At 41.4% G+C, this 67770-nt stretch overlaps 2 protein-coding genes and 1 non-coding gene across 3 annotated transcripts in view; 1 reads left to right on the top strand and 2 right to left on the bottom strand.

Annotated features, from left to right (window-relative positions):
• Positions 1–3775, bottom strand: part of ice1 (KIAA0947-like (H. sapiens)) — a 10365-nt gene extending 6590 nt beyond the window's left edge. The window contains exons 1-13 of the mRNA XM_020091430.2: positions 3349–3775; positions 3109–3167; positions 2188–2299; positions 1979–2055; positions 1849–1886; positions 1645–1727; positions 1445–1521; positions 1245–1282; positions 1018–1100; positions 886–922; positions 728–784; positions 516–614; positions 44–414 (exon numbers count right to left, since the gene is read on the bottom strand). Of these exons, the coding sequence (XP_019946989.2) occupies positions 44–414; positions 516–614; positions 728–784; positions 886–922; positions 1018–1100; positions 1245–1282; positions 1445–1521; positions 1645–1727; positions 1849–1886; positions 1979–2055; positions 2188–2299; positions 3109–3167; positions 3349–3438 (1221 nt within the window). The 5' untranslated portion in view covers positions 3439–3775. The remainder of the gene's footprint in view (positions 1–43; positions 415–515; positions 615–727; positions 785–885; positions 923–1017; positions 1101–1244; positions 1283–1444; positions 1522–1644; positions 1728–1848; positions 1887–1978; positions 2056–2187; positions 2300–3108; positions 3168–3348) is intronic.
• Positions 3776–4034: 259 nt separating this feature from the next.
• Positions 4035–4106, top strand: trnae-cuc (transfer RNA glutamic acid (anticodon CUC)). Its single transcript has one exon. It is a non-coding gene; the product is annotated as a tRNA-Glu (tRNA).
• A 2963-nt stretch (positions 4107–7069) lies between these two features.
• On the bottom strand, positions 7070–63867 carry LOC109631937 (A disintegrin and metalloproteinase with thrombospondin motifs 16). Its single transcript, XM_020091012.2, has 24 exons — positions 63632–63867; positions 63432–63522; positions 60354–60712; positions 49327–49771; positions 46399–46601; positions 43581–43664; positions 41905–42064; positions 39293–39398; positions 38376–38513; positions 34738–34891; positions 31725–31820; positions 27501–27649; positions 25308–25480; positions 25036–25166; positions 24565–24688; positions 23437–23681; positions 22748–22883; positions 21241–21367; positions 10588–10792; positions 9267–9461; positions 9078–9134; positions 8689–8892; positions 8355–8502; positions 7070–8216 (listed from the first exon to the last, which is right to left on the bottom strand). Exons 1-24 carry the CDS (start codon positions 63713–63715, stop codon positions 8101–8103), a joined length of 3930 nt encoding a protein of 1309 aa, XP_019946571.2. The 5' UTR covers positions 63716–63867; the 3' UTR covers positions 7070–8100.
• Between the last annotated feature and the right edge of the window lie 3903 nt (positions 63868–67770).

The following is a 67770-nucleotide window of genomic DNA, read 5'->3' as shown; positions in this document are numbered from 1 at the left end:
TCAACAATAAAACATTCACATGAAATATGAACCAAATCCTCACCGAGTCTGATAATGGTGATATGCAGGCAGTCATCGGTTTAAACATCTCCAGGATCTCCTCAACAGAAACTCCAGAGCTTCCTATGTCCGACAACGACTCCTCAGTTTTATTTTCCTTGGATAATCGCTTGCTCTTTTTAGGAGAGTCTCTTTGCTTCTTGCCACCTGAGCGCTGAGGAGACACTTGGTGCTTGATGGTTTTCTGGGCATGAGGAGAAGTTTTTAACTGTGCGTAGGAGGTTTTCGTTTGCATCGTGTGACAGTTAGATCCTACGTCGTTGTCAGAGGTGGACTGAGACATGAAACTCCGATGAGAGTTCAGTCTGCGTTGTGGAGTTGAGGGTCCAACCTGCTTGGAGTTGAAGCAGGACTCTGAAATTACAATAAAAAAAGGGAAAGGATTAAAAGCATTCTACAAAAAAAACCTCAGAAGTCACCGTTGCCAATTAAAAACTACAGCATAGCCGACTTACTTAATGATGTGTCACCAGTTAAGTGCAACTGATTGTGTGTGTGCTGCTGTTGAGGTTCCACACATGCCCACAAATTCTCGAGCAGCATCAGGACTTTTTCTGGAAAACACACAAACATTCACATAACGCAAAAGTGAAAATGACAATCTGCCTTCAGGCTCACTGCATGTGGTTAGCTCTGTGATAAATAATAAATGAATCCAAAAGCTCACCTTTGTCGACTTTATGCTCCTGTTGGGGACTTGCTTGAGTTGATGTGCTCCTATAGTCTGTAGAGAAATAATTCTGATGTTAAACAAATGAAATATTTGACGTATACTTTGTTACAGAAACGTGTGAATGCATGAATTGTATTATCCTTTTTTTTTACCTTTAATCCTTTCTCTTTCAAGTTTCAACAGTCTCGCCTACAATTTAATTGAAATACATAAAGAAAGGGTCAGTTCAATATCATTACAAATAATGTTCCCATTAGTATGAGGTCCAAAGATCATCACTGCACCTGAAGATCATTAATGTTTCTCTCCAGCAGGATCTTCTTTTTGGTCAGTTCGGATATCTGATGATTCTGTTTGAAAACTGAGTCTGAAATAAGAACATATACATGTATAAATATATACGAACAGCCATACCACCAAACAGGAATTGTCTTTTTATCCCTAAAATTCAAGAAACCCTTATGAAAACAATATGATTTGAATTGTGTGACACATATTTTTTTATACCAACCTTCAAGCACTCTGATGTTATTTTCAAGGTTGCCCTTTCTGTTGAAGAAAAAAAAATGACATTGAAAGATTTTTCTTAATCTGTTTATAATTAGGAATATATTAACTAATATTTAAAAGAAGAGTGAAGAAGAAAATGACCTGAAATTATTGTATATCTCATTTAAATATAAGAAACACATCTTTATTATAAGTTCTCACATGCTTGTTATCTTGATATTCTCCTCTGTTAGCTTTTCAACTTGATCTTCTTGTGCCTGAGATTTCTTCAAAGACATCTGACGAGGTGAAAAGACAAAAATTGCAGAGATTATGAAGTTTCAGTTTAGTATTCAGGGTCAGTAATGAGAATACATTACAGTCATATGATTGAACCTGGTCAAAAGAATTTTAATGCTTACCTGTGTTTTTAATAGATCATTCTCTACTTCTGCCTTTTCCCTCTTCAGCTGTGCATTCTCAAGGGACTGTGTTTCGGTCAGTTCTACAAGTTAAAAGGACAAAGCAGCACATTTCAGTTTAAAGAAATTATAAACCAAAAGGTGAATTTACAAACTGTGCAAGTCTTTGCTGGATTTAAGTGACAGGATGTGACAGCAAAGTACCTTTCTCATGCTTTAGCTGCTCTTCAAGCTTCTTGTTCCTGAAAGATACAAAATGTGATAGTAATCATTTTAAAAGAAAGACATAACCACGATCTGCTCTGTTATGGTAAAAACTGGCCCCATCTCTTACTCTGCTACTGTCTTGCTGTTTTCATGCTTCAGTTTTTCCATCTCTTCAGAAAGCTGTCCATAGGCCGTCAGAGCGCACTTAAAAAATGAACGGTATGTATATTAGATCGACTGGGAATAAAAAAATGAATATTTAGGAGAAGTGAAATTTGTCCAGACAAATATATTCTTGCCATTCCTTTAGTGGGGTTTTACAGAGAAATGACATACCTTCTTTTCTTCCAGCTCAGCTTGCATAGATTCATAATCAACAGTCTTTTTCTCCAGTGTAACCAATCTGATCTGTAGCTCCTCCAGCTGCTGTTGAAGTCTGATAGAGTCACTGCATAAAAAACATGTTAAGAATGTGTGAGTGAAGTTGAATGAGACATAATAGAACATACCACAGATTGTGTGCAGCTTCATAATTCAGTTGTGTCCTCACATGTACAGTATGTGTGCATTCATACTGTTGGATGAGTCCAGGCTTTCAATGCAGCACAACACTTTTCATTTACACTGATGCTCAAGACATATGGGGGCGATGCTGAGAGATTATTTAAATAGCTTAGTACTATGAGTTTACTTTTTTTAAAACTCTATTTCTTTTGTTAAACATTTCCTTTCACTCATTTAACATGAAAACACAAACACTCATCAGTTAATTTAACTGAAGAAACTTCATTTTATCTTCCTGACTTTTGAACCTGTCAACAGACAACCACAACAAATACAATAGGGCTGGGCAATAAAACAAGGTCAATAATTATCAATAGCAATATTGCAAAGGATCAATATATGTATCAATATAATGCTGAAGCACTGTGTTGCACTGTCGCAGCACAGAGAGAAGGTGTGACACATTATTGATCTACCTCGTATCTGTACATTGTTTACCTGTTCAACAAAAAGAGTTAAAATCAAATCACACTGATGTAAAGTTAAAGCTCTGGTCATCCTGTCGAGTCACTTAACTCAGATTGTTATAGTAGGGTACTTTTCCATAGAAAGTAAGTACATGGCCCAGACTCTGCCAAAATAGCCTTTATCACTGAAGATAAACAAATGATATTTATACGTCGAACTAACCCTCGTGTCCAACTTATCATCTTAACAAAGTAATACTTCCTCTGTGTTTTTGAAGATACTCACTCTGAGACAGTTATCTTCTGCTTCAGTGCCAGGAAGGAGGACACGTACTCGGTCAGGCTCTGCAACGTGTGATGGGACGAGACACAACAAAAACAAACAGGGACGTTGGTCACAACCGACACGTTCAGTGCAGCGGAGAAACAAACACAAACACATCCACAACCACGGGGATGTGTTTGTGTTCCGCCTCCAGGGACAGAACAGGTGACTGCTACACGTTTGAGAGTAAGATGATCTGACCTGGTTCAGAACGGAGCAGTTCTGACAGTTTCCCACCGTCGCGTCCGCAGCTATGGCCACAGTTTTAGACTGACTGTCCCCGGGCATCATGGTAACTCACGTTCCTCCGTTATTCTCAAACTTCCTTCTTTTTTCCTCTTCAATTCAACGACCATGTCCCCGTTCTGCTGAATACACACAGCTTCAAAACAACTTCGCATTTTCGCGTCACCCACGTTGACGAAGGCCCCGCGCGAGGACCCAGCAGGGGCGGCTTCGTGAAATGCCGGTGAAGAAACAGTTGCACGTTTCCCGTTGAACTGTAACCACAGTCAATTTGTACCATGTACTGGATTTCATGTGAGTGTCACACGCGTTTGATCGCGTGTTTGATTTTTCTTTTGGTCAAACGATGTTAGTTTCTATCGTTCTAGTTTTTACTTCAGGCGTTTCACTTTAGTTAAGGGGCGTTACCAGCGTTCACCGGCCGACAGGGGGCAGTGTAACCTCGTGCTTTACACGTCACCGGTTGGTTGTGTCGTTGCGTTCCCTCCAGGTCTGAAGGATCGGTCATGCTGAGGTGCAGCAGCGGGAAGCGGCGGAGCTCAGGATTCTCGCGTTAATGGAGAATCATCGCTTCATCAACACGAGTAAACTGAGTAACCATCAACCTAGTTGTTGAGTTGAGTGTTATCGGGCTGCAACAGTCCCTGGTGGTCTAGTGGTTAGGATTCGGCGCTCTCACCGCCGCGGCCCGGGTTCGATTCCCGGTCAGGGAACTCACTTTTGCATTTTTATGATATGACCAACAACTCATCCACTCTCAGCTCGTCGGCATTTATACCCTGGTTTGTTTTAAACATTCTCTTTATGTTCTTCCTTATTTTAGTTTAGTCTTATTGTGCTCATTTTTTTTATGCCCATGTATTTTGTAAAGCACTTTGTAGCCTGGTTTACATTATTGTTTCTATTATTATTAATAATATTATTATTATAGCTGAGTTATTGCAAGTAGTCCATAGTTGTATTGTGTTAGTCATTGTGTACATTGTGAGTTTTAATTTTCCTATGTATCCAACAGAGGGTACTGTTGTACAGATAACTGTGTTTTTATCTAGCCTCTCTCTGTCTGTCTCTCCATCACACACACACAAATCTTTGTGATTCCACTGAATTACTCTGTTTAACATTTAGAAGGCCAAGGTCCAGACACAGAATCTGAGTTTCTCCAAAAACACATAAAAAGTGTGTAGTTTTATGTCTCATCGTCTATAGGCATTTTACACTGAGCCCTCAGTACTGTGGTTCTGTGTGAGAGGTTTGGATTTGAGTGGCTGTCCCAGTTCGTCATGCTCCACAATGGTCAGGATAATTACTGTGGCAGCAGGTCGTCCAATAGCTGAGAGGAAGCAACAAAAGGTGCTGGGACATACGCTGCAGGTTTATCCTTGATGGAAAGGTAATAACCCTGTAACTTCAGATGAACCTTCAGAGCGCAGCCTCGAGGCTAAAGAGCCCACTCTCTCCAAACAGATGCAGTCAGAGATAGCATAGTTTCTTTAAAGTGGAAAGGGGAGTGTTGAACGGGCTCTCCTCTTTTCCTGTCTCACCCTGACAGATAATCTCCTCTGTTACCTGACATGGGTTAGGTAACACTCATGTTGCAGGATTTGTCTTGATCACCCCTCTTATCTGCAGGAAGCCAATCTCTGATCTCTATCTTTGTATAAACAATAATTCTCCAATTTTATTCCATTTCTTCTTGTGAAGTGTCTGTAACAAATAATACGGAGGGGGGTGCATGTTTATTTTTGATGAGTGAGTCTAATATGTCTTTGCAGGGTTAAAACTGGCAGCTAAACACATTTAGATTCACAGCGACACAAAGCTGTGTGAACTACAGGTCGTTGGACTGTAGGAGGAAATGCAAACAGACACCAGGATGCAAACTCCAGACATGTTGTAACATTCAGTGTGTGCACGCTGGCCTGGACGTCTCACACACATATTAACGAAAAACACAAAAGTGACAACACAACTGCAAACCCAATCCTATTGTGTTATTGTGTTGTGGCTGTCTTGGGTGTGTTGTGGCTTTTCATTTCATCGTGTTTCTTTTGTAATTGTGTTGTCACTTTTGAAGTTGTGCAAGGGGTTCATAATTATTTTTATTTTGCATAGTAATATACTTCCTTCAGCATTAACATTACTGTACTACAGCATAAATTGGGGATTGTTGAATATTGTGTGTATTCCTGTGTGTGGCTAATGACTGTGCGTTCCATACAAACATGGAGGGAGGGTCATCTGATGCAGTGTGTGTGTGTGTGTGTGTGTGTGTGTGTGTGTGTGTGTGTGTGTGTGTGTGTGTGTGTGTGTGTGTGTGTGTGTGTGTGTCCCTTTTGACAGCAAACTGGCATTGTATGGTAAAACAGTACTTTAGATCTGTGGACGTGGTGCAGACAAACACACACTGCTCTCCTGGCCTACATTTATACCCAGTGATGCTCACAGCTGACCAGCGATGAATCAACTACAGTGAGGTCGTTGACAAGGAGGAAAACCCCCTTTTCTCTGTACCCACCTCTCCCTCTGGCTCACTCACTGTATTTCTCACAGCATTTTTCTATGACAGCACCAAAAACACAGATGCCTTCTCCCTTTTCTTCCTCTTCTCTCTCCTCCCTCGCTCCCTCTCCATCCCAGAGCCTCAGGCCTGTGCCCCAGGGATTATGACAATGGTGATTTTGTTTTGGGCATCAGCGTCTCCTCGCCTTGTTGAGAAATGACTCAGAGTAAAGCCCAGACACATTATGTCATAGGTGTTGAAATGGCTAATACCACATTGGCATTACTTCTATAGCCAGGGCACTTGCTTAGGTGCATGCACACTGAATATTAGATCTTAGAATTGGGCTCCAGAAAGTTTTTTCATTTGCTTTTTGATTCTTCTTCTTTTTCTTGTAAGTTTTAGCACATTATGATTTGACTTGTTATGCTAACACGTAGCCTGGTGCACCTACCACACAGTAAAAGGTAGAGTTCAGGAGAAAAAGACAACTTTGGATGATGAAACATCAGACAACAGCCTCTCAACTCCCTCTCTTTCCGTGTTTAGTACATTGTGCACTTGGGGCTGTCGACTGCTTGAGTCCAAGGAGTGAAGGAATCAGCTTCAGAGGCTTGGTTTTCACTTTTAATGAATCTCAAGGACATGTTTCGGTGATGCACTGAAGGATCAGTGGCCTGGATCCAGAACATGGGGCGGATAAGGATTTCTTCTTTTAACGTTTTTTATTTGTATATTTTGTATCTTTCGTGTATTTGTTTGTATTTTCACAGAAAAAAAGACATAACCCCCCTGGAGGAAGAAATTCAACCAGACGGACAACTGCATGCTACAGCTGAGATGCTGACATGACACACATTTATTTATTGTCCCATTTACATTGTAGAAACTCACACTGAAAAAGTATTAGCCATCATCTGTCAGTGCTTTTGTCCAAAATCAATCTGAAATGCATTATTTTTTTGCTATGTCAATGCATGTAATACACGACTGCTTCGAGTAATAAAAAACTAATAAATGGAGCCATGCCTTTTCAAACAGCTTCTTTTTGTTATTGATAAAGATTTCCAATAACCAGCTATTGTTAATTATCACTAATCAATGGTGACATAAATGATTGAGATTTTGACATCACAGATGTTTTTCTTCAAAAATAAAATAAATGTTTTGAGTAAAAAAAAAAAAGGTGCAGTTTGTCAGCATGAAATTCTATGAAACATTATACAAAATATAAGGGTAATAGGGTAGAGTAATAAAAGGACGTATTTATACTGCTTATTAATACAGTCTTCCAGCAACGCTGTATCATAAAGCCAATAAATAAAACAAACAACACTGTACATGGGTCACAAGCTCAGTTGTTCTTCTTGAGGATTTCACATTGATTTGGTGACAAAAGACAACGTTGTAGCACCACTGAGTACGAAAGCCAGTTCACACAACCAAGACCCATCGCTGAATACTTCTCTCATGTACCATACATTTCCTTTTTTTCTCTTTTTTTCTTTTATACGGCAACAAAGAGCATTCTACAAAAGTCCAGTTATTAAAGAAGCCCCCTTTGACTGTCCCCAGCCTGTTTTTTATCAAGCCTTACAGTAAAACTATGTTTTCTTACTTGTTTCTTTGAAACATCCCTTTTCATTATCAGATCCCAGATTTCCAAATTGTCAAGAATCGCAGTGCACTCCAGGGCGTATCACATGTTGTCGCGTGGCAGCGCTTTAAACCTCGTCCACCACTTTTCTCTGTTGGTCTGCCATCACCGGCCCTCGGTTGTCTGGGAGATGTTGGGTGTCCTGGGTACAGATCTGTTCTATTACATACAGTATATAAACAAAGCTGGGATTTGTCAGGTTTTCAGTTTCTTTTGGACATGTCAGTCCTATTCACTTTAATCAAGATTCCCATTTTGCGAGTTCCTCCTCATAATTCTCTCCTTTATTTGTACTGTCCTGATCACATTCCTGTGTAGTGCTGTCAGCATCAAGTTCTTCTATCCAGATGGCCGGCATCGCAGGGAGAGGAGAGGGCACTGCAACTCTCTTGCACTTCCATTGAAATGTCATTTTGTTTTTCAGTGCTCGCCACACGCTTAAAGCAAAAGAAAAAACTAAAAAACTGTCTTTTCAAGCATGGACGTCAAATATAGTCTTTTGTCTAACTACCTATCTGTGGGTGAAACAGACAGTCAGTTCATGTGATTATAGGTTTGAATTTGAACAGGACTGGCAGCACTGCTTGCCATAGAACTTGTGGTTGCAGACTCCATGCTGGGGCACCAGGTAACACCAGCTGAAGTAATCCCTGCAAGCAAGGTCTGTGGGGAAAAAAAATAAAAAATGCTTTTGAAAGTTTGTTTGTGTTCTGGCAAAGACTTTCATGCTGTAAATTCCAAGAAGAACAATTTCAGTTTGTCTTTGAGCATCAAAAATACATCATGTAAGAGCTTCTGTACCTTTCTTCTCAGGCTGTGGGCAGAAGTTGGTGTTGCAGGCCTGAGACATGGAGGGTTTAAGATGGAGTGCACAGCCAGAGGAGGCCTTCCCCTGAGCCAGACACTGGACTGTCCGGGCCTGCACTCCTCCTCCACACGTCACTGTGCACTGTAGTTAACAAAGAAACAAATCTTGGAGGTGAATTCGATGACACACAATTAATGCCTCCTCTATAAAGCTCAACAGTGTGGCTCCTGATGTAAAAATCATCCCTTTTCTGAATAATAATTAAATAATAGCTTGAATTTATATAGCGTCTTTCAAGAGATCCCTGAACGAAAAAGAGTAACTTACCTGTGTCCAGGGAGATGAATGCCAGTCTGGTCGCAGCGGAGGTTGAGGTGGATGGGTGCGCTGATGTGTGTTCCACCTGTGGACTGGCGGTGTCGTGCGGACGGGGCAATCAGCCAGGATGCAGGGCTTCTGAAGCTCTACTGTTGGCTTGGGGACGTGGTGACACTTCTTGGCAGCAAGCTCTCTGTATTTTCCTGCAGTGTCCTTTATCACAGAAACCAAAAATGTGTATGTAAGCATCAAGATACTGTATATATAAATATATACATGTATAACATGACACCAAAAAGAAAGCCATTCTTTGCATTAATTGATAGAAATGCATTTATTTATTATAAGCAAAGTTAAAGTGCAAATGTACAATATAAGTAATACATTGTGATACAGACCTTCTCTGCACATTTGATGAAGCGTGTCTGATACCCACGCCCACACGTTACTGAGCACTGAAAACAGAATAAAGAAAAACGAGAGAAAGTGAACTGATATCCAAAAAATGTCATACTTCATAACTGCTGCTTTATTCATTTTAATTCCACATATTTTCACCCGTCTTTACAACTGCTGTAGGGAATTACCTCTTGCCATGTGGAGACAAACCACTGGACCTTTCGTTGTTTCTGGCAGCGTTTAATGAAGCAGGATTCTTGACCGGCAGGTTTTGGCAGGCCTGCGCACATACTGTCTGGCAGCGTGTGTGTCTGGACTCCTGGGTTGGTGCTCGTGCACAGCACTGTCCTCTTCCTCAGGCCATTGCCACACTTACGAGAACACTGCGGAAAAAAGAGAAATGATTTTATTTAAGCTATTTAAGTGTATGTGAGAACGGAAATGTTGAGTTTCTCTGGCCAGTCTCCGTGTATAAATCATCTGGAGGAGGAGATGTGAGAACAGAGCAGAATTAATATGTTACATCCTGCCTGCTGCGTCACCCCTCACCTGAACGCTTGTTGTGAATGCGTCTTGAGTGGAGAATCTCTGGTTAGGTTATTCATATGTGAAAGAGTCTGAAAACGGCTTAAATGAAAATGTACTTAGACTCCGGCTCCAGAAAGTGCCTAAAACCTGTATTCTCTCAAATGACCATCAGAGGGCACTCCACTCGATGAGAGAAGCTCAAGCTCTCCGAAAAACTCTCCAAAACTCAAGGCTTCAAAACGACAGTCAATTATATTTGAAGTACAGTCATCTTTTCAGAAGTAGTCTTTCCACTTCCCCTCGACTACAAGAAAGGATTTATCAAAATAATACAAGATTTGACATAATGGGGCTACTAAATGACTTAAGCATAGAAAGACATGTCTCAAGCCAATGATCTGAACAAGCCAACCATGCACACTCTCCCATACACTCACATTCTCCACACAGTGACTTATTGTGCTTTACTTCCTTAGTAATTCCTTTGACACGGGCCAACTAGTCCCCCAATATCCATTCTGATCCTGTGCACACATCTCATGGCACAGCCTAAATCAAACATTTTGAGCGTGTTTCACGTCATCCAAGAAACAGGAGGCTTTGACGCACTTTGCCGCAAATTAGCACAGAGGAAGCACACTGGACTCCGTCTGTTGCAGGTAGTTAGGGACCTTTTGGGGTAAAATGGGAGTTTAACAGCGAAACGAGTCACCAGACATAATGCACAGGAATTTGGGCCGAGAACAAAACATAAGAGGTTTCAGTGGGCACACTCATAGTTTAAAGTCACTGAGATCACCGTCGTAAAATGTGGTGAAGCCATTAAGGCGAGGGCTCACTTAGCAACACATTGTGTAGAACTAGTCTGAAGCTTTGAACAGTTTTTCTAACCTCCTGTGGATAAATGTATTGTGCTACTACATCGGTATGTCTGTCATACGTCAGTGTGATATGTGGCAGATCACTTTCACACATGCTTACCTGTGACCATGGCCCCGCGGTCCAAACTGGCGGACAGCTATGCATGTTGCAGACTTGCCTCCTTGTGGGGGAGGGCTGGACGCAGTGAGAGTCAGCCAGGGCGGCTGCTTCGGACTGGCTGGTCCTCTGGACGCACTGGACCTGCCGAATCTGCTCTCCTCCGCCACAGCTTCGGCTGCACACCCCCCACTCTCCTACAGACCAGCTGGGACGACACAACACAAGGCTGCTGAGTCAACATGCACGGCTCCTCAGTCACTTATACAGGCAGGCCTGCGGGAATATACCATTGACATGATAACTGTATAGTGATGGCAGCTGCAGAGGACTCCCTGTGTTGCATCTATGCCCCTTCTCCTCTCAAGTGGCTCTGTTGTATTCTCTGCAGTGACTTCTGTCAGATGTTTTAATAATATCAACCCCAGACCATACAGTATATCTAACAATAGTTTATCATGTTAATTATGCTTTTTAGAAGAAATATTCTTAACATCAGTCTTCATATATTGCACCCCCCCCCCCTGCAGACTTTAGACAATTGTTCATGGCTGACTGCCTGCAGATCGAGTCATAAGAGCCAAAACACCAAACTATAATTTAAATCCCACTGTGCAGTTTTAAATATATTATATAATATTCCAAGACTCAAGTCATAATTTAGAGTATAAAGTTCCAATAACATAAGAATAAAGTCATAATATTATGATAATAAAGTGATTTAATGAGAGAAAAAAGGTAATGCGATTTAAGAAAAATATATTTTTTTCAGGAAATAATCGCTCTTTTAAGTTTGAGCAACTTGACAAAATTAAGTTCATAAAATTAATTGAAATCAACAACTACATATAAAGTAAAAGACCAGCTTGTCAAATATTACAGTGTATTTTATACTTCTAATTAAAGAAATAGTTCACTGATGTGGTGTTTTTAGCCCAAATGTCCTTTGATAGCCTCCTTGGAGCTGTCAAGATATATACTAAGCGTCTTTCCTTCTAATGCATCTTACTCCTCTGATTCTAACAAGTGTTACAGTTTACATTATTTTTAGTGCATATTTTCCGAGCCAGCAGACTTTATGTCTTAAGTCGCTCAATCCCAGAACCTCCTTTCCCTTCTCTCCTCCTCAAAGCTTCTTTGCCAAGCGACCCCAAGGTGCCGGCAGCCCAACCTCAATCCTTCATCACGCTCACTGTCATCCTCTCCCTCACCTCCGCCCCAGTGTGTCCACCCAGTCCCCAACACGTCGCTGTCAGCACACAGTTGTATACATGAACAGTCTAAACTTTATTTGCAGTAATGCGGTGCATCACTTGCTTGGAATGTTGTATAAGGAGGATAAGAAGACTATAGCTGTATATGAGCACGATTGAATCTAAATAAATATGGATGGAGAAATTCCATCTGGTTTCATCTATGGCTTATGTTTTGTCAGGAGGAACATTTACACTGTAGTATCACCAAGGGAAGATTAGAGGGAGGTTGAGATGAAAAGATTTCTTCGCTTTAAAATTTTAACCTAATGATCAACACGTGACTTATCTAACATGCTTACATTACATTTATTCTGCACAGAAACACAGACATCATCAATTTTTATTTTTTTGTATCATACAGTAAACTAACTAAAGGCACAGCAATTTCTAGCTAAGACATATATGGACACATCACTCTTATATTGTTGGCTTTAAGGAGACATATGAGGGTGTGTTATATAGTTTTTTTGGGATGTAAAACTTCTGAAAAAGTTAAAAAGCCCAAAGTCTGTGGAAATGAGAACCACTCTCTCTCACAGAAAACGCCGCTCCTGAAGCTCCTCGAACTCCTCGTCAGAAATCTAGAAGATGGAATCACACCTAGCTGCTAGTCTGTCACATCCCCAATCAAAGCCAGGTAAAGTGAGAAGGCTGACATTTGCCAGACATGCTGGAAGCAATCGACCAATCACAATAGAGAGGGACAGCTGGCCAATCAGAGCAGACTGGGCTTTATTGGGAGGAGGCCCTTAAAGAGACAGGAGCTAAAAACAAACTGTTTCAGGCAGAGGCTGCAAAGAGGAGATGCAGCAATTGACAGTTTAGAAAAGTGATGCCTCTGAACATTAAAGCACGTAAACCTTTTCAAATAATAACTCAAATTAAGATGATGATCCTGAAAATGAGTCAATATTTCTTATATCAGGGCTGGGCAATGAAACAATAGCAATAATTATTCATTATTCATATAATTAATTTTCTGAATACAAAGAAGAGTTTAAAACCATAACTTCACTCAGTAGCAAAATAACTAAAAAAATACATAATTATTTATCGTGATAAAATAATAAGTCTTGGCCATATCTCCAGCCTTATTTTCTATATTTTATTATATACGTTCTCAATTTATATTTCACCTAAAAATATTTAAGTACCTAAATTCAAAGGAATTTTTATTATGTAAGATAAAAGCCTGCATTAGTTAGCTGATATCATTGCTTGATTATGTCAGAACATTTACAGACTCGCAGTGTGATATCATACTAGCATCATTTATGAGATGTTATTCTGGCCGTGTTACACCACATATCAATTTTTGCACAGAAATTCAAATATAGTCGTCTGACCTACACTGGGCTAAAGGTTGTAACATGGTAGACGATAAATGTGACACGATAGAGCTTTAATTAATACTGAAAGGCACTAACTTGTACCACAGATTTATCGCCTCAATGACCTCACTGAAAGGGTCATTGGCATAATATACTGAATAAAGCCACATCAAAGTATAGACCACCGTGTGATCTCTGTCTTGGCTGCAGTCAGAAAGTGTTGTTGGTGGATGAGTAAGCATCAGACCCTTTGGACAGAAGCGCACAGGATCAGATATCCTGTGGACAGAGGGTCACAGAGCCCCTGGGATCGAAACGACACTGTCTGGATGGCTCACCAGGGCATTAAATAACCTCTGACCAGTGTTTATGGCCGTGTGTGTTTGCACTTTCACGTGTGTGTGGGTGTTTCTCTGCTTATATTTGTGTGCATCCACTCAGTGAGACCGAATGATATCATGCTCCGAATGCGAGCGGGCATCGGAAACCTTTTTCCATGATGTAATGCCACTTCAGTCCAAGTTGGTGGGTGCAGACGCAGCAAAATGAAATAACTGCAGGTCCTCAGAATAGTTTGACCTGCAGAAGATGCACTGATGACCACAGCCAGACAGTCTAGGCTACAGTGCATGTTTTGGTTGGTACAGCACATGTTTTGTCTCAGCTCACAGTTCATGCACATTGTAAGAAAGTGTTGCACTTGATGAAAAGAGTAAACACACATATACTTTGCACATGTAATAAAATCATATGTTTCAGTTTAGCGCACCCAAAATAGGATCTACAGTTTACAAAGTAACAACTGAGACAAGCTCTGGTTGTTTAAATCAAGAACAGTGATGGAGCAGGATGTAATGAACCTTTAATATGAAATTTGATGCATTACTGCAAATAACTGCAATCACACTGTGTAAGCATGAAAATGCAGCCTTGAGCTTTAGGTTTCAAATCGGAAAAGATTATCTTGGCTTATTACCATATTACTATAACCTTTTCTGCTGCAACATGAGAACTGCTTTGTATTTTAACTTGTAGTCTGATCATTTTGGCCGTTAGTACGGTTGAATGGTTTTCAGTCCGTTCAGAGAGTAGATAGTTGTCATTATTTGAGTAAAGGCTCTTTTAAATGCTTATAGCTCACTATAACTTCAGAGGCTGTAGCGTTGACAAAAGACAAAGCTTTTATTCCCTGGGGACCTTTCTCTAACCTTTCATATTGCCACTACTTGCCTCACCCTAACCCTTATCTTAACTTTAGTCTAAACTTAACCTTAACTTTACTTAACCTTAAATCTTATCTTCACCTTAAAATTCAATGATCTATGTCCCCATGATGTACCTGTACAAACAGTTTTAGGTCCCCACACATTGAGGAGTCCTAGAATAGACACACACACGCACACAGAGAGACACACTTAAGCAGCACCAGCTGTAGATAATGAAGGAGGAAGGCCCAGGAGATGAGTGTAAACAATGGCGGGATTACTTTACAGCCACTATTATCACTCCTTCCTCAACTCAGTGTAAACACACAAATCCATTAGTGAGTAACTGCTGATAAGAGCAGCGTGTAGAACTGTGTAATGGCGGAGTGTGAGAGAGAAGATATCAGAGAGAAAAGAAAGCAAAGCAGGGAGAAATATCAGAGTGGAGAATCAGTCAGCATCTACGTTGTAAGATAACCATCGGGGAGCAGGGGGGAGGGTTTGTGTACATGAAAGAAGGAGACTGTGAATTTGAACATATTTATAAATGACTTTTAAAAGATGCAGACAGTCAGACAGACAGACAAGCAGCCAAGAGAGTGTGTGTGTGTTTGTCATAAAGCCACAGCCTAATAAATCCCTGCTGAGAGATTGGAAGCACTGCAACCAGAGAGCAGCTTAGATTGATTGACAGGTATCCTTGGCTGGCTGCTTGATGGTAAAAGAGTGTGTGTGGCGGGACATGGCTGGACAGGTCAGAGGAAGGAAAAAAAAGAGGTCACATCAAAGTGTCCTGGCCATTAGGGTTATGTTTACAGCTGAGCCTGAAGCCAGCCATGGTAATGGACACAGCAGTGGAGGTCTGGCAAACTTTAGCCATGCTGTTTCTCTGTACTCTGTGTGAGTGTGTGTGAGTGTGTGTGTGTGTTTGTGTGTAAAGACAGAAGTGTCTCACAACTGACCTCAAAGGCTTCACCTATGCCTGAGTGTGCGAGACAGAGACACCCACTAGACAGACAGACCCCAACATTAGCAAAGAGAAGGGACATGTAGATTGTCTTGTCCCTTGCAAGAATGGCTGCAACGCTGGTGTGTTTAAATGTGTGTGTGCGTTGACACTGAAGCATCTGTTGCATCCCAAGAGATGAGTAAGCATTTAAGTGTTGACTGAACTTCATGTAAATGAAACACCCACTGTCTCTGACTACCAGATAATGACAGTGGGATCACACAGCGTAAATGTCGAGATAAAGCTTGACTTGTTTGGCTTGTTGGCATAAGAAGACAAACACTGTGAGCAAAATTTTCCTGATTTCCACCTTGATATACAGTCCTCCCTCCTCTCTCCTGAAATGCATGCATTCCTTTTTCCAGGATACATTTATAGGACCATAATTAAATTTTCCGTGGCAAAGAAACATAATACACTATGCTTCACATTCTGTACATATAGCAATTATATGAACATGCGTTATCTGATTTCTTTGAAGGAACACTTGACAGACATTGATACCATTCAATGAGTCTTGTTTCGATGTAAATCTGAAATTTTAAGTGTATGTTAAAGTAGTTATTATAGCTCTATATGACATTTTTGATATTCATTTTTACCAGTGCAGTACTCAGTTCTTACAGGAAGTCACAATGATTACACTTTATGTACTGTAACCAAGAGTTTTCTGTCATGAGCGCATTGGAGGCTGAAAAATGTTCATGACCCCCCGATGAGTAGATTGATTACATATTTATCAAACATGAACACTGGGGAAAATGGCCACAAAACAGCCAAGTTACATTCTATTCAAGAACATTTCCTTCTCATTGGTTTCTGTTGAGTGAGTAAAAAATGTATATCTAACAATAATAATTACAGAAATCTCTGTCTGTCTGTAGCCTGCATATCTCAAGAACCATCTTATCAGCAAGTGTGGAGGGCTCAGGGAAGTGCAGTTTCAGATTTGGTACAAATCTGACATGTGATACATTCAATATAAGCATACTTTGAATAAATAGAATATCACTGCTCTGTAGCAGCAGTGGCTGGAACTCAGCGTAAGTGTCGTTGTTGATCAAAACAACAGCAGTTCCTAAATGGCACGTTCACAGCAATGGCAACAACAACTCATTCTCCAGGTTGGGGTTCTGGGAACTGAGTCGAGCTTAACTCAACTTTGAATAAACAGGTGAACGGCTGTTTGTGCAGCAGAGGTGGTACAGCTTCAGTGTTCTGCGGACTGAATCCATCAGCCAATCTTTACTTGCTGCGGCTCAGTTTCACAAAGGAGGCTGCAACCAGTATCACAGCCCATTCCAAACAAGCAGGTTTAGAGCAGCCACTGAACTAGGTGACTTTAGGTAATTGTATTATTGTATAGTCCCTATGTCATCTCATGTCAAAAGTGAAGCTTCCAATTATTAAAAATGCTTTCTTACTTTGCTTTAATTCAACATTAAGAAGCAACACAAACGTCTGTGTAAAATCCTGATAGAGTGAATAATGTAGACTGTAGGTGGAGCGCAGCAGTAGCTATTCTAACATCACATTTTGTGGACTCCTTCATCAAAAAAGCCTCAGGACTTATTAGCGTGGGTGGAAATCATTTGTAATGCTGGCAACGGAGCACTGTGCTCACAGTACCAGCCTCTCCTGAATGTGACAGTGAAAACAAAGCAGAAATGACAACATAATAAATAATAAATGACTGCACAGGATGACACAATGAACCACAATCATGTCATTATTATTCAAAAGGTCTGGACTAACAAAGCCCTAGAGGACGCAGCCCCCTTTTCTGACAACTTTTTAAAAATATATGGTTTGTGTCAACACCATCACCATTTCATGTGGGTGAATATGAGACAGCTCTGTGGTCACCGTGCAGAATTTTCCTAGGATACCTGTTCCAAAATGGAGACATACAGAAATGGAGCAAGAGGGAAATATTCATGCACTGACACTTCTGGGGAAAAATCCCCTCTTGAGCAGCTGTTGGTTTCTATAAAACATGAGATAAACGGTAATGTTACTGGGATTCCATGATTTCAGCGCTGATTACATAATATTGGTGCCCTGTAAATACCGTATCCCAGAGAACGTTTTTTTGTGTGTGCAGCAGGTGTTGGGACACCACCAATGGAATGCAATGGAATATTAGGAGAGGGATGACCTCATAAGCACTGAGAAAAAGAGAGAAATGGAGTGAGAGGTTTGAATGTGACCTTAATGTCTGCATCATTAGATTGTTGTGGTTTTGGAGTTTTGACTGCACTAATCCCAGGGTGGGGTGCAGTAGGAACACTTACAACCATCTTGATGAGAGGGCGTAAAAAGTTGAGGTGGGAGTGAGCTTCAGAGTAACAAGACACCACCTCGTCCCCTGACTTCTTTATGTGTGCGTGTGTGTGTGTGTCTGCACTTGGCAACATGATGCCAGCAACACAAGCATCCTACATCATGACTGTGTGTATGCTGTGCATGTTACATTACATATACAGATACATACGTGCACAGACCAAAACTCCTGCAGAATCTCATATTTGTCATACCACAACAAATCACTGATCACAGTTCTTTGCTTTCGATTAGTCTGTCTGTTTTATTCCACAGTTCCTCTCTATATATTTTATTTCTATGCATTAAAAATAACTGCACATTGTTTTAAAGTCCAGGTGTCATTTCATTTTCATTCTGCAGACAGTGTCCAACTTTCTCGGCTCGAGGGTTCAAAAAGGGCACAGTGTGCCTGTCTCTGCTGTGGCCCTTCTAATAGTGAATAACAAGAGTTCATAAAGCATTTTAAGTGGCTTGGCTAGGCCACAACATAGTAAAAAAGCTTTACACACAGGGGACACAGTCACATTCAACACATGCAACGCTGACCAAGATGAGGTCAGTGTCTCAGCAAAATTCTTCTCTGCTCAAAAACCAACTTGTCAGCGATGTCCACTTTATTAGCGAGAATTTGGCTGATATTTCAGACCATTACTAAGAGCGTTCATGGGAAAACTGTGAGTAGAGGCACAGAGGAACCGACGCCTCAACAGCAGCTGTCAAAGGCCTCGAGATGAATTATCTTGTTTTTCTGTGAGAGATATACATCATGGTCATCATCATCATTTTTACATGTTACAATGCAGCTAAGATTGTCTCCATTTGGTTTGTAGTTGCGGTCAATCATCACTATGAAAATGTCAACAATAAGGACAGTGTTGTACGGATGCCCAGTACTGTTCTGTGCTTGGCTGACAGTAGCAGCCAGTAAAGTACAAAAGCACAGAGGATGTGATAAAAAATGATCAGTGGAGTGATTTATTTTACTATTTCAAACTAAGTGACTTGTTTACTTGACGTCCAAACCATTGATTGTCCACTTGTAGCTTAACAACCATTACTAAGCAATGTCATGTCAAGCTTAGGATTTTCACTATGAAGCTGTGAGCATGGCATTGTTGCAAGAATGACAGGCCCAGAAAGTATTGTCTCCAATGCCAGACATAAGGAATCATTGGGGTAATACTGTATATTTGTAACCTATAGGATTAGCTCAAGTAGCTAGCTAGCTAGATCTTAAAAAAATATCCTAGTAGCAGTCAGTTGCTAGAAACAGGAAGCTTGCGCTTGTCTACTTCTGTCCGAAATCAAAATCCCCCTGTTCAGTAATTATCAAGATCTGCCAAACCTATCATTGTAAACTGTGTATATGGGCTGTGCCAGAACATAAAGCTGGCTACGTGTCGCAAAAGTGACTAAAGGGGATCCGGGGTTAGTTTTTTTCCATCAATGCATTCCACAGGAATTTTAGACAACAGCAAATTGCAGGAAGTCCTTTCACAACATGAAACTGTTACAATTGGTGACCAGGAAAGAAGCATGCACCCTTGAGGTTATTGCACTGGTGACCTCCTTCTCTTGCAAGAGTTATGTCGGCCCAAGAGATCCTGTTTGCATATTTTCTTGGAATTGATTGCTCCAACCGAACTAGAAGAAAATGCACTCAGGGGAGGTAAAACTTCATGTAGCAGCTGTTGTAGGAATGATACACAGCATCACAGCATTGGTCACTGCACTGATGTGACAGGTATATAGACATGTAAATATTCTTTGCTCTATTCATGTATATCTGGCTTTCATGAAATCTTATCATTCACAACGTAATCTTAAGTCTCACTGATTTGTTGTCTGGCCAGAATTTTACCATTTGTGACAATGTCCAGAGCAGCAGAGACAGGGGAGGGACACCTCCCCTGTGTATATGTGTGTGTTTTTATGTACGTTTCTTCATTCATATCCTGACAGTCAGTGCTGCTCACCACTCCCTATGATGTCCAGCGCCTTGGACTGTGTTGACTGATCTTTGATCCTCTGCCCTGGTCCTGCGTGTCAGGGGTATTGACAGTGACCAAACCAAATGAGCTGAGCCAAGATCCCACAGAACCCCACCCTGAAACCACAGAAACATCAGCGGGTCTTGCTCCCACTCTCGCTCTGTCTGGTGTCGTCATATATCACAGAAAATTTGTCAGTGCTACTCAAAGTGACTGCAGTGGCCTTACACAGCATTGAGAAAAGCCCTCTTGGTCACAGCAACCTGAGAGTGAACCTCAACCTACAATAATGTTTCCTTCTTTTGTTACCAAATGCAAATAAATCTGGAGCTTGTTTCTGGCGCACTATGATGGGACAATATGTTCTGAGATTTGCTGAATTTGGAAATGAACCAACATGTCCCACCAAATAAGCTTGCAGTACATTTTGTATACAGCAGAGTATGCACATACACGCATACGCTTTGAACTACAAAGGCCTTGGTGGGTCTTGATTTAGCCAGGGAAGTGGAGTTTTCTTTTGAGCTTCGGTCCCACAGTGATGCTACATATGAAAAGATTTACAAACCCTTGGCCTGCTATGTTGAACAAACACAGAAGCTAACGGTTCCTGACGTTTAGTGATGTATCACTCCGAACTGGATGAAGACATTAACAGACTACCCAGTGGAACTTCCCCTGTCTTTCCTGTGTCTCACACGCAAGTTTTGGCCAATAGTTATTTTTCATTACAAGGAAAATGTCATCATGTTAGAACAGGTGCATTACTGGGGCTGGGAAAGGGTGGAGAACGTAGTTAACCAGCACTGTCTGACACCCTTCATTCACTTTATAATGAGGAGATAGTGTGGGAAGCTTGGAGCAGTTGACTCAACCAATACACAAGCTCTTCTGCACAGATGTGTAGGCGTTTGTGAAGAACAGTAACAAATGGCAGTCAGGAAGGAGTGAAAGAAGAAGAAGGTGGAAGGGACAGAAGGCAGAGAGACAAAAATAAATTACACCCGAAATGGTAAGAAAATAGACAGTGAGAAGGATATGAAGAGATAAAGTTGAAACAATCTCTTCTTTGGCATGATGAGCTTGAGAAACTACATCACCTCGTTTGGCTGATGGCCCTAAACCTGATCATTTGCCTCCTCCCAACATGAACATGCATGCACGAAATAGTGAGCAACTACAGCCAACAATGTTTTTGGCTACATACATAGCCTACAGGACACTTTATCTCTCCAAGTAGTTAATTGATCAACCAAATAACTGACATACCCCAAAGTCTAAAAGTCTAGAAGGACCAAATATTTAGTCTTTTTCCATCCAAAATGATGTATTAGAAAATTATGAAGAAAAAAGAGTGCACAGTTCAAATAGTTTTTAATGATGTCCAGATTGAGAGTCAGAGAGTGCAGATATCTTGATGAGGTCATTTGCAAATTTTTTTGATTCCAAAACTAAATGACAAAAGTAACACCGAGTGAAAGAGCATTCCCAGCACCAACTGCTATTACAAGCATGCACAACAGTGACATGGGGTCTGACCTGGCAGGACATGGTTGGGTGTTGCAGGGCATCAATCCAGTAGCTGGTCTTGATCTGGGATTGCAGTGGGATGTGTTCACCTGCACTCTCAAGTCTCTGTAACATGCTGACCTGGTGTTCATCTGGCCTGTAAAAGTTATACATCAATAGTTTAGCGCACACTGTCATCAAAAGAGAAATTAATTTTCATTTTGAGTTACAGTCTATTCCTGGCTGCTACTCTGCAATTATAAAGCAACACAAAAACAAAGTTACAGGACCTTATTTACTGCGATGGCTTCAATAGTAATCGAGAGGCAATATAGATGTATGTATTCTTGAGCTTGGAAGCAGCAGCTTCACAAAACCAAATTTGAAACAGTTTGTCAAGATACTGTCAACACACTAGATGTACCAATGACCATCCTTTGGTGTAAAATATGGCTTCTTCATTGTCCCCAAGAAATCCTCCCTTCCACTGTTTATGCAATGTACAAAAATGTCTGTCCCTCTAAGCTGTGAAAAACATGAATTTGATTTAATTTAACTTTCTTAATCAAAGACATTATCATTTACTTTCTCAGAGGCAATACAAAGATCATTCTATTTTGTGACTTCTTTTTCTTTGTAAATTCTGACACAAATTCTGATCTGGCAGTGTTTTTTGAATCATGTGAAACTTGAATCCCAGGTTCACAGATATCCTGGTTGGAATTTGGCCTTAGGCACGGTCAGCCTGCACATCCCAACTCATGCAGGTCAGTTAAGTCAGTCGCACTCTTTAATAAAGCAACGACCCCCAACCCATGATGGCCTAAAATCAGGACACAAAGAGGTGGAGGTGGTTATAGGGTGGACCGCCGCAAACCAGGGTGGGGAACTTTAACCTGGAGGGTCAATCAAAAGGAACATTACACTATGGGCTTTGTTCACACTCATGAAGCCAAGCAAGTGCACACACACACACACACACACAAACATGCACACATATACACCTTCATCTCCTAACTTCTGCCCTCAAATCACCATGCCAGACTCTGCACGTGTGTGTGCGCCTGCTTAATACTAGGCCTCTGGTGGGACAAAGCACACTGGTCAAAGCCATGCATGCATGTGCTTGCTTGTTTTAACGGATGTGTGTGTGTGTGCATGTAATAGCAGGTCTCCAGTAGAAGAGGTCCCATCGGTCCGAAACAAGAGCTACTAATGTCCCCTCACTAATGCTGGGAATGCTCCTCTCTTCATTTAACCTGCAGCTGCCTTATTACAGATCAGAGGGCCCATTGATCTGAAACTGTTCTCTTAATCTGTGGAGGCTGGCCCAGATTGAAAAGAGGTGATCTGCCCTTTTTTGTCAAAGCAGTAGACTTTAAAATGCAGGTACGAAAAAGCAATAAAAAGTAACATGTCACTTCACTAAACTAAACTAAACTTTTAGTACATTATTGCAGTTTGGAAAAGCACATTTCGATTAAATTTGAAGCACAAGTGTAACATGATAAGGCTACTGAAAAATGTTCGTACATACCTCCAGCACAAGTTGCAGAGCACTGGGAGCGTATGATGGCCCATGTGTAATTGTGTTTGATGTGATTCTTTTTCTCATCAGCTTTCTTCAGAGTGTATTCCCAGCGTACACCTGGGTTCCAGCCCTGCAACAATATCTACAGGAGAGAGAAAATGGGGAGAATGATCTTTTTCTTTTGTTTTTAATGAAGCAGCAAGGCGAACCCATGATTGCAACAGTTTCACTCCCTCTGGATCCAAAATCATGATTACCAATCAAATAGACTATTCTTCAAATCCCTGATACTTATGATAATGTGTTGCAGATGAGCCAAAATATTAATAATTATGTTATTATGCTTTGATTTAAGAAGATCCTCCAACATTACTCATTTTATCACAGGCAATAGGCTGATCCTCATTTATTCAATGTGACCTCAGTTTTGCAAATGTATGACTTTTATTTTTTCGTAAAGTTTGACTTTATTCTCATAATATTACAACTTTATTCTCGTAACATTGTTTTTGTAAGATTTTTTCATTTAAGTGGCCAGAATACTATTATTTGTATTATGAGTAAAGAAAGAAGGAAGTCACAGGGTCAAGGGTCAGTGATGAAAGGTCTTACTGTAAATTAAAAACAACCAATTGGCACAAACACATAAATAAGTAATATAACATTGGTCAAAGTAATTATTTACGATCCCTTACCTCGATGATCAGTGTTTCATTGGTGGGGCCAGTTGAAAAGAGGCTCTCTGGTCTGTTATAAGGTCTCTTGTATTCAAAAATGGCTCCAGCAATCGGATGTCGGCCTGGCCAGTCCACCGTCCAGTGTCCATTCAGGTAGTAGCGTCTTTGGGTGTCCCTGACTGCCAGGTATGAGCTGGACGTATTCAGCTCCACCACACGGATACTCCGAGCCCCTGCTGGGATGGTTACCACCCCATAGTACTCTGACAAGGACAACATATTAAGTTTAGCACCTGACACTGAAAATACAACAGAAATATGACACTAAACTACACAAAATAGAAGAGAGTTCTTTGGGGGATAATGTTTGCATTCCCTCGCTTTATGTTTTTTCTTAACTAGCAATGGTTTCACAAGTGAGCAGTCATCTGTATCTGTGCAGTTGTCCTGAGCACAGTAACTGGTTCCGGATGTTTCAGACACCATCATGCATAACCATACATTCTGAGCGGCAGTACTATATCAGCTTACTTCATGCTCAAAGTAAAATTCAATGAGCTGATCAATGCTACAGGGTTGCGGGTTGGAGAAGTTGAGAGGAAATGGGCTTCATATAAGAGCGTGGATAGCCAATCAGAGGCCATTCGTAAGGGGACGAGATTTGTGTTCAGTTGGTTCACATTGCCTTGGCTGATTAAACTGTATTTGTCTTTAATCTGGAATACAAGTAATTCCCATGTGTGGCAGGGACATGGTAACACAAATTTAGCAGTGTGCAGCTTACATTAACTACATTGTGCTTGGGGTGGGTTTTGGGTCGGGCTTGGTTGATCTCTCAATCTCGGACAGATCTGGACAGAAATATGCGACCCGAGACACACTACATATGGCTCAGTAGGAAGCGAAGAAGAAAAGAATGGAGGGATAATGCAAAAGCATTGTGGGATAGTGCAAAACATATCGTGAGGGAATGCAAAAGTAATCCTGAAAATATTCTTGTCATGACCCCTCGGGGGGGCTCTGTAAAATTCTCGTATATTAGCTATAAAATCATAAAAGCGAGGATATGAGCAGAGTTCGTTGTAAAATTTCTCAAACCACATCAACAAATCCAATGAACCACTGAGTTTAATTACTATGACTTACGGTTAGTGTAATGCTGCTTGGTGTACTGTCCTTTATAGATCTTACAGGTGGAGTTGTCTCCTTTACAGACCCCACAAGCATCAGGCACAGCTGTGGAGCCCAACAGGCGGTCACAGCCAACTCTCTGGTGGAGAAAAAAAACATCCCTGCTTATTAAAATGCAACTTAACATCATACAGTGTAATAAATCACAACAGTTGAATGCCAACATCATTTATCCCTCTTGTGGTGACAGGTCAGCCTTTTTGTTTCACTGCTTTTGAAGTAGTCGAGAAACAGCACAACAAGGGCGTCTATTGATGTCCTCCGCTGCTAAAGCCATTCTCCCCAAAATTTATAGCGCACTTTCAGAGATCCCACACATGATATCATCTTCAAAAAAACATCAATGCCGACTCCGCACGCTTTCTATCTCGTGCTTCCACACAACCGTGTCACTGTCTCACTGCTCGGCTGCTCGTGAAGCATTACCTCACACAGTCCATCAATACAGACGTTTGTGCTGTCCTGTGAGCAGAGAGTCCCATCCTTAACTTTGCTGGCCAAGGCAAAGAAGAAATCATAACCTTCAGCGAAGCAGTAGAGCTTGCACACATCTTGATCTGGAAGACGAGAAAACCACCACAGGAGGCCAGAGGCAACAAGCAAAAATGTTTAGTGTCGTGACATCGCTAACTGGAAAATCTTCACTTGTCATTTTACTTTTTAATTAATTTTGAAAATGAATTCAGTGCTTGTCTCACCGTCCACTCTGGTGTATGGTCTCCACGTGTAGTACCATCCTCTGAACTGTTTGCTGTTGTACTCGGCACACTGTTGCGCTCTGTAGCCAATGCCGTTAGTTGGACAGTCCTCAGTGTTACACAGTTTGTACGACCTGGACGAGCCCTCACAGAACTTCCCTCCGTACGCAGGCCTATGGAGAGGAATACGCATGACATAGGTGTCGTGAAAATGTAGCTTTTCCTTTGAATCATTTTCTTTATGATCTTATTTTCATGTGTTTGTGATAAACAGAGACTGCTAATAAAACTGTTATTTAATCCAAAAAAGAAATAAAATACCATCCATGAATTATTCTCTGAGAAATCAACAAAGAAGTTGACAAACAACCAATTTCACAATTTTAAAGAGAGTGACAAAAGCTATCTGGATCCACATCAAAATTTAAATGGTTCTTCCATGACCCATACCACATCCCTCCAACAAGTTTTGTGGTAATCTGTCCTGTAGCTTTTGTGTAATCATGCTAACAAACACAAAAACAAATGAACAACCAAACAACTAAACAACTGCAGGTGAAAACCTCCTTGGTGGAGGTATTAACATTGAATTTCATTGTAACCATATTTTGGCACAGATAATATGTGACTATCCTTCCTTCTGTGTGTGTGTGTGTGTGTCTTTAAAGACTCATCCAATCACAGGTGTACAACCCCAGGCTATGTTCCATAAAATGCCTTCCAACGGGACAATTACACGTCTATGAGCCCTCCAATCACATTGTCACTTATCTCTCCCTCTCTCAGATTCTCCCCCTTTACATCTCCACATTTCATCTCCCTCTTTTTTAATCCCTTCTCTATCATCTCTTCTACCCATTTTCCCTCCCCCTCTCTCCCCTGCCTCTCTCTTCCCTCGCTTGTCCTTTGTCTTCCTCTCCCCTCCACCACCATCCCTTCTCCCTCATCTCTTGGTCTTTCTCCTCCTCTTGCTCTCTGTGTGTAATTTAGCCCAACACTTGTCAGGTACTTGGCATGGCATGATAAAGAGGAGGGCCCCAGCATTTGGGATATAAGAACCCCTGACTGACACTGGCAGCGCAAATAATCCGGGGTGACTGATGAGTATGGGACTAAGTGAATTGATAAGTGATGAGGTGACAGACCCGTATGATGGATCTTCACAGGTCTAATCATGTGTCGTAATGCACTCTTGGCCATGAGTCTATCAATCACAAACCACAATCCCTCTTTGTATACAGTTGTGTGTGTTATCCAGTTTTTCCAGTTCGTATGTATGGTAGTTGTGGCAAATCCCCCTGTCAATAGTCATTCAGTTCTTTTGATGCTCTCCACCTTGATTTGACATTCATTCAGTCTAGGCTTGTGTGCACCTTTGTCTTAAAAGTATATTTTTGGTGCCGGTCAACAAGCAATTCTGCACCTCTGTTTTTTTCAAATCACTCACATCTTTATAATACCCTCATAAAAGTTGTCGCTGCAACAATGAAGTCATAAGGAACCCTGCACAGTGTGATAATCCGTGGGATGAACTTCTCTCCTGTCTGAAGTGTGTCTGTATGTGAGTTTCTGCTCATCTCTGTCGCTCTTCACACACAAATTGACAATCACATTCATTAAGTTGCTAATCTATGGTGTTGGATCATGGATCCAACAAACCTAAAGTACTGAACAGGTCCTAATAACTTGTGACTATTGTTGGCTTGAGCTCTATATTCAACACAGGGAGGTGACAGTGGTATTGATCATCTTATGGAAGTTTCAAACTGTACATTAGTTGCTTGCATTTACATTCCTGTGCATTTCTCATCTTTGCTAACATGCACTCATGTAGTTCTTTACCTCCGCTAAGGAGCTATGCAAGATTACACAAAAACTACTGGACATATTATCATGTAACTTGGTGGAAGAATGTGGTACCCGTCAGGGAAGAGGTCATTAAATTTTGTTTCAGAGTCATATCAGGGGGTGGATCCAGAAACATTTTATCACCTTTTTTACAGATTTCCTAGGGAATAATTCATAGATCTTGATGAAAAAAAAAAAATCAGGCACATTTAAGAGACTAATATCTATGAGTGTGTGTTATTTGGTGCAGCTTTATTGAATTTAAGGGGAATGCGGGGCCTTGGCGGAGGTATCCCCCCTCTTGGCTATTAGGTACTGTTTTTCTTTTTTTTTTTCTTTCTCTACCTTGGATTATTGCACTGCCTCTCTCGATAGGTGACTCCACTCTCGCAGCTTCGCGAGCAGGCCGACCAGGAAGACCACTCCGACCACTGTCCATGCTGAGGCCTCGGGCCCTCGTCTCCCTGTTTGACACACTGGCCCCTGCGACACCACTGCAGAAAGAGGGACAGAGAGGAATAAAGAGTGGGATAGAAGGAGGCAGAGGAAGGGAGGCAAAGTGTGTTAAAGTCTCTATAACATACAGACTATATATCAGCACTTTATCTTCTTTACGATGACCGTTTGTCAAACCCCAGCAGAGGCCTATAAGATGCAGGGTTCAGGTTTAACTGCTGTCAGAAAGGTCACAGTCATGTGCTGGTTACATACTCATAGTCCCTCAGTGAAACTCCAGTGCTGCTTTTTGGACTGTCTCTACCTTGAGCTGTCATCGGCTAGAATTAACAGAGCTTCAGCCAAACACAACTGAAATGTGAATGTGGAAAAAAAAGAAGTGTCATGGATATTCACCCTAAAATAATACATTTAGATCTGTTTTGTGCTGTCAAATTTGCATTTCATGTGGCCTTATGCCTCCATTTTTCAACTCGTTAAAATCAGTCCAAGTGAAAACATTAACAAAAACATGAAACAGGTTGAAACACGTGTTGCCAACCATGCACAAATCAACACAGCAGTGTTTCTTCAACACTGAAAAACATCCTTTTAAACAATTTGAGTTCTGAGGCAAAACAATAAATATCTGCCAAGGGAGTGAGATAATTTCACTTCTTTCCAGTGCAAATCAATGACGAGGGTGGGGTATTTGCCTCGTTCTGTCTTGTTTATTAGTATTTATATGTGGTTTCTACGTACTTTCTGAAAGAAGTGTATCAGGTCAGGCAGATTTTGACTGCTTTTTTTGATATTTTTCCCATGTTCTTCCAATTTGACAAGGAGAATTTCCTTCACAATCTGGTTGCAGCAGACTTTTTGGGGAATATGCAGGGGGGCCACCCAGACGGAACGGCTTTCCACTCACAAACGCTGCCAAATGTGATCCATGAGGTAACCAGGCAGGGCAGCGTGAGGAATATCAAACTGCATCAGCGCTGCATGAAGCGACTGGGCTGCTCTTACTACTGAGTTATTCACTGTATGTATTTAAAAAGAGAGTCATTAACCAACCAGCCAATCATGTGTTGCAAAATGAGCCGTGCTTCGCTCAAAATCTTTTAATATAACACGAGAACACGGAATCTAAACTCTCTTAAAGCAACATTATGTCACAAGCTGTTTCCTGGCACAGCACTGAACTGGATATGTACGTGTCAAGATGACATCAGTCCCAATATACTGAATTTGCCACACACACACACTCACACACACACAGTGCACACAGACACATAGAAAGTGAACATACACACCCAAAACACACATAGTACACACACACACAAACACATACGTAGTGAACACACACACAAACATACACACAGTGAGTGCACACACAACTCAGCCATGAATAAGAATTGATATTGGGCATATGTTCAGCTGTTCTTGATCTCACTGTGTGTTCATGAGCTGCACACAAGCACACACAAGCACGCACACCCCCCCCCCCCCCCCCCCCACACACCTCTAGCTAATCTCGCGCTCCTCGACTGAACTAGAACAGCTGATTTCCCCTCAGTTTTCCCCTCGCGGCTGAGTGCCACAGATTCCTAAGTGAGCCTGTCATTGTTTGTGTTGAGTTAATTGTCCCGTGGAGAGAGAGGGCGGGATTAAACCATCAAGTTCAATATATTGAGAAGCAAATGCCGATGAGGGGCTGTCAGGGGAGAGGGGGTAAGAGAGAGAACGAGCCTTGGGGGAGAATCATCTTGAAAGAAGGAGGAGAAAGAAAAAAAAACACAAAGAATAAATAAAGAGCACAGATTGCTTTTTGGCCCCAGCCCCGATGGCATATTTTCGCCATGTCAGCAACAAACCAGTTGCAGCTGCTCCCCGAGATAGAATAACGGAGGACGACCACGATACCTCCATCAAGAGGAAGGCTTTTATTGATGCAGCACTTAAATGAATTCAAAGCTAAAACGTAATAAAGTCAAACTTTTCACTTAGTTTAACGATGTTTTTATTGGTCTGTGCTGGTAGAGAATGACATTGGTGTGTAAAACTACGCCACTAAAAGACATGCAGATTCACACAGTTCAAGGGCTTTTGTCTTGAAACAAGCTGAGTGGAAGTATCAGCACTTTACAGCAATAAAATACTCAGTAAATAATACTTTAATATTAATATCTCTATCCACAAGGCTGTTCACCTTATAAAATATCACCATCTAATCACTCAGGGTAAAGCCCATAGACGTATTGCTTGAATGTGTATCTGTGTGTATATGTGTCTGTGCATAAGACATCTCCTGACAAGCTATAACACCTCTTATATAGTAATGATATTAAATTCCTGCTTTTTATTTTATAAATGGATGATTACTGGATTTCATTTATTCTAGTATTCTAGTATTCTAGTATTAACGACCACTCAAAGCACTTTACACTATATAGCTTCACACACTGACACAGCCACCAGGGGCAATTTGGTGCTCAGTGTCTTGCCCAAGAGCAAACTGAGGATGAAACCACCTTTCTTTCAATTAGTATCAATGATCAACTATGAAACTTTCATTTTTATTATAGGGAACCTGAAAACAGTCATGTTGAATGTTCTTGTTTTGAGCAGTGTTGTTCTTGGAGGTTATTTTCTCACCAAACAAAACCTTGTGAGAGACTCTTGTTTGGTGCCTTTTTATTTGCGGATTTATTTGTTTAGACCTTACCATGGAGCAATGTATTGGCAAGAGTTAAATGAAAAAACATGCTGTCCTCATTTGACAAACCAAGAAAAGATTTTCTCAAAGGCATATTAACTCCAAGAATCATTTTGGCTCCTTTGACAAAAATGGAACAAGTTTTTAGGGATGTTATGATTAAAGGGTCGCTCAACTTCCTGAAAAGATGGTGAACTTGTTTAATTTCATCCTGCAGAAAGAAGTTGATAGCTGCATCCCCCTGCTAGAAACTTTATTGGCATGACCACTTGAATTGGCTCAAAAGCGATGGATAAAAGTCTAATTGAAGTATAAAGCTTCTCACGCCAGTCATGTGATTCCACTGTTGCGATGACAAAGCCTGCATGTTTATCACCCCTTTCCTCCATAACCACACAAACACATCCAACTTTGTGCAGCTATACTTGTTAGAACATTGGATTGACTTCCAATCATTGTGGACAGCAAAACCTAAACCACTGGCAAACCTTAAAGGAGCTGCTTGAAATAGAAGTTCTTACTGCTATATAATCAATGTTGGCATTAAAAGCTGTTTACTCATTAATTAAGCCGAAACAGCTTTTTCCCTTTGCTAATGTAACAGACATCTCAGGTCTCCTAATCCTAAACGCTGGCTCACCAAGAGCAGTCTTCCACAGTGGAAATTGATACCAATGTTAACTGTTGCATTGCTTATATTTCCACACACGTTTTTCACTTTTACTGAGGTTAGAACCAGCCGAACTGGCCCATCAGTTCCCGCAAATTACTGTAATGTCCAGTCTGTACAGTAGCCGTGCTCACAAGGCATACAATAATGATAATTACATTTTATTTCACTCTCTAGTCACCCAAGAACACCTTATAATATATCATAAATAAAAACAAGAATAATTAAAACAACACCAAGTATTAAAATAGATTTGACTTTTTAAAGGCAACAATGGCTGAGGTAACTTTACCATAACCATTTCTTATCCATCCCTTAACTTTAACTAACCTTTAAATAACCTTTTACTAACCAAGTCTCACTTGGCTTCAAACCTTTTTTTGCCTTATTAGGCTTTGGTCCTCATTTGGACTACTGGTCCTGAAATGGCCAGAAAGGTCCTAACGAGTTTATTAAAGTGTTTACACACACACACACACACACACACACACACACACACACACACACACACACACACACACACACACACACACACACACACACACAGGTTTGCACAACTATACTCAATAGGACTTTTATGACTTCCATTTATTGTGGACAGCATAAACAAAACCTTATCCCTCACTTTAACCTTAACCTAACCACTATTCATATCTTAACCAGGAAATTAGAAATTAAGATTGAGATTAAACACACACAGACAGACTCACCATCTAAACACAATAAAAAAAGGAAGATGTCAAGTCACCATATCTGGGCCGCAGGCAGAACCTTCGGCAGCTGGCATGAACTTGGTCTCACACTTCCTCCCGACACGGTGACACCACAGAGCCTTGCAGATATCCTGGAACAACATGAGAGAAAGACAAAATGTTAAATTGCATGAGACAGTGATTATTTTAGAAGAGGGATGATCAGCGTCCTCTTCACAACATCTGTAAACAAACTAGCGCTGGTAAGAACAATAAATTATAACTGCATTGTTATTTTGCCTCTTGGGAGCCATTCAGCCATGTTGATACAAAGTGGGGGACCAGGAATTGTCTGAATAATGACCGTCTGGCAAGCTCACAGTGTGCAGGAACCTTGAATCTCCCAAATATTTATGCTTCAGTAGCTAGGATAACAACATTTAAGGGAAAAAAAGGAGGAAAATACATGAAATGTTGTCCAACTGTTGCAAGGAATTATTCCACAGGCGACGCAATGAATCAATGATATTAAATCATGCACATCCATTGTTTCTGTTGCAAAATGATGGAGAAAATTCAATGAAAAGCTTCTTCTGCAATTAGTATTTGATTGCATTGTCTTTACCTTCCAGTTCCTGTAACATATATATATATATATATATATAAAATAGAGACATTAAGAGAAGGAGAAATAACCCCATCCATTAATGAGGCACATCTGCCTCACCAGTAAATCACAAAGTCATGATTGTGTTTCTCAGCAGTCGTCCAAAAGATTCTGCAGGAACGCTGGGTGGTTTCCCTGAATGCATTGCCTGAGAAACATGGCCCGCATGTTACCATCGTTTCTATTACCTTCTGAATGACTATATCAGATTGTGACAACTCAGTGCAGATGCTGACAGGCACCTCGGCCTCAGCTCATCACTGCCAAGAGCCACCATGGATTTCATCCCAAGGCCTGTATTTGTCCAGCTGTTTTGGTAGCTCAGGAACTTTTTCAGCAGTTAAAAAATGGCAAAGAGCGAGCGAATGACGGAAGATAAAGAGAGACAGGGAGAGGTGAGGAGAGGAGGAAAAAGAGAAAGAGGGGAAAAACACCCACACTTATTATTTTGCATTTCGCTAGGGTAACCAAGCTCTACCAAACCACAAACGCCGTGGAGAGAATTGTTTGGCCGCTCCACTGGTACCTTATCTTGACAATGCCTGCCAAAAAGTTCCAAGAAAAATGATTTCATTACATGATGAATTGCACCACTGAGGCTGATACTTGAGTGGTTTTTTTTATGAGTAACAAGTGTCTGGAAAGACAGTGAGCGTGAGGGCTGCTTGGGGATTTTTGGGTCCTCTGCACCTTGCCGCTACCAGGTGCATCAACAGACATGAGACGTGAGAACAAAAACAAAACCATGAGGGAGTAATTCTCTGATGTCTTATGGCTGGAATAATGCAAGGATGTTTCAGTGTTCAGAAGAGTAAAGGAGGATACCATCTGTCAATATCATGGATTCAAATCCAGCAAGTCTCTGTGACATTTCCAACCCTTGTTCTCAAAATATGCTAACATGCTTTATAACGTTATCATACTCCATCATGATCTTTAATGAAAACCAAAATAACATATTCAAAAAGGGAAATGTGTCTAGTAACTTTAGGTCTTACAGTAACTGCACATATGCTATAGTCTCACAGTTCTCAGACATGACGAAGAAGAGTTTGCCGTTCGCTAAAGGTTCTGGTGATTCGGATGAGCGTTGGCGCCTGGGAACAGCATTGAGGAGGCAGGACATTGACCCCTTTTGCATCTGTTGTGTGTTAGAAACATCATCGACACGCCTGCTTGCTCGCTTTGTGTTTTCTGGAAATGCTCTTGCTGTATTCTCACATGGGCTCACCCAGATGTAGGAGCCATGGATGAGTTGAAGCTGAATATTATTTTTTGGTAATGATACAAGGTGTAATGGTTATATTGTGGGGTATTATTTAGTTATTTATATTTATTTGTCTTTATATTGATTCGGCAGAATGAAGGTCACTTGGTGGGGATGATGATGATGGTTATATGAGCATCTATTGACCTTTGTGAGGCTGGTTGGAATATTTGATCACTGTGATTGCTTCAATTTATGAGTCTGTGCACGTTATGATAAGTTGATCTTCTATTTTTAAATAAAAAGTTGATTGCATTTCTTTCAGATCACAGTAATTATTTTGGTTAGCACATCATAAAAACGATTCAGGCCCGACCTCAACCTCTCATTTCCAGATATTTTACAAGGGGGCTGGCAAGAAAAGGTTGGGGAAATATCCATAGCAACTGACTCAGACATTTGCATTCTCACATACAGCCCGCTCTGGATAATTTCAGGGAAATGCCCAGACTTCTGTGCATGTACGGGAGCAGCTTTGTAGCCACTTGGAGGCAAGGATGTTGGCCAATTTATTTTGGAGTTGACAAGGGTTTTTTCTGACAGGTCTTTGGTTCTGATGAAGTTTAGGTAGGCTGCCATGTTTGGACCCAAGACGATTTCTAATCCAGATGCAACAACATCAGTAATTTAAAACATTTTAAAATGTCATAAAAGAATGAAGCAATCCAAATCCTGTGAGGACTCACACAGAGCATCTCAAACAACATCAGCAGTAATGAGACAATGGGAGAGCAACAAGAAGAGATTCCCATTGGCGATGCTCCAGTGTATATATAGTCATCCATCCCAGTGAGTATTCCATGGGCAGCATTGCAACTCTCCCAGTTTAGTTTGTGTTGTTGTGTGTGTGTGTTTGTGTGGGTGTGGATGTGAGAGATCAAGTATGCATTCATGTGTTTGTGTATGCACGAGGCCATCTAACCCTAATTTTCTCTTTTTCTTCCTTTTTGCTAATTCTTCTTTCTTCCTCAATCTCTTTCTTTGAATCCCTTCCTCGATTTCTTTCTCTGTTTTTCCAAAGAAATGACTGCCCTCAGATTTTTTTAGTGCTAATTAAGCAGCTGCCAATGGGGGTAGTGACAAAACCTTGGTACGGGATCTTTTTCATTTGAAAAACGTCCAAAATCAATCTTACCTTCTTAAAATCGAGGGTGCAGAGTTTGGCCTTCTCCCCAAACTGCCATTTGCACTGCGTGTCTGCATCGTACAGCTCGCCAGGCAGTTTCTCGGGGTACGGATACTCCTTGACTGCTCTGGGTTCATCTGATAGGCACAGGGCCTGGGCGGAACTGGAGGAGAAGAGAAAAAAAAATAGAAAAGAAAAGACAAAAGGCGAGGAAAGATGAGGGAGAGAGCAAAAGTGGGAATGAGTAAAGCAACAGAAAGAGGGGAGTGCAGGTAAAAAGGTCAGGGAAGGAGAGAGGAAATAAAAAATATATAGGGGTAACATTAATCATTAATATTAAAACAACTTCAGTGATATATAACATGCATGCAACGGTCAGATGTGTGATTCAGTGCCACGCTTCATTAACGTGACGTAGCTCATATGTAAGCCTCCCTGCTGCACACCCAAGAAATTCCACAACACCGAGCACCAGTCCATTATTTTCCATTGTTCCTCACTTTGGAGAGTACCCTAAAGTGTTGCCATGGAGACATAACAAGTTGCCAAACTCAAAGCCGGAGAGTAATGGTTTTAATGCATCAGACACTCAATTATGACAGACATAAAAAAATATATCCTTGCCCATATCACTCATATCCGAACACCAGCAGGGGGTTTCCAATGTTAACTGATATCAGTGGTTACTATACAGAGATGTTTTACAGCTTAAACACAGTAGGCCCAGGGAATATAATACAAAAATATGCTGGAAAGAGCATGAAAAGGCAAAATATGTTGGAATGGTTCAACGTGCTAGTGAGTGGTCCTGATCGCTTTAGCAGAATAAATGTGTGTCTGAGTGTGTGTGTGTGTGATCTTTCATTGCTTTATGGGTCCTATGTGTCTACAGAGAACAATGGCTGTTCTGCAAGTGTAATATTCTGATGTCCTGCGTTATTCACATAATTGAGTTTCTGAAAAATACATCAGCATCAGCAGGCACACGAGTGAGGCTCATGGGCATGCCGGCACTCAGTCACACATTAGATTAAAAGGTCAGATTCCCTTTAGAGCAGGTTTTTGGTTATTAACCGATGGCACTGATGTGAGCTGGAAGCACTGAACGACCCATGATAATCATCTGCTGCCGATAAAAATAAGGAGTCTGTGAAGCACCCATTGTTTTCATAGGATTCCCTGCAGATCTGCTGAGTCATCTCTTCCTGACATTAAGTAAACAAATCATTTTCTTACTAAAATGGTTTGTTGATAAATCAAACACAAAAACAGTAAAACCATGTCATGTAGTCAAGTGAGAAAGTCTCATAAATCTCATTGGCAAATGCCAAGGACAAGACTGGCAAGATGAACAGTGACAAAAGTAACAGCCTGGACCTACTTGATAAACTGCTGTATGAGATTTTTAATGGGTTTTTCTCCTAGTCTTGACTATAACTGTCTGTGGGTAAAGCTCGAGCGTGGGGACAGTTTTCTCTCTGAACACGTTTTGTCCTGAATCCAAGGATTGGCACCTAAATCTTTCATAAATAAAACTGAGAAAAATAATGTTATCTCCAAAATAAATCTCTTTAAAAAAAGCTTTAAAGCCATCACTGACGGATTAACAAAAATAGCTTCACCAAAATGCAGTGGTGGGGCTAGAGGTGGAGCCAGGGGGGCACTGGTCCCAGCTGAAACTTAACCCCTTAAGTGCCCCTGTCCTGTTAAAAAAAACAAATCACTCACTAACAATAAAAATAGGTATGATAATTTGTTGAGAATTTTTATTTTCTGATATAGAAGATATAGATATTTACGATTCAGGGAGGCTTCCGAATCCGTACCATTAAAATTATTTTTCAAACCCCTCACACTTTTATTATTTGGGCAGTCCACCCATTCCTGCAATTATCAGAAGGGGAAAATCGGGTCTCAAATGGGCCAGATTATTCTCTAGTGTGCAGCAGCCCTCACTAAATCAGGAATTGTGCATGGATGTTGGACTTATACTGTAACTGGCCCCTTCATGGCCCCTGTTTTAGTAGGGTCCTAGATCCGCCACTGCCAAAATGGAAGGACTAAGTAAATATTTTCGGAAAAAAGAGTCATTCAGAAAGATGATTGATAATATTCTCAAAACCAAAGTAAACATGCAGGTGAAGCCAGCAGCTGATAAATTTAACTCTACATAAAGACAAAAGTTTTACAAGAGACACTGAGATGTTGACTTTATCAGGATCATTAGATCAAACTCTGACCTTATGTGTTATTTTAGACTGTGGGAAAACAAATGTGACCACAGGAGAAATCTTGTGCCTTTCATGTTTCACCAACTTTTTAATGGCCTTCACCAAACAAAAACAAATCCAAGTGGCTTTTAAGGAAATTCCGCTTCCCCTGTTGTCCATCCATGTTATGCATGACGAAGAGCTGTGATAAAGCTTCTGACTGTACAGTGTTGGCACAGAGCTCTCAGTCATAGCTGATCGAGGAGAGAGAGCGGTGAGTGAGTGTGATGTAGAACTCTGTTGGCTGACAAAGCTCTTCCATCCAAAGCAGATGACGATAGCGACATGTAGTCTCAGTTAACCCAATGAGACATATTAAGCCAAAATATTTCACTATGATAACATTCTGTTGATTGCAATTAGGAAAACATACAGTATTTTTTTTATCATTCAGTGATTTTACAGGAAGAATGACCCTCGGTTGGTTCAGCAGTGCAGAGATCCCCCTCCGCATGGCCTCGGGGGGGTGATGGGAGTTTAATATAAGGCTGACAGGTCTAACAAGGGTGAGGTCACTCCAGCTCTAATAACTCAGCGAGGAAATACACTGTCTGTCTCCACCACTCTGAGCGCGGAGACCTGACAGTTCAGTTAACACACTGGTAAATTTAGTGGAGGGCACTGGCTCTGGGCTATCTGGTTTCAAATACACACACACAAACACACGCACACGCACGGACACAGACACTTAGACGCTACGTCCATGGTGCTTGTTTTTTCACTTAGGTGAGCAGGCTGCATGCATGAAAAATGTACACACACATGAACACACACAGACACACACACACACAACTTTCTCGCTCACACACTTTCCCTCAGATCGTGTAAAACAACACCTACAGGAAAAAAAGCGGCACCACATATCATTCTGCTTTGTTGCCATGTTAGCTGTATATTTCAGCCTCACACACTGCCGCCCTGTTTGACTTTGCTTTCACAAAATAAAGCCCGTCCAATAATCATTCTAACATGAGTGCAGTCTTTCACTTGGCTCTCTTTGGACAGCCGGCCATTTGGAACTGATGTATTTGCTGTTGACATGTTCATCTATCAGTAACACATGTTGAATGAAATAAACACAATGCGTAAGAAAATGGGAACCCTCTTATTTAAACAATTCTCTTTTACAAACTGATACGACACTTTCTGTTTTTGTTGCATGAGCACATAACAAACGCTGGCATGAGTATTTACTCCTGACTCGCCACATGAATGTGATGCAGCCCCTTATTTTCTGAAAACTTAATAAGAGTCTTTAAAGCAGGGTTGCCCATAAATGTCAGTATTAACAACAAATGCTCCTTAAATCAACTCTGTGTGCGCTGTTCACCACAACAAAAGCAAAGCAGTCATGGTAAAAAAAGAAAGGCTGCTTACTTGAGGAAGCGGCTGAGGTATTGGCGGCTGCAGGCAGACCAGGAGAAGATGCCGTTGTGGCCGGCTAATGTAGGGGACATGATGTTGCCCTCCGACTTCTTACAAACGTTACCCTCACCATCGTGGACCATTCCAAAACTGGGGGATTTAAGAAAAGAAGGAAAATATTAAATATGGTTCAGTTATGGCAATGACACTTCATATTCAAGTTAAGTCAACTTTATTTAAAAAGCACATTTAAAATGTTGAGAAAAGTGCTGGACAATAAAAGAAGACAGTTAAATAAAAATAAATTAATAATGAAATTAGATCGAATTAAATAAATGTTGTGATGTGGAAAACAACTTAAGGACACTAAGAAGCACAAGAGTCTGGTTTCACATTAACTATGTTGACAGAAGGGGAGCACTTCAGTGTAAACGGTAGGCTGTTCCATGGGGTGGCTACAGTGAACGCACTATCCCCTTCATCACTTAACCTCGACCGAGGAACAACTAGTAACTGATCAAAGGGTCTGAGAGATCAGGGAGTGGAAAGGTGCTCGGATAGTAGCTCAGGTATTTATGGGCATTTAGTGCTTTAAAAACCAATAGAGGAACCTTAAACTCAGTTCTTCTTTAAACCAGAAGTAAAGATGCAAGAACGTGTGTTATGCTGTCTCATTGCACATTGTCATATGTTTGGATCAAGCAGGAGAAAAACAGGCTGCACCATATGAATGTGTCTGTCAAAAGTCCTAACTTTTCCTTACTGATGGACGTGGAGGATTAGGCAGCGAATTTTTGAACATACAAATGAACAAACATTTACAAAATGTATAGACACATATGTCCCTTCTTCAATCTTACTGCATGTTTAATGAACACACATCAGTTTTTGTATGTCATCATGAGCCTGAGAGGGATGGAAACCCTTACTTGTGTCCAGATTCATGGGCGATGGTGAATGCCAGACCCAGGCCTGTGTCTTCATTAATCGTGCAACTCCGGTACTTGCTGCACATCCCACTAATCGGAGCAAAACCTGTGAAACCGGTGATGCAAATTTTACACATTGTAGATCACAGTTTTTGATCAGACAAACATATTTTGGGAGTTTTTGGATCAATGTCAAGAGTTACTAGGATGCACAATAGTACCCAATACCTGACATTTCTCAAAGAGGACACTTCTTTACCCCTCACTTTAAAACAATGCAGGACACTGCTGGCAGGCCTTATTGGAGTAAAGACAAAACTGACAATCTTGTTTATCCCACACTTTCATTGTTTGATCCTCCATTGTTTGGATGACGTCCTGCCGGTGCTACAGTATCCCTTGAGTGTACAACTGCGTGCCTTAACAGGGCCAAGCCGGCCACTGTCCAGGCATTGCTGGGACCACTCTCCTCCACATCCTCATATATTAGACCGGTTGCAGCCCATGGGTGGTACTCTGATGATTTCGGTTTTCCTTTTCAGTTTCTGTTATTCCTATTTCACATTAAAATGGTTGCCTCTTAATGGGATAGTTCACAGAAAAATTAAAATTCATTCGGTGTCATTTGCACCATGGTTTTAGCCTAAATGTCCTCTCATATCCTCCTCAGAGGCGCGTTCACATTCTCATTGCCACGCTGGAAACCCACACACACTCTTGCCCAAAGCCACGTGTAGGGTGCGCGTTCGCATTGCTGCATCCACTAGCATCCGCTACTTCCAGTAGTGAACCTTTAGGTTTTAGGCTTAAAACACAGTGTAAATGACGATTGTTCAAGTAGAATATGAATATCAGGGCTTGCGGACACTTGGATGAAACCACATGAGCAGTATGGAGGCATGTTGTGTTTTTTTCTGTTGTTTTGTTATGTCTGAAGAAGGGGTCGCTTTGGCTGCAACACTGTTAACCCCTGAGACTCCAGAAGTGTTTTGTGGACTCAAACACAATAATGTTTGTTCATCCCAAAAAAGTATTTGATCAGTCAGGTCCAGCATGACCATGAAATCAGTGGAAAACCAAGAAACGTCAAACAGGCCATAATTTGGTAAAAATCCCTCCATATGTTAAAATATGAGACTCTGTGGGAACATCCCCAGATCTCTTTCTACCTTTCACTTCATTCCTCTTCTTTACTGCTTTCTCATATGCCTCCTCCTCCATTAAACTCCCTTTTTAATATTCAGCTCCCTTAACTGTGCGACTCTCTTTCTGTTCACTTTCCCTCCGTTGTTCCCATGGGGGCCTCCCATAATGTTTTTGTCTCAGTGCCTGGGGGAGAATTCAGCCTCGTGTTATGTTATTTTTACTGCTTTAAGTCATTCGCTATAGAGTGTAAAACCCCTAAAGTAATGTTCCCATGTACATAACTAGTCTGAATAATGATACTACATATGTACATAAGGAGGCAGAGAGACTGTGAGAACTCACATTTTAGTGTCCAAAAAGAGGTAGATCATTGATATTATCAACTGCGTTTTGAAATATGGAGGCAAACATTGATGGCTAGGGCTGCTATGCACTAACCCTAAACTCAACTGGTAGCACTAATGGTAATTTTGGCTTTGGCCTATGGGAATTAGTCCAAGCTAACTCTTATTAGACTGCACACACACAAAACATGCACACACAAATACCTTTAAACTGGGCAATGGTTAAGGCTAATGTTAGTCTCAACGCTTTGAAGTCAATGCTGAGGCTTGGGTTTGTGTGTGTGTGTGGGGGGGAGTGTGTGTGAGAACGTGCATGTGTGTGTGTGGGACACAAAATGGCCGTTTTTCTCACAGTGTGGAAAACAACAATGTGTTGGCACAGTCATTACCACAAACAAGCTGTTGTTAGTTTGTTAGATGGTGTGCACTCAAGAAAACTGACTCCAGGGATGTGTGTGTGTGTGTGTGTGTGTGTGTGTGTGTGTGTGTGTGTGTGTGTGTGTGTGATTAAAGTAGCTGAACTCTTTTCTGTGATGTGAAAACAGGATGAGCATATTTCATTTTCTAAACTTGTTTTATTGTTGCATCTGCATTATTTTCTATAATTCTGCATCTTATAAATAAAAAGTTCAAGAGGTCAAATTCCAGATAAATCAATCAAGCTGGACTACTCATCCTTCCCCCCCTCTGCTGATGAATTTTTCTTTTTATCTGCTGCAAACTTTATATTACTCCATATGTGATACTGTGGAGCAGAAAAGATCTGAAGGCTGCAGATCTTTTTAACATCTGGTTTGACGGGTGTGATCCTGGGTCCCACCGTGTGACAGTAGACAGGGGCATTTTCCCATAGAGACACAGGCAGCAAATATGAATGATATATTTCTATCAAGAACAACAGACAAACAAAGACAAATAAACACAGCTGGCAAACATGTGTCGGAATTAGTTAATTTAATGTAAAACCCTCTTAAAGTGCCACTTTTCAATATTTGGAGCTTTTGCATTTGCCCTTACTTCTTTTGTGTTTACTCAAATTTCACTTTTAGACATTTTGTCACTGTAGAATCCTCCTCCATGTTTTTGACCAGCTCAGTGATGGACAAGGCAATAAAGACATACCGAGAGTGTCACAGGGTTCATTCTTCCAGGAGCAGATGTCAAGTCCCGTCAGGAGGATGGCGTGGTCATGGTGGCGTCCCTCTCTGCCTCCCAGAGTGGACTGCCAGTGGCAGAAGCTGTTCAGTGTGTGGTCTGCATGGTGGTTGATCACCAAGCCATCCTAGTAGATAAACCAGATAAAATGAGGCAGACAGAGAGAAACAATGTTGTCCTTATGGAAAACAGGCAGTGAGCACAGAGTGTGGATTTCAGGAGAAATAAAAAGTCAGTCAAATGAAATCACGTCACCTAATCTCCTTCTCCTTAGACGATAACCAATTTGACACCCCATATTACATATGCGCACATTGATATTGAATCAACTTTTCTTACAAGTTCACATGTTCATAGATATTTTTAAATAAAGAGGTCTGAATTATTTGGATAATTCTCCAAAATGTAGAAAAAGGCCCTCTCACAATGTTAAATGAAGAGGGAATAAAAATATAAACTAAAATAGTTAAAGGGTTCTTCCTTGGCTTATACCCAACCCTTCAACCAAGTTTCAAGAACAATCACTTGTAGTCAGTTTTTTACTCTAACTAGTAGTTTTTGCTTAATCTTATCAAAAGACAGACACATTTCAGATGACATATGGCAAAATTTGATATTTATCATTTATCACAGACAAACTGTCTGAATGTTAAAGGCAGCATGAAGACGTACGAGTGGACATTCTTATTTGGGAAAACTGAACTCTATTAACATCACAGGTGGATAGAAACCTGAATCCATTATCCTTGACCTGCTCTACACTTGACAGTACCTCACCTATTTCTTCATCCTTCTCTCCCTCGCTCTATGTTTTTTTTTTCTCATGCTGTCTTTCTATTGCCTGCTCTCCACGAGAATTTCCCTCCTCAAACTGGCAAACATCCAGGAAATGCATACCCTATAATTAACCACTGTAAAAGTCCTTAGTTGTTAGGACGACTCCGGGAAAATCTCTGACAGACCTCAGGGATCAGGACCTTCAGGTAAAACAAATACACAACCAAATTCTTATTTCCCAGGCCCCCTAATGTCGCCATTAACAAACAAAAGGGTGGTTAAAGTAAGGATGTATATTATAAGTGATATATTCTTTGACATGAACAATTCTATATCGCTTGTGTGAGAAATTTTCAAAAGCTTCAACCCCATCAAAAATCTATAGCCATCATTCAATGCCATGCAGGGTAAATAAAGATGGATGACATGACTGCATCCCTAAAGTGAATCTAAAGGGTCTCGATCACCACCCAGTGGCTGGCTTCAGTATAGGTTATGAATCCCACCTCCTCTATGTTAGTGGATGGGACCTGGGCTAGATTAAAAAGTGTAAAAAGTACAAGTCAATTTTTTTTTTCTCTTTTAAAGATGTTTGTTATGACAAGTCGTTGTTAGGTTTTATTTAGTAATATGATGCTATAAAACTGGGGTGAAACTTCACGATTGACAGCTGAGACTGGTGGTTGGTTGAGCACGGTAGCGAGGTCCAGTTGAGCAGACTTGTTCCAAATGCCTTTTGGATAATGAGAGGAAGTGGAGTTGTGTTGTCCATCTTGATATACAGTCTATGTGCAGTGCTGTTAAAGTGGCATTTTGAAAATATGAAGATTTCACCTGACACTACTGACAGACTTTGGGATGCTCACCTGCTCTTCATCCAGAAGAACGAGACCCACGATCACTATATTGATGTTCCCTCCTATTGTCCCGTCTTTGAAAAGACTGGAAACCTAGAAGACACAAAAACAGATGCTATTACATATTGCTAATGCTACTATTTATCAAATTTTGTATTTAATATGAATAACATTCATCAAAGTCCTGTCTCAACGGTAATTTTCTGCTTACAGTTTAATAGCTCTCTAAAGTGACTCTAACAGCTGTTAACGACTTGTAAAAAACTTGGCTAAAACACAGTCAAAGACATCATCCTACTGAGCACAGTCCCACATGTTTATTCCCAACCTGATTCCCTGTTATCCAGCTACATCAAGTGAGCGTAGACATTTTCACAGATATTTGAGAGGCTTGATGATATAAGTATAGAGTGTTATTCTGCCATCGGATATGCAGTTATTAAAGTCCTCAAACACAGATCCCCCCCTCCCCTCTCTTAAAAAGTCCTTTAACTCTCAAAATGTTATGTATATAAAAATGCATACAGTGTCCAAAAGTACTTAAATGGTCCCTGTAGCATTTTTCACATATACCCAAGCTAACCGTTCACATTAAGAACTTTCTTCTGTGTCTGCTTATTATAAATGTGAAATCATGAGATATTTATGGTCAATATTGTATATACACTGTGGCTCTGGAGTTACAATGGGTCACCCACTGACCAGAGTGTTGGTAGTATGATCCCCGGCTCCTCTAGTGCACTTGCCAAAGTGTCCTTGGGCAAGATACTGAGGCCAAATCTGCCACTGATGACTGTGCCATGTGTGAACAGAAAATGTTTTTAATAGAAAAAGCACAGCATATGATAGCATTGTATGAATGTGTGTGTGAATGGGTGACTGCTTGTAGTGCAAAGTGCTTTGAGTGCTCGATAGATTTAGAAAAGCACTATATTCATTCATACAGTCCATTTATATTAACAGCAGGATTGGTAATTTGTTTCTGCAACACTTTTTGTCTGAATTGTAGAAATCCTCTTCACGTACTGATAGTGGAGTGTAATAAACACAATCATATTATTCAGACGGAATTGAATGATTTGCCTGCATACCTGTCTGTCAGTTATCGACCTGCTTACCTGTGCCCAACCTGCCTGTGCTCTCACTGTACGCAACCAGAGTCTTCACAAGACATACAAGAGAGACATACAGTATACCGTTGAAGCAGAGACGACAGCCAGAAGTTAGCGAGCACGTCACAGAAAAATCGTCTTCCAGCTATTTCATGAGTTTTGGGGGTGGAGCGTTGATGAGAGGCAGATGGGATGTATCGATTGCATAGCCTCGTGCTAGATTTTCCAGGATTACCAACCCTAGCTTTAAGTATACAGTTTGCACCATATTAAGTTTTAAATGTCTTTGTCTGGAGACAATGCACCTTGACATTCCTGTAGAAACAACACACAAAGCCTTTGCAATGGTGTTGTTTAGGTTTGATCACCACAGCCGCTGTTTCCAATCCAGTGTCTTGTACTCACACAGATATCTCACCATCAGTCATAACAGTTTGGACTTTGAAAGCAGACTCCTGATCTTTTGCCCTGGTTCATTCTCTCTTGAGCCTTGTGAATAATTCAGGTGCCACTCGCTGAACTTTTTTATTTTCTCTCATCAGGAACACACTCATTCGATCCTTATGTTCCTGATGTTTGGTCTTTTGCTCTTCCTCCGCACTGACTCATGAGAAGACACACGGCTGTGGTTTGTTACAGAACTCAAGCAAAACCCGAAAAGGTCAAAGAGGCAATCAAAACCACTCACTTAAACTGAGATCTCCTGGAACATCAGTGTTTGATGGAGTTTCAGACTTACACACTTCAACAGATACAATGAATCACTGCCTCATAAAAGAAACAATCACAGCGGTTTCCATAGAGCTTCAGCGCTTTGTGGTACAGCCAGCTTTTTTTTTAATCATTTGTAATTAAAAAGATATTTCTGAAATCTTTCCAGGGTCGAGCGAAGAAAACATAAATCCATGTAAATACTTGAATGCATATCAGATTTAGCTTTAAACAAATATTAAATAATCTTTCCCGGGACCCATGGGAGCTGGCAGGTGGGGCAGGGAGTCGGGTGTTTTGTGTGAAACTCCACACTGTATTTAGGTGACTCCTCTGAGGGCAGGCTGTGACTACTCCAGCTTGGTTTCAACTAAAGGGAACCATGTTTTCAAAATAGATGGATTATCTTTGGATTTGTCAGTCACTCACTAAGTAGCAAAACGACCGTGACGGAATTTGCTTGCAGATCAGCTGCGAGGGACGGGGGTCACTGTAAGCGCTGCGGCGGTGATCTCACCCAGATATCGGTTTCATGTTGTTAGATACGCTCTTTTTGATAAGTGAGAACAGGGTCGACCAGTCACTAAACTCTAATCGATGGCAAACTTACTTATGTGTGGCAAATCAATTTGTGCTGCCCTTTCATTTGTAAAAACAACAAGTTTGAATTCAGGCTGTAGTTTTGACAGTGTGTAACTTACCCAAACTTAATTTGATTAGTGAATATGCTGGCTAGCCTGTGTTATACTGTTGTTGAAGCTATTTGTAAATGTTAATTTTTACATAAAGCTGAAACATACGCAGTGTAGCCAGTAGAAAACATGCTACATAAGTGCGCTAACTTGGTCACACCAAGTAAATATGCTGATATTTTAAAGTTACTTTTAAATTGTTAATCTTTTGTTTTTAGCGTGTTTCTTAGCATGTACATTTTTTTAGGTAATAACCCAAATCAAAATTATGAATCTTAACATGAGCATATGTGTCCCTTAACTCTCTCTCACCATATTAAGCACCGTAAGAACATATGTGGTTATGTTCTCATGGCCGTGGTTATTCATCATCTTTCTGTCCACCACCACCAGCGTCTCCACGTTGAGCTTCTGATTGGCCTCGTTCTTCATCAGCACTGCCCTTTTGTTCCTGGGGATAAACTTGTACTCGTCCGGGAGGATAAACACATCCTCTTCTGGAGGTTTGGGCATGTCTGGAAACAGAAGGGGGAGAGATAAAGGGAATTATAATTAATGAACGTATTAACCGATGTGGTGACAATTGAAACAAACTAAAAGAAGCTTCATGCATAACAGACTGTGGATGCAGAGTAATTAAGTACAAAACCAGCGATAGTGGATTGTAGGTGATTGATGAAAGAGAAAACAATTGCACATACAATAATAATTTAATAGCAATTGTAACTTCCATTACAAATATACAATCAGTCTGTCCCACAGCTGATTAAACTGTATGTTGCACAAGAGTTGAAATGAACCTGCAGCCACTTGCCAAAGGGTCACCTTTGCTTGTGAGTGTTAACCAGCTATTCTGGCAAGTAGCTGACAGCCATTCCGGATGATTTACTATACTTTCACGTTCATGACTTGATGTCATGGATAAACTGCAAACTGAGCTTTCTTACTGCTGTTGACTCTGGCAGTGTCAGTGTTATGCTACCATTAAGTCAAGTGTGAAACCACAGTGTGTCGTGTACTGTGCATTAGCAGCACATAAAGCAAGTCAGATTTTATTGATATGCAACTGTACCATGAAAGCTTTACATGCTACGAGCAGATCAATTTTGCTGTCAACAAAGTCTTCAAAGATCAGTTTCACGTTCTGCCTTCATAACACAATATGTTAGATAATGACGGACAAAGGCCACAATGTTTCATGGCCAATTAGCGTTAATCGAGAATGAACTTGTCACTGTTTTAATCTACTTTGCAAACAAAGGTGATTTTGAATGGGGGAAGGCATGCTGTGTTAAACTATGTGATGACGTAAATTGCAATGAATACAAACATATTGTGAAAACTAATCAGCACTTTCGGTGACTTCGACAAACACAGACAATGTTGACCTCAAATGCAGTTTGTTCATGTTATAACTCCCATTTTGAAACTCGAAGGCCATTCAGGAGAGTGCATACCTCCGCCAAAGCCTAACAGTCCCCTAATGAAACCACATTTAAATTATCTAGATCCAGATTTTGATTGTAGTCTGACTAAATAACACACACTTTTAAATATAAGACCCCTAAACACGCCTGATTCATGAAGGAAAATGTTGAAAAGCGCCCTATCTCGCAATGTTAAAGAAGGTGAAAAGAAATTTCTGAATCCAGTCTCAGATACAGATCTTCACTAAAATTGAATGGGTTCTACACAGACCCATACCACCCTCCACCAAGTTTTGCAGTAATATCTGCAGTATTTTTTACCATGTTCACAAACAAACACAAACAAACTAATTGACAGAGATGAAAACATAACCTCCTTGATGGAAGAAACTAAGTTTCCTATAAAACACCTCACATTCAAACCATGCAGGAGGTGCATAGTAAAAAAAACAGTCAGCCTTCAACCATTGTGGCCTTTGACATTATCACCTCAAATCTCGTCTTCCATGCTTTCAAGTTATCAAAACTTTCACCAATCACTGTCTGACTGCGATAAACCATAAAGGTTCAAAAGGTTGCTTACATAGAGGGAAAGCAGGTGAGCAACTTAAGAGCCCTTTTTGACTAAAACATGGCACAGGTGCTCGGTGATGTCACTGCGCGGGAATGTAAACACCAGTGTGTTTTCACAGGGGACGAACAGCTGGGGTTCTGCAAGGTAATGGCAGTGGTACCAGTCCAATCCCTGCCTGCTCGCTCTAAAATGACCCCTGTGACACCGGCAATGTTAACTGATCTTGTGGTAATTTTCTTGAGGGCAAACATTTGTCACAGTGTTTAAGTGAATATAAAACATTTCCCATAACCTCTCACAGCTTAAGTCACTAACAGTGTACATGTCATCATTTGAGAGTTGAATCGAAACCTTCTTGAGAAGTAAAATTTTGACTTTCTAACTTAAAAAGGTTGCTTCTACTTTTCACTTTTTTTGAATGAAAACAGCCTTGTTGTATTTCTCCCTAACACACACACGGGCTAATAATGTGTCATTTCCTGCAGAAATACAGCCCGTGTCGTAGGTGATTCCTTCACCCATTAGCATTCACGAACATGGGAAAATATTCTCTTGAAGTCTCTGTTCCCATTACACCCAACCAACCACAACCCCCATGAGGCCGACCGCTAAAAGAGTTAACCCGTAAATGTCAACAAACAGAATTACTATCTTGTGTCAATCTTTTTCTTTTCCCTGTGAAACTGTAAACGGAGAGATAATTCCTCAAAATATGCCTTAACCTCTCACTAACTTTTATTATGACACGGTCTTAAATGTGTAATGTGAGAAGTGTGTCTAGGTGGGAACGTTCTTCTTTCAGTGTCAAATGTTAAACCATTTTTATTTGAGTGAATGGAAATAGTGGAAAAAATATTAGATGGCAATTTTCTAACAATTTCAGTTTCATTTAGCGAGTGAAAAACGATATAATGGCAAATGTCTTTTAGATGGAGGAATATATGTGAGGAAGATTAATGTCACTGTAAAATCGAATATCTGGTGAAATATCTAAAAAGTTCAAGCACTGTTCTTTGTCTTTTTACTTTCCATGTCCCGAGGGCTTAGTTTGATTTATAGAGCTCAAAGTGAGAAACTGTTAAATGTGTTTTACAGTACACTGTGTCTCCCTGATCAACATGTGCACGAAGAACAATCACAGGAATCTTTAAAACATCCCAACATGAGGAGGAGGTACATCAGTGTGCACTAACGCTGTACGTTATGTGTGGACCAGAATGAGAAACAGCCCTTACATACATTTCTTCCGTCTCCCACAGAAGTGCTGCCTCTGCTTTTCCCCATGTCTGTAGCCGCTGTCGTGGCGATGGCTGCTGTGGTGAAGGTCACTGCCACGGTCCTCCGCCAGGTCACCCTTGCTACTGTTGTTGTTGTTGTTGCCATGGTGGTAATGGTGGCTGTGCCTTTGCTGCTGGTGCTCTTCATCAACCGTGTTGTAGGTGGCGTCTCTTGTGGATCTTTCTGTGACAAAGTGTCCGTATGACCCACGAGGGGTCGGATCTGTGGACCTCTTCAGAAGGGCCCTCTGCGGCTGAGCTCTCCGCTCTGTCTGGAGGTCCCTCTGGCTCCTGTAGAGGATGTGCGGCTGGTGACTGGAGGGTGCTGTAAAGTTCTCTCTCTGGGCGAGGCTGAGGGACACGGGTCTCAGGAAGTAGTCTGCATCCTGCGTTCTGATCAAACCTGACTAGAGGCAAAACAGAGAGTTTATTAGTCTTTGCATTAGTGCCTATTATACCTATTTAGCCTGTTTCTGCACAACCCATATATTGGACTTTATTTTTACACATCCTTGCTTCACCTTCAAGTAGCTAAACGGGTGTCAAAAATTCTTAAAAGTGACTTATAGAGTATAAATTACAGCCCTTTAATGTCCTTAAGGGCTGCAGCAATATATAACCAATGAACAAAACCTTCTCCAGCTATTTCTTTAGCTCCCCAATCTGTCTCTGTCAGCAATTAGTCAAGATTTGACTGCTGGGTCACTCTGAACCTGACCCTCTAAAGCCTCTGGCCGTGTTTCTTCATGTTCAACATCTGTTTTGCTGTTCAGTGTCAGAAGTTATCTGAGCGAAATCTAAATAAGGACTGGTCAGACAGAAAGAGTTTCAAACAAAAAAAGGGGGCAGAGTGTGGATGAAAAGAGGAGGCATCTCTCATATACAATATACACTGGAGGTTCTCAAGGTTTAGGCATTACACACTTTATATTAGAAATCTAACAAAGAAAATAGCTCGACAAAGGTTATCTCATATAACATTTAACAAACGCTTTCTAAAAATATCTTCTTCGATGTTATAAATGTTTCTAACTCTTTAAAACTGCTGCCACTTAGAGTACCAGTTCCTTGTGTTTTTGATATAAGTGGATAAGTTATGGGAAAACCTATTATAAATCCCTAAAGAGCTGGCCGACGAAAAAATTCTTCATTTGACCCTATTCTCTCTATCTCAGCCTTGGTCTCTATGGGAGAGAGACAGAGATGTTTTCAGCTTTCATATTCCACTTTCAATAAACTTCTATCAACACAGCCGACTCAGACACTGGGAGATTATTTTCTCTTGCTCTCTGCCTCTCTTTGTCTCGCTCCGTCTCTCCAAACACACACCACATCTGTGTTGACAGTCAACTGGCACGTAGCATTTGGACCGTAAACCGCGCCTGCCAGCAATATGTGTTTAATTGACTACAGTCGGCTTTGGTTTTTTCAGCGTGAGTGGGAGATCCTTCATCGCAGAGGCCTGATACAGTGGCAGCAGTGCAGAGTGTGTCCTGTTGAGTGTATTTGTGACATTCCCAGGAGAGCAAAAGTTTATGTGTGTGTGTGACAACAAAGGGTGAGAGACAGTTTGAAAGACAGATTTTATACACATGTGATCACAATGTACATGTCTTTGTGTCTATCTATAATGATTCTCAGCACAAGTGGACCTCATTTCATAATCACAGTTTTGCGAGTGCGTACAGGAAACTGCAAATGTGTATTTTGACTGTGTGTATGTGTTATTAGATTTGTAAACATGTAAAATGTGTTTGCAAGTGTATTGAGATTTGTACATGTGCAAATCTGCAAATACATTCATAGATCTGTGAATGTGTTCATAAATCATGAATACTTGTGGCTGAAAAGGCTTTTAATCCAAGAGCTGGAAATTCAGACAAGTCATCAATTACAACTCAGATGGGCCTTGCAATTGGATGTCGTTTTACCCAAGATTCTTGCTACACTACAAGGCGTGAGGGGATTTGTGGAGTTATAGAGCCACTAAAACTGAGAAGTTTGGAAACACTACTGGCCCCGTTTTAGTTTGAAAACTCCGGGGGGGCATTCAAGTCTTGCTGAGCAGAAACGAAGATGTCTGGAAACAAAAATGCAGAGAATCACAACTGCTTGCTGATTGGGTCTTTTCAGTCACAAGGTAGCGTTCTCCGATTCGTCAGGTTCCTAGGACATGACCCTCCAACTGCTTATACGTGTAAGAGACAAGGTGGTATTCGAGCAATCTAGGTACACTGGCATGCAAATGTATGAGTGGTCACATGACATGCATTTTCAGGCTTGGTAGTATGGACGGGGACAAAAACATGGACAGACATTGTTTTACTTTGAAGATGCCGTTCTCAAACAAAAACATATTAGTATGGATGGTACCTGAAAGTGCTTAACCATTGCTGGGCATACTGGTTCAATGACACAGTCCATGGGTAAATTTTACTTAGTTATTCACTCTGGAGCAGCTACCTGCTAAGTTGCATCAACGAAAACAGAGAACTAAGAGATTTAAGTTAACATGCATACATCTATACGACTGTCACAGCAGCCCATGGCTCATGCTCGCTTAAATAGGTCTGTTAAGTTTTATGCCCCTGCCACAAGCCTGTGTGGAGCAGTCACTGTGTACAGGTGGCTCTGCGTCAGATAATGATCATGTGTTTGACAGACCACAAAAACAGCGACGCAAGAAATATATTCGGAGACATATTTACGGCCGGAAACAAACTTCTTGGCCCAGTACTTATAGAGATGATTATGATCTTTTCAGCCCTTTAAAAACAACAAAAAACAATGCATACTTTATGATGAAGTCCTCAGTGTTCATGTTTTGCTACATCAGCAGCTTACCAGCTCTGTCATTTCTGTTTTATGTGTTAAAATGTTCATGAAAGCTATGGAGGTGCTTGTCCTGCAGGATTCCAGACATGTTGCATGTAATTTTGACTACTGACTTTATTGCAACACAGCAGTTTGTTTTGAGGAATGAGCACGAGGGGAGGGGCGGGGGGGGTGGCGGTCAATTATTGGGAAAAGGAGAAAGAGAGAAAAGAGAGCTAGATGCTTACTAAGACATTACCACCTTCCACTTGCAGCCTGCCTGCCAATGGTCAAGAAATATACAATTGTTCGTGCCAGGAACCCCAGCCAGGATCGTTGGTTACAATCACATGTGACAACCGATGCGTGATCCCGTCATGTGCATGGCACCCGCCCCGGGCCGTGGCGTAATCACAGGCGATTGTCATAATTCGGCTCCAAGTCACGGTGAGGCCCTCTGACCTGAACTGTGCTGCTGTCAACCTTCAAAACTTCACATGTTAAGCACTTATTCTTTCTGGGTGGGTGGCTGGAGGCAAAGGGGCGAGCTACAGAGAAGCAGCTCACGTGACGGTTAAAAAATAAAAAGCTCTGCAAAAGAGTTTGGAGGAGGGGAATGAAATGAAATGTCTGTTTTTGTTGTTGTTTTTTTTTTTTATCGTAAGGGGTTATTTCTGGTCAGCTCCTTTTAAATGGAAGTAAAATGAGATGGGATAGATAAAAAAGGAGGAAATGAATGATGGGAAAAGACAACCACAGGTCTTACAGCTGTAGCCTTTAGACCGGGCTGTTTTGTTAGGAGCTGTTACAGAAACTGTCATGGTTTGACATATTTTAAAAAAGTAGTCTTGAGTTGACAGGGTGATCTGGCCGACATTCAGACCTAAAAAGAGTGGAGATATGAATGTGGCTGTATTATTTCAATTAGTTGCAGTATAAGCCTATTTTCTGCCAACTCCCTCTAACTCATGTAGTGAAACATTAGCTGTCACTGTATTGTCAGCAGCATGCAGGTACAGCAAGAGTGCACCGATGCAAAAGAGGAAGAAAGTAGAATCATGCAGAAGTGGTATTTGAAAATTGGTGAAACCTAAGCAAACATCTTATTCACAACTCCACTTGAGGCACGTCAACGAGCATGAACGTCATGAGAGGCTGCATTTCATGGTGACAGCGTTTTCTCTGTGACATCTGTCAGCACCACATGCAGACAGCAAGACACAGTGTATGGTTTCTATAGACTGGTCTGTGTTTCCAGCGTTGGTGCTGAGGTTTGGGGGGTTTATGTTGTCATCACATTGGTGCAAAAGAGCTACATTGGTCCTATTCTCATGTGTGTCAAAAAGAGCAGTGTGGCATATGAGACAGTTCATTCCACGGGTTCCATTGGATGGAGATAAATACAAATAAAAACCCCTGCCAGGGAGATTGTGTTGTCAGCCCTTGTCTGTTACAAGGCGGAATGGTGGCGGTTGGTTGAAGGATGTGGTTTGGGTCAGGGAAGAACCCATTCAATTCTGGTGTGGATCTGGAACACAGGGCACACTCCCCTTCACATTGTGAGGCACTTTTTGACATCTTCATTGATTTCCCAGGGAATAATTTATGGATCTTGGCATATTTAGGGGACTGATATTCATGGGTGTGTAAAATGTGGAGCAGCTTGATTGAATTTGAAGGAGCTGTTGGGCCTTGGCAGAGGTATGCGCTCCATTCTAGTTGTAGCATTAACTCTGTCTATTATGTCTGTATGTTTTTTGACATATGATAAAGACGATCAATCAGATGATGATTAGATATATTTGCATTGGTCTAAATACTTCTGAAACATGTTTGTGTGTAGTATGTGACAAGCTTCTACTTGTAGACAGAGCCACTGACCATGTGTAAAAGTATGACAATGAAGTCAAAGTATTTCTGCCTTCAACAAAGCAACACGCATCCTCCTCCTCAGCATAACGACAAGCAAATCCTCACAGATAATCCAACAGATGGTCTGCAAACTCTGCACAGCCTCAGAACAAAACAACATGTATCGCTACTTTCTTCAAATGTGTGTATGCATGCGAGCCACTATGTTCAGAGATTAGGTCACACGAGTGCCTTTCCTAAATAGCCAAAGTCATCAGATTACACACTGCGCTCTACGAGGTGCAAATAGCAGTCATAAAATGCTGAAACACTACTTGGGAGGGCGCAAACAGCTGGAGTCTCTGGAGTCAGACGCATCCAGACAAGCAGCGACAGGAATTGGATGAGGGGTTATGCTGGTGGTGGAGGGGGGTGTCTGGAAAAAATGGTAGGAAAACGGAACTGGGGGGGGCGGCAGCATTCAGTGCATTACAAGGTGCACCTGACTGTGCTCAGTATATGGTTCGCTCGTTCTTTCTTGCACAGCTCTGTTTTTTAACTGGCTTTTCCTGGTGAGACCCTAAAGCATGCATTTACATTCAGACCAAGCATATGCAAAATAATGTTTAGTTCAAAAGTTTAGAAAGTTCAATACAGTAGAACAATAATCAAGTTTACCTAATAATCACTAATTGTATGTATTGTAACCAAACACAGCAACACAAATCTAAAATTGAAATAAAATCTCTTCTTCAATAGAACCATTAAATAGCTTGAAAGCTTCAAACAATCCTTCTCTCAACAGACCGAAGTGCAACAATAATTCTTTCTTGTCTCTGGTCCATGCAAACTGGTTCCATGGCGGCTAAATTTCTAGCAGCTGAAGGCAGCAGGGATTCAAACTTTGGCTCAGTGTTGACAGTGCTTATTGGAAAAAATAGGATCAACACTCTGACACCACACTTCAGCACCAGACACCATTTTTTTCATCAATTAGCAATTTCACTTCAGGCTGCACCTTAGTCATCTGTTGGCCCGGCTTCCACAACACGTTCCACAAACTGGAGGTTTATCAATTTGGAAACTGCAAACCGACCTAACTCCAGTCTCTGAGACACGTGTCCATGACTCAATACCTAATCTGCTTCTTATAACCCAGGAAAACATGAGTGATGTTAGCGAACAATAAAACCAGTTACAATCCTTTAAGATCATCGAGCCGAGAATTGATTACGACAACCTGCCAAGACCACACTGCATGCTTTTCAAAGCTTTGTCACATCAAGAGCCCATCGCTCATATATCCTTGGAAATCCCAGAGGTGGGACGAGTCTGCTGCATTCTATTATTACTACTACTACAATGAGCCCCAGGGGCAACACACCCGTCCTTTTACAAGAGGAAAACACATGACCTCCAAGTGATTTGTGGTGGGAGGAGATTTAACATTTCCCTTTGGTACAAAGGAAGGTGTGCATTAGCAGTCTGGGTAAAATTAGATTAGACAAACAGATAGAGATGCATGTGAAGAGCAGGGATAATGGTGCGTGTTACGAGGTGAAAAAGAGCCAGGAACAGAGCTAGAACTGTCCCAGGTTAATGATTACTAGTTTACAAAGTGACTGATGGTTATGTCATTACGGAGGCACAGTTCATTAAACTGAATGGAAAAATGTCTTATATGTGGAACAAGCATTGGATGCTGTGCCACCATTTGCCTAAACCATGTATATAAGGTTATATTTCATCAATGCAAGCATGTAACGCAAATGTCCAAATCAGTTGCTGTGGACATCTTTCTCCAGAGTTTTTCCAAACAGCCCCAAAGTTTAAACTCAACAAATGCAAAATTAAAAAAAAAAAACTTCTGGTGATAAAGGCAGATGCCAGTGCCAATATGCTGTAAACAATAATGCTGGGTGCGCAGTGGAGTCAATTCTGTAAATCCTGCCTGCTGCATTCTCAATTTCAAACTCCGAAGAAAGTTCAGACCCCATTGGGCGGACATTTCCTGGAGTTCATGTCTGAGACTAATGGGAGACTAATGTCTGCAAGTATTTAATCACTCCAAAGCATCGGAAAAATTGAAATGTTGACACAATGACTAAATGAGAAGTTGAAGGATCAGATCATCAGATTGTATCCTCTGGGGATTATGAATATCTGTACAAAATTGTGTGCTAGACCAACATGGCCATTCTTTTGCCAGCATGACTAAAAATTCAGGCAAAAAAAGATTCATGGTATCAGAGTTACACAAAGCCTGCATGTCACTCCACTCAATCCTCTACTCCCTCACCCCCATAAAAGACTGACTTAAGCAGATTAAGCTGCAGCATAAAGTCGACACAGAAGAGAACCTGTTTTATGATCGCCCCCCTTTCACATGTGCGTATGTGCGCTGTGCACAGTCTCAAACCATTTGGCAGGTGAATAGTGCAGCCAGTGGGACTGGCCTGTTTCTTTCATTTTTATGGTTGAACTCCCCACTGTCATCAAAGCCTGGCTAACCACTATATGGGCTGCCAGAAGTGGGGAGTTGAAAAGGCAACTTATACACATGGCTTTACAACGTAACACTCTTCCCAAGGGGGGTTTCATCACTTCTAAATGCCACGGAGGAAACAACGACCCTTATTGCTTTTTATCTCTTATCTCTCATCTCACTCTGATCTTTCTTCATCATTCTCTCTACATCCATCATTAAGCCGGATGAGATACCAACATTCAGACTGTGTGAGTCGTCCTAAATGCAGATGAATAACACTGACTCCTTAAAAACACAGATGCCTTATCGTGCAAAATGTATCAAGCAATAACAACATAAATAAAGTGAGTTGTATCGTGCTGCAGTTGGAGACCAGGTGCTCTTACTGATACAGATATTGATCCGAGGTCCTCTGGTCAATATTTACCTGTTGGGGGCCAAATAGGAACCTGACCAAAGTGCAAACTCTTTGTGAGGTTTTAAGTTGTCCAGCGAACTTTGACCCATCATAGGCAAAAAAAACTAAACATCTGAAGCACAGGAGTGCATGTATGCATGTGCACATTGCACACAGTTAAGCCTTCGGAATCTGAGCCAGTTCTTCCTACTTTTGGTCTGCCTGGCTGCCTTGTGTGATAATGCTTGTACACCCCCAACCCTGTAATGCACAATAAAGTTATATCCTTTTTTTTTTTCAGGCCAGGTCAGCCAGAATATGTATACTGTAGTGATTTCAAATGAATATTTAAAGAGTTATATCACCATAAAGACAAATAAAAAGAAACAGAAATTGAATTTCCCAGAAATGTGCTCAAATAACACAGAAAACAATAATGAACAAGATTTGTGGCTTTTGAACATTTCCCCCCCCAAGTTTGGGTAATCAGGAGGAAAAATGAACATTCTAACCAACACAAATCCAAAACTTTTTTCAAGAAATGTCACACGTTTTTTAGTCACAGCATGCTGTTGTGCACATGTACACTGCAACTACCAATACTACCACCACTACTTCAACTACTAATCTATAGGTGCCAATCTCATGTTATTCAATTGCACTACGTGTTTGAGATCAGAGCTACACACATGCCCAGAGAGAAACACAACCTCTAAACAAACAAATACACAACAGACAGAAAAGGAAACCCATCTCAAACGTGCACTGGGCTCAGCACCGCAAGATCAATTGAAATATCACACTACCAACACAAACAAATACTCACAACACTACCAAATACTCATAACACAACCGTATCCCCACTACACAATATATACTCAAAACACACACAATAAAATACTCAACACAAACAAATCCTCACAACCTGTCCAATCCCCCACAACTCAAATACTTTTATTAAGTGTATATTTTCTCATATTACTTGAACTGGCAGGTTAAAGTGTCACCGCCATGATCATCAGTTTGTAGTGTCCCCTAAAAACACGTCCATTGTGTTTGGTTGTGTTGACAGTTTGCGGTGTGTTTTCTTTTCTTTTTCTTTGCTGTGCATGCGTTGTTAAATTGATGATGTTTCCTCCATTTACATGTGTTAAGTTTATTTGTACGAGTTTTCTTAAATAGTAGTCCATGGAGCCATCAGGACCACTGTGAATTTTACTTTTCTAATCAATATAACTTTTTTATATGCATATAGGAAGGAAGGAAAGTCATTTGGTCCATATGCAAAATTTTTTGAAAAAACGATTGAGCCAGGAGTCTAGAGACCTTTCTCTGCTGATAAAACATTGCACTTCCCCTAATTCACATCAGAAAATTGTCAAATTCCCATTGATTCACTGACACAGTCCATTTTTGCCATCCTCATTCGTGAGAACCACGTTTACAGTCTCTACAACCCTGGACCTTTTGGCTGGATCTTTTATTGGGATCTGGTCTGAAAATGCAGACACACACACACACAAACATGCACGCACACACACACACAGAGGAGAATCATCCCTGGAGATGTGCCATTTTCCGTCTGTTGTTTCAGAGGGCAATTCTCAGACACAGCAGTGGTCCTCCACAACAAAAATATAAACAGCAAACCAACACGGTCAGGCCTGGAATTTATTGTAATTAAAGACACCGAAATAAAATAAAAAAACAAGTTAAAATGAAATGTGGTCATGCTGGTTTTTCAAAGCATTTGTTTGTGTAAAACAGTGAAAAGACACAATGAATTTCAATGACTGATTTAAGGTTAAGGTTTACATTTGAAGTTATGCTGTAACAAGGTCCTTTAGATGCAAAGCCACCACAAGTTCCCTCCGTCAACCTGGGAACGTCAAGACTGCTGCAATTCTTTTTAAATTAATATGTGAGTTCAAGACTAAGAGCATAAGTGTGTATTCACAAAGGCCTTTGTTCTCTCGTCCAGACTGCTCAGAGGGTGAGTACAACACTTGAGCTCTTAGAGTGGAGCTGCCTCTCTTAGACTTCATGTCATTCTTACAGTAATGTTTCCTTTATGTTCACACAGCAACAGGAGGACCACCAAGGCAAGGACTGAAACTGGGCCAAATTTCTCGACAGAACACAAACAAACCCCAGTGTAATAATAAGAAATTGTACATTTCAGCAATGTTATCCTTCATATTGAAATTTCAGTTTTTACCCAGGACAAATGGAATGTAATGTATGAAAAGAGATGGAGAGGAAACTAAAATGACCCCAAACCCCTCAGTCCATTCTAACACAAATACAAGCTGCACTGCTGCGAATAACTGATCATTTTGATGCAAAAATAAATCTGCAACTATTGAATGAGATATTATTTATTGTGTGCATGACCTATATTTCCAACTTAGCTTTCTATCCATGCACATGTTCACACCCCACCTCTGTCCTTTAAAACCATTTTGTTCAATTAGGTTTTCTGTATTTCACAGTTCGCTGTTTATGCCAGCTGCGTTTAGCAAAGATTATTGCTTTTGATTTGTGAGCCTACTAAAATTCAAATGTGAACTTTTTTTAATCTGTGAACTGTACTTAATGTTTTGGCCAATGAGGACAGGAAAACCACAAACACATTGTTTTGGCATATTTGTCATGAAGGGCTTTCCTGGCTCACAGAGCAAACATTCTGTGGTGTTTGCAGACTTGACTTTTCCACATCCATTAGTTATTCATTAGCTGATTTGGGCAAAAGTGCAATATACATAGAAAGAGCACGGTCTAATGATGCAGGGCAGACAGGGACTGAAGGAGGAAACTTCTGAGCATAACTTGCCAACTTAGCCAGTGGCCTTTTAAGTCAACTTAAGTCAAGTGCGCAGCCTCACAATAGCACACTGAAAGAACTGCTTGATGGCTGAGTATGTGTTGAGGAAAAGAAAAACAGTGTTCGAACAATGAAAAAAATTTGTTTCAATTCAGATTTACTGGCTGACTGTAATCTGATGGTCTCCTTTCATTCGTCTATTCCCTCTCACTCGTTCCTTTATCTCCTTGTCTGATTGAAATCTGATGTTTAATATCTTCCTTGCACAAAATTACAGAACATTTATTTATTCAGTCATGTACTTCCACATAGTCTCTTCTCTAATTCAGTGTTTTATAAACTCTTGGTTTCTGAATGACAAGAACACTGTAATTCTGTGTTTATATTAATGGGATCCCAGGATGAGCCCAGCCCCACAGTTTTCTCTTGTTCAGTAAGTGCAATCACTGCATTTGCTCAGTAAATCAATCTAAATGCTGCCAAAACTACACTGAAATAACAATGTAACACAAACAGACTTTCAAACTGATTGTCCTGATGCAAACACGCATGCCACTCCAGTTCCAGCTCATCCACTCCCTCTTGCAACTCGACTCCGTTCACGTTCACACTCACCATCCCCATGCATGTGGACAGTGCCACAGAGGAGTTGACCCTCGACCTCAGCGACCCCTGGTAAAAGCAGAGGTCGTCCTGGTGATGGGCCCTCAGGCTCTTTGTGCCGTTCTTTCCCAGGACCTGGATGGTGAAGCCAGGTGCGATCAGGCTCTCAGAGGCCTCCTTCAGCTCCATGTGGAAGTCCTGCCCCAAGCCGCTCAGCTGGAAGTGGACCGTTTCACTGCCGCCACCGGTGTTTGACGAGGCCACATCTGGGGTGAGGGATCTGCGTCGCCTTCTGCGCTGGTGATGGGCAACTTCGTGGGAGATGTAAACACCGTGGTGGCTGACCTCGTATGGAGATACGATCTCATATTCTGGGGAGACAGGGAGAGAAAGGCAGGAGAGAGAAGATGTAAAGCTAGAAGATTATGATCAATAAAAAGAATTCAATTTAAGGAACAATCCTTTGAAATAAAGAGTTTTCATAGGATCCAACAGTGCGTGATACTGCTGAGAGAAATCAATGGTACAGAAATTGACTATATGCTGTGTATGCAACTTGGCAAAAATAAAGCCCATTGTTTTGTGTTCACTACTAATTTGAAATACCAACATCATTTACTCTGATATACCTCTTCCTGAGTCTACCTTGGCTGCATCATGCACTGGTGAAAAACTACAACCCATTGCCTCCCTTTGTAAATTCACCTTGACCTGCCTCATATACTTTTGCTGGCAGAGTCAAGAAAGAGTTACAAGAAAAGGAAGGGTTCTAGACAATTCCAATGCAGGCCGTTCGGCGGAGAGTGAATCATGTTTGACCTTAGTGTTTTACTGCAGTTTTTTTTACTACTGCTCAGGCTGGATAACTGCAGGTCATAAAGAGAACTGGTGGCAGGTCACAGGCCCGGCCTCTTGTGCCGCTTAAACGTCTACTTGTGCCGTGGCCACAGAAACTAACTTGCTTTTCTCCAAAACATCAAATCAAAAGACTTTGTGAGCTGCGCCAAATTGGTTTTCCAGAGGAAATCGTGACAGTAGACGTTGCTCCTGTCCATCTTGTGAGCAAGACCTGACCTACTAAAGGAAGACATGCTGTGTCAGGGATGAAGCGTGTAATTGTCTTTAAGGCTGCTGCAGGGTTTTGGAGATAATGCCTCTTGCCAGCAAGTGAAACTTATTCAATGCCACAAAATGTGTTAAAACTGAGAATGATGCTCAGAAATTCATTGTAATATACTGCTACTGTGGTGGGTTCTCAGCAGTAGAAAGTCCCTGATACTCTGAGCCATCACACACCTTGCAAGTATATGCTCCAGATATACTTTTGGTCTATGAGTAACCAGTAAGCAAACAACCAAAACAACGTCATTAATTGATTATTGCGACAGCGTTATGATAGCCTCACGTGTTCCTGCTGGCCATATGGGAAAATGATACACAGGCATTTTATAAGCTAAAAGTGCACAGAAATAACAGCAACCTCAGACTTACAGTCAACAAGAGTCAGAGTGAGTTACTGTACAGTATGACCTGCTTTAGCAAGTCTGAAATAATGAGTAAATATAGCACGGAGACAGACATGTTGTGGCAGTCAGTAGGAGAAACACGCAGGGGGTGGACAGACAGTGTGTCATCACTGGCTGTGAGAATGCCTGAGGTTTGAACTTGGCTATTTGGTGCAGTTTGGACAGGCTATGACTTAGAGTCCTACGCACAATATGACATATGATTAGGATGCGTTTATTTAAAGCATGCGCATTGAGAAGAGTGGATGAGTGGTCAGAGCAGGAAGCAGACCTGCAGATCTACCCACTGAGCTACGCTACTGCAGAGAGCAAACACATCACGTCTCCGGTCTTTTCTGTGCAGGCACCAGGGTACTTAGGGCAAAAGCAGAAAATGGTCTTCTCTCTCCATCTCTGCTGCTTTGTCCATCCCCCAACTCGCCCCAACACAAACACTCGCTCACACACTCACACACATTTACACCTACTCAACTGTGTTTGTGCCGCCCTAACTCAAAAACCAGCTGCAGTGACCCATGTCTGACAGTGTACAAACAAAAGAGTCTGCAGGAACAGAGTGCAAGCATGCGTGCGCACACACACACACACACACACACACACACACACAAACAGGCTTGTCTGCTGGACTGTGACAATATCCTGCAGTGGTTAGTTTGTTGGTTTAGTAGCTCCTGAATGCCATTAGTCCTGATAGACTCTCTAACCACTGGGCACCTTGGCTTCGTCTTTGCAAAAGACCGAGCATGTGAACTCTTTCCTCATCCACTTGCATGAATGTTAAACACACATGCTGAGCAGTGAAGTTGTTAAAGCGACTGACTGCGAGATGATCTGAAACAGAAATGAGGGTTTCCCCTCTCTCTCATGTTTTAGATCATCTCCACATGTGCCCATGCAGTGAATGGAGTTTTTATATTTGTTTGTGTGTCTGCTATTCGTGGTAACTAAAAAAAGAACATAAAACCAAAAACAAACAAACAACAGAAACCAAAAGATCGCAAAATGCCAACGCAGTTGCTGACTCCGCACACCACATGGGGTTAGATCCACAAAACGAACAACAGATGAAAGTCTCACTTCCTGCTCGCACTAATGAAGTGAATAAGGAGCTAAATTAAACCTCAATGCATCTTTTTTTTTTAAGTTTATCTTCCCAGTGGCATATTACAATTTAAGTGCACAAACATGAGGGAGCCATTTACAAATTTTAACACTTTTCTTTTAACTGCCTCCACAAATTAAACTGAATTTCATTAAGAGGAATCATCTATTTAAAAATGTTTACTAGTTAATTCCTCATTTCTCTCCAGCCTGCAGCTCATCTGGTGCAGCACACAGTGATGGCTCTGTGTCAGGGTGCAGGTCGCCCCCTAGCGGTGAAGAGAGGCCAAACACAGCGGCGCAGGTGAGCGCGGTCTGATGCTGCTGACGCTTTGAGGGATGTGAATGACTTTACTGTTGTTTTTAAACCGTGTTCGCCAACATACTGCACTCTCACATAAACAGGCTGCAATCACAAGCTTAGAATCACTATGTTTCATGCACCACTTCACACATCTCCTACCTGTATTTTCAGGTAAATTGAGAAATCGGAGTAGAGCCGATGCTTCCCTCTCGGATTCTGCACCGTCAGCACCATTACTCCAAGTCAAGCTCTGCAAGAGAAGGGAGGACTGAGTAAATGATCACGAGAAAATAGCCCTCACTTTGTCATATGAAGTTTTTGAGCTCTGCGTGCATGTGCAAGAACAAAATCTGACTTACTCTGCCCAGGGTGGAAAAACAAAAGAGATGGAAGAAGAGCACAGTCCAGTTGTTCCACGCTGCGCAAATCCGAAAGAAAGTCATGTCTGTGGATCACCCACAGCCCCAAAGACACTGGACCCTGTGCCACACGGTCACTTTCCTCATAAACCAGTGCACCACCAGCACAACCAGCACCCGGAGCAGGAGCAGCAGGAGCAGGAGCAGGAGCAGCAGGAGCAGCAGGAGCAAGAGCAGGAGCAGGAGCAGGAGCAGCACTTCTGCAGGAGTTGTAATGAATGAAGCATCAACGACTTTCAGACGCACGCTTTTTTAGTTGTTTAGTCTCCATTCATTTCATCATGCGTAAAATCCCTGAGCAGCAAAGCGCATGAACTCAACTCCTCTCTCCCGGCAAGTCATTTTTTTTAATTCCACTAACGTCCCCCTCTCTCTCTCTCTCTCTCTCCCTGTCTCACACGCGCTCCCTCTCTCTCTCTCTCTCCCTCTCTGTCTCACACGCGCTCCCTCTCTCTCTCTACCCGTTGACCCCCGCGGACCATTTTGACTCCCACTGAAATCATGTGATTGTCTTAAATAGGGCTGCCTCTAGGCTTGGCAATAGCAGACTCTCTCTATGAAGACTGAGTCATATAGTCCGAGTCCGAGTCGGAGCACTGACTGAACACAAGGCTGCTGGGGACTCTCTCTCCCTCGCCCTCTCTCTCTCTCTCTGTGTGTGTCAGAGTGTGTGTGTGTGTGTGTTTTTTGAGGTGTGGGTGTTAAGAACAGCCTCTCCAGCCAATCAAATTTGACACCTGTGCAGTGAGACAGGGTTCAGAACATTTAGGTGACAAATTGCATCTCTTAATATGACCTGCAATAGCAAATGGTTGTGTTGGTTCCACCTCAGCTCATTTGATGCCCAGGCATGAAAATTGTTTTTTTTGTGAATTTCAGTAGTCTAGGCTCCGTAACCCAAACTCGATCTGCAGATTACACCCTGCAGCAGGTAATCAGTAATTTATGATGGATTACAGTCTGAAATGTAACCCCCGACCTCTGTTTAATCCGCTCGTCATTCTCCCATCTCCCCCTGTATTCCGCAGCTGCACTGATAGGCAGCCGGCCAACATTTTCCAACTCCCCACAATCATTCATGGAAGTGCTTATACACGAGTGTGGGAGCCAAAAGAACTGGGAGCGCTTGTTTCATATTCTGGAGCATTTCATCCTCCCCAAAAGAAAACCAGATGAGCTTTTCTGCTGTGTGGCAGGAGAAATAAATGTGTGACAGTTTACGGTGTGATCTTTTTTATTTTGGCTCCTGGTCAGAATATCTGGATGAGAGTAAAGGGAATCAGAGGTGATTGTAAATATGATGGTGCATGAAGTTCCACCTAGTTGTAAGATCTGTTCCATAAGTTTCAGCCTGCATCTATTGCTGCAATATTTTCTTTAATTTCTGGGGCCTTGGAGTCATTTGTCATTTTACAAATAACTGAATTGTTTGCTAGCCAGCTGAGCAGATTGTCATGCAGTCCCAGAATGTGTAAAGAAAACTCTGGTGTTGTGTTTCAGCATTTCAGAAAGAGCAATGAGAGACGGCCTCTATGACAAATTACACTGAGCAGCGGATGCTTGAGGGGACATCTCTGCTCTCTGGGACACTCTGAGAGGTTTGTTCCTCACAAACTGTTCGATGCATCTGCCAAACAGCCTGTGTCATGTTAGTTCAGCAACAGGGTCCAGCATTAAAAGATTTATCTGTAAGAGGAGGGAATAAATGAGACAATGCGGTGATATCAAAACCAAATGACCGACTTTCCCCCTGGATGCAGCTTCCCACAGACGAGAACTCCCACCACATGTTTGGAGGCTCAGGTAATCTTTACAGTGTCAGCTGCTGCTGGAGTTAAATCACCCCCTCCTCCTTTAGGCAACCCCCTATCCCACCCCCCACATGTGTGCACACGGTGCAATCCAATACCCACTCTGCACCATGTGAATGTATGGGAAAAATGCTTGTCGCTTATTTACTCATTAGTCGTATCTCTATATATATTTGTTCTGCAAACACACACAGCTGATTGGGAGTCTGCCAGATGTTTGAGCTGTGAAACAGTCAGTGTTGTGATGTACAGTCTTCTGCTGCTTCATTTTTTGTCCCGTGGGGGTCGAGCATGTGGAGCTAGAGTGGCAGACTGCAGAAATACAGAGAGGACGCTGCATTGTTTGAAGGTGTTGAGCATAGGGAACCCCCCCCGAGTCCAAGCTGAGCTGAGCTGCCGTGAGTGATCTGACCTGTGACCCTCTGAGCTGCTGTAGCCGTGCCCCTCAGTCTGACTGCCTGTCTGTCTGACCGCATGTTTGTCTGCCCGCTACGTCTCTCCTCCAGCTCGACTCTCTGCTCGATCACCTGTCTTCAATATCATCTCGGGATGCACAAAGCCAAAAGAGCAGCACATTCCTTCACATGTATTTCCACACACACTAGGCGTGTCGTCTCACACACACAGGGCTTCAGTTTATTTTGGACACATTCATACAATTTTGCTGCTTAATACAGAACAAGATTTTCACACAGACACTCACACACACACACACACACACACACACACACACACACACACACACACACACACACACACACACACTGGAGACTGCTTTCTTATCAGGAGTTGGATGAGAAGATTGATACCACTGACAGGTCTTTGCCCTAAAGTATGAAGCTGTCACTGAAGTCACAAATTATTACCTCCACTAAGGAGGTTGCGTTTTTTGCCCTGTCTGTTGTTTGTCAGCAGTGGTAAAAACTACTAAACTGAAAATTGGACATAAGTCAAGAAAGAATCCATTGAATTTTGGCATGGATCTGAATTAAGGGATAGGTCCATATTTTCTTTTATCTCTTTCTTTGAAATTGTAAGAGGAGAAAAAAAATCAGGTATATTAAGGAGATGGATGTTCTCTGAGCCAATCGGCTATTGTCTTGGGATGAATTAGCCTCTGGCCAAAATTTTGGGGCTTCCATTGTAGACGACAGATATAAAGGCCAAGACTCTGGCTTCTGTTTACTACAATGTTTACAGTCCGACCAGTGCACACGGGTTGAATGCTTACCCAAGCAAAGCACGATAGTTTTTGTGGGTGTTTTACGTCCAGACAGGATTTTGGCTAATCTTTATTGACAGCCATCTGCATATGAATGCAGGTGAATTGAAGAGCTGAGAGCCGGTCAATGTGTTTACCTGAAGGCAACTAAAGCCTGCTCAAATGTGATCGGTGAGACTATTGGGCATTAGCTGAGGTAATTCTTCTTTACTTAAGCCACACAAAAAAACAAGTATAGAAACAGCAATTTCTTAAGTTTCTGCTGGTTTCTTGGCAACTGGTCGAAGCCAAATGGTTTTAAATGATGAATCGTCACTTTTAAAATTCTGTTTTTGTGCAGGCTGAACAAACAAGATCTGATGTGTTAATTAGTGAGATTTAGAGGTGGTGGAAGGAAGATTTTATTGCCTTTGCTGTCCAGACTGTGGAGAATGATATTGATCCTCTAATCTATCTCTCAGCAAGAAATCTCACAATGCAGGTCTTGAAGTTTCTCTCTGCTTTATTCTATCCAGGTAGTTTTCACTCCATGGTCTCATTTAATTAGCCGTCTGAAGCTGTCATCAATGCAACACATGTGCGAGTGTGCACGAGAGGGCACACTTGTGGTAGGCATATGTGAGTTTGTGTGCAAGCACTCTTATGTGATTTATGTAAGTGTGCGCACGGGTTCGAATATGAGCCTCAGCATGAATGTATGCGTGTGCTCAGTGTGTGTGTGCGTGAATAGTAAGCTGACAGCAGCTGTAAAATTCCTCTCTGAGCATCACAGAGGGGAGGCTGATGGGAGCTGACAGGAAGCAAGAGTGAGGGGAGGTGGGAGAGGAAGATGAAGGTAGGAGTGGAGCAGTGGGGGGACGGCGGTTGCCAGGTAGCTGGATGATTGAAGGTTCGGTCGGGCCTTTGCAGAAACTCTGTCCTGCTGTCGAAGAACGGTGATGCCTTTACTGCTATAGTCTTGTCTAACCCGTACACCTTGGATGTATCAGCTCAGAGGGAAACAACTGTTTCTTCTAAATATTTGCAGATGGTGCAGAATCCTGGTG

Source organism: Paralichthys olivaceus, chromosome 13, assembly GCF_024713975.1.
Source record: "Paralichthys olivaceus isolate ysfri-2021 chromosome 13, ASM2471397v2, whole genome shotgun sequence".
NCBI lineage: Eukaryota > Metazoa > Chordata > Actinopteri > Pleuronectiformes > Paralichthyidae > Paralichthys > Paralichthys olivaceus.
Note: the sequence above shows the minus strand (reverse complement) of the source record. Positions and strands in the feature narration are given on the sequence as shown.

What these genes read in the sequence shown, in the direction of transcription:
- LOC109631937 (XM_020091012.2), bottom strand. Translation starts at nt 63,715, where the DNA reads ATGACTTTCTTTCGGATTTGCGCAGCGTGGAACAACTGGACTGTGCTC. An exon ending in TGAACCCTGTGACACTCTCG is followed by an intron (nt 39,399 to 41,904) that starts GTATGTCTTTAT and finishes CCGGTTTCACAG; the next exon opens with GTTTTGCTCCGATTAGTGGG. An exon ending in CTCTGCAACTTGTGCTGGAG is followed by an intron (nt 21,368 to 22,747) that starts GTATGTACGAAC and finishes TAACTTTTACAG; the next exon opens with GCCAGATGAACACCAGGTCA.